Raw genomic sequence first — 60948 nt, forward strand, 5'->3', positions numbered from 1 at the left:
GTGAGAAATTTAATATGTGAACAGCCGAATGGACATGCTTTAAAGGAAGGAAATGCTCAAAGCAGCAATTGGTAAATAAATTAAATAGTCTGCAAATGTAAGAGAATATATTCAATCTATATATAAAACTGGCTGTCTGATGGAACTTCTTCACATGTGACGCGGTTTCGAAAAACTTCCACCCGAAAGCGTGAAAAATTGACGGAAAACGTTTGTAAACAATATATTCTTCTGTTTGCCATCCAGTCAAATAGCTTATGAAGGATCTTTGTGGAAATTCATTTGAGACGTGTTGCACACTTTACGAAAAATGCATCCCGTCGGGCTCAAATGTTGTAGGGATTATGGCTTTAATTTTCATTGGATTCAAATTCTTTGAGTATTTCCCAGAGTTCAAAAACTGTTCTTGCAAATCTTCCTTTTCATGCCATTGACATTAAACGCATCTTTTAAAGTTCAATCAAACTAATTTTAAACGTGATTCAACGATTGCGGCAAGTCCAATCCGCCGAATGTGGCGCAAAGTAGTTCGGCGAATGCGTGGAAATGGAAATGCGTCAAATAAGAGCTTGAGGGTGTGCGTCAAGTGTATTGAACTAATTTAAATTACAATATTTAAATGTAGAGGGGCTTCGAGCCCGGAACTTCGTTCATGTCATGCTTTTCCATGCTATTCAATTAAAATAACTTCATTTGGCAGCACTTAAAATAACTTTCAGGGATCTCTTTGGTTTTTCTCCTCAATTAAAACTAGATTCGTAAGAGTGTTAAATAAATATAATTACAAGAGCGCTGCAAACAAATTGAATTGCTGTGCGCACACGTTTTTTGTGCTCAACCTCAAGTGTCTTGAATATGTTTAATTATTGCCACTGTCGTTTGGCTGGCACTACAGAGTCATCCTTGCTTTAGTTCTGCAAATCTCGGCTAGCACGTAAACGTTGGCGGTTGTGAATGCCAGCTGAAAGCCAAGTTTGAAAAACCTGCCAACCTGCACGGTAATTTTCCACTTTTTTTCCGCTTTTTACACGGGCATTTTGTGTTTTTTGTTTGTTTGTTTTCTTTCTTTTTTTTGCGGCGTCGTAAACGTGACGTGGTGGCAGGTGGCAGGCTGGTAGGAAGGCAGGGGCTGTGGGCGTGGCAATTGGGCTGGCTACTCTACAAATGTTATTTCCATATTAATGACGCACATAGAAATGTTGTTGTGCAAAAGATTGTCACATTTGCGCAGAGGCCACGCCCACTTTAGCCTACCATGCGAAATGATTCTCAGTAAAATTACTGAAAATGATTTCAAATTTCTTGTTAATTCATCAAATTCGCAATTCTGCAAGGTTCAATTAGTTTCAATTGACCTTCAATTTTTAGTATTAGTTTGTTTTTCACGCTTTTCATCGTTGTTTTCCGCGGAATTCAAATGGAAAATGCGTGACGAAAATGTAAAATCTTTCTCATTAATTAGACGAATGGGTAAACAGATACAAATTTAAAAAATATATATATACATATATATATATATATATATATAAATATAATAAATGTCAGCGAAACTTAAATATCCATATCTGTATTAATTAAAAGTTTAACGCGAATTCTGATAAACATTTTTGATATATAAATGGATATTACTTGGTAGAGATTATGCCCTTCAACCATTTCAAATAGCTTTAAGCCGAAGTCGTGTCTTTTTGCAAAGGTTTTTAACAGGCAGTAAGCATATCCAATCCCATATATAATATTTATTCGATATACAGGCAGGACGAAGATCTCGAGAACTACAAAAGCGATAGACCTTAAACTTTCAATTATATATTCTTTAGAATCATAAGCGATCCGAATTTATCAGTTTTGCCTAATATATGCTCCCATTCTCTTAATATCGATGAAAATCGATATTAAGACAGGGCTTTTTAACCATAACTCGATGACTATAAAAGCTATTTACACCAAGCTTGCATAGGTTATCGTATCGTATACGCAAATAAGGAATATGCCACTTTTTTGATAGCGCCCACCGATTTCTCCGAAACAATTATTTTTACGTTTGGTAAGGCCTTGCGCTTTGGTATGTGCACACTTCTACATGCCATTTTTAAGCACTGAAAATCGGACTTTAAGCACCGAAGTTAGTCAAAAGTGCATTTTCCATGAATAGTGCAGCTTTTTCCATTTTTCTCTGTATCTGTCGTACGTGTTTGGCCTTTAAGCTGTTTCAACTTTTACACTAAAAGGTGGAACTAACCAAAGCTTAACTCATGCCTGAGACATGCAATTTTCCTTCCCATTTTTTCCCCCTGTGATTATCCGTAGATAGCAATTATGAATGTTGAAAATTGTATTTCTCATTAAGCCGCAGAGCAAATCCATTTGCAGTAAGTATTTTTTTCACTGCTCTTGTGCAGAGGCCTGGAAAAGCCTGCATAAATTACACGTCCGGACGGTCATCCGTAATAATAATAAAATGCAAAAAATAATAAAAAACACAATCAAATAACTATAACAATAACAACAACATAATTAATTTGGTTCCACGAAAAAAAGCAAAGTTTTTGTTCATGTGAATATATAGATTTAAAATCGCCCACGCAAAATGTTGTCATAAATATCAAGGTTATCCATAAAAATTCAAATAAAACTATCTAAAAAAAAATTGCACACAGTAGAAAATGTAAAGTGAAATGCAAATTGCATTAAACTCTCGCTGCTACAGTTGCTGCAACATTTGCTGCTGCTGCTGCTGCTGCTGATGTAACGGGGGTTTCCGCGTCCGGCGTCGCGAAAAGTTGCAAGCGTGCGACTACGTGAGCCCAAGCCAAGCGCCCAATTCGTTGATGTAAGCGGCAGGGGCTGCCGCTGGGTGTGGGTCTGGTTCTGGTTCTGGGCCTGGGCCTGGGCCTCGGTCTGAGTTTGGGTCTGGGTCTGGGAGATGGCAATGCATATAGCCTTTTGATTTAAGACAATGTTCCTGGGGCATTGTTTGCAATTGTGCTGCGTGCAAAACAGGTGCACGGTCACGTCTAGCGACTCAACTCAGCGACAAAATGGCGCCCGGGCAGAGCACGTGCTCATTTTTCTTCTCAGTGTGGGAAGAAGCAGCTATTTCGCAGCAAAGGGATTCTCTAGAGTATGAAATGCAAATCGAAAAGCAAAACATAAACGTTGCCAGCGAAAATCACATAAATGTCAATTTACCTGATTTACGACATTTACCTCCCAATGAAAAGCCTCTTCACGGTAAAGAGGCCGAGGGGTTCGCGGCGCTTGGCTAGCTATGGTTGGCTAATCAGCATTGATTAGTAGCGGAGATTAGTCAGACCGCATGCAAAACTCATGTGCGCAGAAATTAACATTAATTGGCAAAATGTAGAAATTGGAAGGGTACAAAAAAAAGGGGTGGAAAAACTAGAAAAATTATCGAAATTGCGCATACGACGTGCGTTGCCGGCGACGACATCAATTAGGCAGGCTGCCAGCTTTTAATTAAGTGAGAGCGAGAGAGAGAGAGAGAGAGAGAGAGAGAGAGAGAGAGAGAGAGAGAGCGGAAGGCATGGCCAAGGGCATGTTAATAACCGCAAACTGTCAACACCCTATCCCTAACGCCACGCCTCCCTTGACAACACGCACGCCTCGAAATATGCAACAACTTTCCACTCGCAGAGCAAGGTGAAAGTCGGGATGTGCGAGTGCAAAATGCAAATCGGAGCAAACGGTTTTGGTTTTGGGTTTGGGGGAGAGCTTATCCCCATGGATGGGACTTGAGCTTTTGGCGTAGTAAAATATGACATGAATAATATATGTATTTTTAAGTATGAGACCCTAGATAGTTTAAATTAGTAAAAAGCCAATAATCAGCTTGATGGAATGATTGATTGAAAGATTGATTAGATAACGCTTGGGCACGGAAAGTTTGACAGATAGCTTGATAGTCAGCGAAAGAGATAAGCATATGTGAGTTAAAACCCTACGGATATTACGCATGAGATTAAGGGCAAGCTGATAGAACAGTCGCTAGTGTTAAGCATTTTCCAACACTGAATGCAACACGAAGTCTGACAGTTAACACAATTTTGTCAGCTTAAAATAAGATGTCTGACCTTTGAATTACAGTTATTCATGTGAATAAACAAATGACGGCAATTACCTACGTGATTGAGAGATTTGGTGTTGTGCGCGCATGCGTTTTACAACACTATATACGCAAACGAGTAATTTTTGCATTCTTTTTCTACTTACTACGAGTTGCTTGTGGTATCTCATGAATCTTTTGTAGCCCAACTAATTTGTCTTGGCCACCTAACAAAAACCTTTCACCTCTCAGTAAATTAATTTTGTTATCAATTTCTAGATGGTTAAGGATACGGTAAAAAATGTTATCAGTAATCAGCTTTGTGATTAAACGTATATAAAATCTATTCACAGATACGCTGCTCGCAGTAAAGATCAGCATACCATCCATAAATATGGATATAGCCTGAACAGGAGGCAAATTAGATACCAAGCAATTAATGCTGCTGTCGCTGTCTCTCACAAAATGCGAGAATTTTATGCGCTGTCATGAAGATAAAACCAAAAGCTATTCATCCATAGGCATAATTCATAGAATGCAGTTGGTTGTCATCTTAACGAAGCTTGACGATACTTGACGAAACTTAACAGTGACTGTTGTTGACTCAGCTGATAAGACATTGGATGTAGGTGATGCATCGTTGTTATTGTTATTGCTCCGTTGCTCACCTGTGTCCCAGCTGACGCTTGTGACCGTGATAGTTGCCGTCGGCGACCAGGTGTAGCCCATTGAGCACCGACTGATCTATGTCCGTTTCCCCAATCGTCTGTGTACGTTCGCGTGTTCCGGAATTGCTGTTGTTGTTGTTGCTTTTGGAATGTGGCTGTTGCATTTGTTGCAGTTGTTGCTGTTTAAGCGGCATTTTCTTCAGTTGGCTACTGCTGCAGCTGTTGCTACTGTGTCTGGTTAGCCAAAGGTGCCAAAGAGCAATGCCAGCAAAATTGCGACGACGCGTCGCTGCCGATAACCGACGTGACTTCAGAGCACTCGAAAAGCACAGCTCAGCAAGCCAATTGGCGAGAGCGTGACAGAGAGAGAGAGAACGAGTGAGTGAGAGAGAGAGACGGGTGAAAAGAGAGGGAGAGAGCGTTCGTGCGAAATGTGTAATATGTGGCGCCTTATCAGCTGCTAGTGGAAACGTCACGAAGCTATGCGCAGACAGCGCAGCAGCAGCGGCAACAACAACTGCGTCTGGTTTTGGAATGATCTTGTGAGTGGGCAAAAGTTCTGCTGCCCGCTTTTGTTATTGTTTGGCGTTGCTTTTGACAATTAATGCTTATCAGTATAACACAACATAAGATACACACACGCACACAGAAAGAAAGACACACGAAAAAAATACAAATGTTTAATAAAAATGGGTTTGTTTATACATATATATATATATACATATGTATATATATTTTGTTTGCCTTTTGCTGTGCAGAGTTTATGACGAGAGCAACAATTTCGGTCAACGTTCGAATTTCAACTGACGGCGGCGTCGACGGCGGCGCTCAGCGAATGCAACGTAGTAGAAATGGGAAGGAAGCAGCAGCACAAGCAACAACAACAACAATAACAAAAGCAACACAACTAAACGGCAAATAAGCAAAACTCAGAGAACGAAGGCAGCTGAGCGACGCGCGCATGCTCTCTCTCGCAGCAGCGTCGCTGTCGAAAGCTCTCCGCATTTGCGTGTCAAAGAGTAGGCGCGCGTAGCACAGCTGTGTGCTAGTATTTTCTGCCGTGGTCGTGGCTCTTCTTGCTGTTGTTGTTGTTGTTGTTGTTGCCGTCGTGTATATGAGTCGTTGTTGTTTTAATGCTTTTTTATGCAATAAACACAAAGTTGTTTGGCTTTTATTTTGAATGCCACTCTTCTTGTCAAGAGCATTTTAGCTTTAACATGCCTGACGGTCAGGGTGAAAAGGATTGGCCAAGTTTTAACAAACTGTGACTAAGAAGCATGTACATATAAACATACATATGTATATGCACATATGTGCAAACGTGCATGCCATTATCTTCTCTATACATATATAAAACTGTTTGTCCGGACTGATTGATCAATGCACAGCCGAAACCGTAAGAGCTAGAAAGCTGTAGACGGGGTTTTAGGAAATTTCACCCGCATGTGTGGAAAAAGCGCGAAAAACGGTTGGATGGAACTTTTATGTTTACTATCCGATCATTCCAAACTCACTTTTAAAGATCTTTATTAAATTGTATGCAAGAAGTGTTTCAGATAATCAATTCCGCTTGGTGGAAATGTCGGTCAAAGATTTGATAGGTTGAAGTTCCGCTATTTATGAACATTTCGTAAAACCAAATACGAGTTCATGATCTTTGTTGAAATTAATTTAACACGTATTATTACACAATAATCGCAAAATTCAAAGAGAGTCTAGTTTTAATAAAATATAACCAAATAGAGCCTTCAAAATTCGCTTTGCTTGTGCTCGTTCGTTTTGGCGCTTCTGCTTGCTTTTTATCTTCACGCCATAAAGCGTAGACAAGTACACTCAAAAATAGCTGGGACCTAGGAAAATTTCAAAGTGCTTGTCGGAAGACACATTTGAAAGCAAATGAAAAATTATAAGTACCGCAAACAATAGACAGCACTCACGCACACACAAGCACACACACACACACACACGCACGCACACAAACACGTTAAATCAGCTTGAGCCTGGGTTTTTGTTGTTAGGCGTGTGATTTATGCGTGGGTTTGTGACTCGGCTAAGCGGGCCTGTCTCAGTTCTCTTGTTGAAAAGTGAAACGCGTTTTAAATATATATATATATTCATATATATGTGTGAGTGTGTGTATTTGTAGAGCCAATAAGCTCTATGAATTCGTTTGTTCACAATAACATGCATATGTATGTATACGCATGTATGCATACGCATGCATGTGCTTACATACATAATTAAGTTGGCTTTCGGGCTATGCAAATATAATTTGAATTCTTTGACACCTCTGGCTGACAAATTGGCTTTGATTTTCGATAGTGGGGCCATATAATTTACATTTTATGTAGTCACAGTGCAGACAAAAATTCAGTCTACCATGAATTATCTTTAAAATTCATAAGAATTAATATTTTTTAAATCAAAGCAATTTGATTTGCATTTATATTCGTGTGTATTAGTTGTATTAGTAAAACATGTTTAGCCGTTTTAATTTCCTTGTAATAAGCAATTCTGTAATATACTCTCGCATGCATATTTGAGCAGATGAAATGTTTGTGTTTTAAATATTCGCGTGAACGCAAACATTTTCCACCCACTGTATGCTCAATTATAATAATGATTTGTTGAGTGTGGCTTCTACGTGGATTCATAAATATTTTATTAGATCAGAGGCAGCTTGTCCTTCCCATTAACGGAGATATACAAGTTTGTATCTGTGCCAATCTGTATATCATAATTTAAATAATATACTAATTGGAGGCACGCTTATGACATTTTCTGCCTCTCGATTAGTTTTATTAGCATATTAATAGAATGTAACAAATGTTGACAGCTGGATTCGAATATTATTCCTGAAAGTTGGTTAAAACGATTTCAACGAAATATTTATATTTCTGAAAAATGGTTATAACGATTTCAATAAAATTTTTAATGAATTCTGCGTAACAAATTTTAGTAAAATCTTTCCCAGAAATCTATAATCGCATTGAGGCTGCAAATCGGGCCCAATCGAATATCATTTTCTCATCAATCATGAGCCGAACCAGCAATTGGATTGGAACGAACCCATTCACAGGTTCCCGAACCGAATCGAACGCGGATATATTAACATATATGCATGCATGTATTTAAATATCTGCCTCTGCAAGTATAATTCCACTCAAGTATTACATAGTCGCAGCTATGACTTGCTGTATTCCCTTTAATTTTAGCTATGACAACTTGAATAATGAACGCGACTTAAATTAATCACATTATTCACAATTTGCTCGCATTCTACAATGCAGTACGATTCAGTTCGTGTGTATTTATGTTTGGATGCCATAAGGGAAAGAAGTATACATATACAAAATAATGGAAGAAAGAAAAAAACAGCAATTGATTTGCCCGACTCATTCTCATCCTATCATCTGTTTATTTACTCCCAGTTCAGATGGCTTTTCAATTTTGAAGATTGGGCGATTAAAGAGCTAAGAACAAACAAATATCAGCAGCCACAAGAATTGAAATCGAATTCCATTGAACGAAAACAAAAATAGGCAAACATTGGCACACATCAACTGCCTTCGACCCGAAGACACAACTATCAGATGAGAGTGAGTTATTGAAGGGCGGACAGGGGCCGGGGCCGAGGCCAGGGGTAGAGGTAGGGTAGGGTAGGCTAGGATAGGCTAGGCTAGGGTAGGGCATTCAAACAGACAACAGCCGCGAGCAAAACAGTTTGCTGTGTGTCAATTTCAGCTGCATTAGATGTCAAATTCAACAGACCGCCAAATGCAAAGATCAGACTGCTTTATACACACGTACATATATATGTATACATTACACACAGATATATATATATATGCATATAAGTATGCATATGCACGTATCTGCTGTCTGGCTGTCTAATTGGAAAATGCAGTTGACACTCGCCCAAAGTGCCCACTTAAAAGTTGACGCCTTGAAAACTGGTTAATAATTTGACACCAAAAAGAAACGGTTTGTATATTCACAACGCCGCACTTGCAATGCCCTTTCAAGGATGTGTGATTCATGCTAACAAATATGAATATCCAAACCAGTTTATTTTCAGAAAAGTTTTATGATAGAGTATAACTTGTGACTATATAGCTCATATATATTTGGTATTATTGTTGCATTTGGCTAAGAAACTCTGTTAAACCAAATAAGTAATTCATCAAATAACCCGATAGTTTCTATGACAGCTTAATGATATAGCAATCCGATTCGTTCCAGATTTAATATTAGAACACATTGAAACTAAGTTCCAATAGAAAATCATAAAAATTGTCAGAACCGAGCTTTCCCATCGAAGGCGAAACAGACTCGCCTTAGATTAAGTTATTTTACGTTTAAGTGGGATTAAACATTAATGGGATTGAATATGTGGCTTCTTTTGCAAGAGTATATGGATTTCAAAGTACGTGTTCCAAGTAGTTCTTTCTTACTGTGTTTCTCAGTCCCCTTTTGCTAACTGTCACAAACTAGCCGAGTAAGCCAAGGCGATCGAAGTGAAGTGTATTGAGAAACTACGTGCCCGCTCTTATGTAAATACGCCTCCGACTAGGCCCACTGATGTGCGTTGTTGTTGTTGTTGTAGCCGAGTGTGTTCTACTGCTGTTTGTTGTTAGTCTGTCTGTCCGCTCAGATAAGGCGATAAGGTGGCAGCAGTTTTGCATTCGGCGGCATTGGCCCTGAACAGGTTAAATTCCAGCTATGTGGGCAGCGCGATTAGCGCTCTCCACAAAAGTGAGCAGCACAAGGCACAAAGCTAGTGCTGTGTGATACACTGAGAGAAATCGAGGTAAACGAAAATCTAAGGAATAATTTTTAACATGGTTCTTTGCGATAAATATTTGAACTAATATTGTATAATTTGTAATCTATAATTGCAATATTGCAAGCCTCAGATATTTATCTATCCAACAGTTACATCTATCAAATATGCTTAGATAAATGCAAGGGTTCGAACTGAGTCGCCCTCAAAAGTTGTTTTTTATGAACCAAACTTATTTTTAATTTGAAATGTGTTGATTAATAATTACATAAACCTTGAGAAATATAGAGAGAAAAAGAGAGATAGGCAGAGAGAGAGAGAAAGAGAAAACGAGAAAGATAGAGAAATATATATAGAGAGAAAGAGAGGAAGAGAAAAAAGAGACAGGGAGTGCGAGAGAGAGAGAAAAAGAGAGAGAGAAAAATATATATAGCGAGAAAGAGGGAAAGAGAAAAAAGAGAAAAAGAGTGCGAGAAAGATAGAGAAATAGACCGAGAGAAAGAGAGAGAGAGAGCATCGTCTTCTTAATACATTTTAAATCGAATTAAACACAATTTTAAAGCTGAGCTAAACTAATTAAGATAATATAATAACGATATATATACAGGTAAGCATATACTACGTATCTGATGCATTGGACTCTAGTTAACCTTGACACTTATAGATATCGTAAGCACAGACCCCCAACGACCCAAGCAGAGACTCAGAGACTCAAAGACTCAGTTGTGCGCACATTGAATGACCGCCGACTACAGTCTGACCTATGTCACCTGCTGTGACAGGGTTAAGAAGAAACAACAACAAACAATTACAACAGCAACAACGACAAGTGTCGCTGATGATAAGAGCTTGGGGCTAGTCTTGGCAGCCTAATGAGCAAAGGAGGCGACACTCAATGTCAGCCCCACGTTGAGTTTATTAAGCGTAATCTTTGGATCTCGAGCCCCGGCACGGTACTTATGTGACGTCACATGGTCTCAATACAAGGTAACGCTAGCTGGGGAGCTGTGGGACAGCGAATATTGCCAATGGAATTTGTTGTTGTGGTTGATGGATATATATATATATAAATATATATATAGTTCTTTACTTAAGAACGAAGAACGAAGGCGAAGACACTTCAGCTTGAATTAAAGATACAATGTTGTGAATTAGTAATAAGGGTATGTGAAAAAAAGTTTTAAATCGGCTTTACAAAAAAGAAAGAACAATTTCACCTATAATTCACTCGTGATGGTGGAATATTTTAAAGCATTTCTCTTCCACGAGGCTGTACTTCTTAGGATATTATAAATATTACAGGTATTCGACGTTGTATAATATATGCACCTATGCTAATAGGCCCCCACATTCAATAATGATAGAGCATAAGATATTCGGTGTGTAATTGATGGGTGACTTTTCGACTTACCTGTGAGCCGCATGGCGATAGTATTTTTTGGGTACCGAAAACGGGCCGGGCGTATTGGGCGCTGAGTCGCTCATTTCGCACTGCAAAAGATACAATAAAATGTATGTATGTGGAAAGGGGAGGGCGAAAGTGGATTTATTGCAATGCCACAAGGCTGCACACACACACACACACACACACACACACACACACACACACACACACACACACACACAATACACACACGCATAACATCTTGGGTTAGTTGCATGTGACAAGCGATCGAAAAGGAAGTAGTTGTTAAGGAGAAAACGATGCAGAAAAAGCAATTAAGTGCACAATAGGACATCGGAGCAGGGCAAAACACATGCTCCTGCATGTGTGAGTGTGTTTGAGAGAGTGTGTGACTGTGTGAGTGTGTGCGTGTGTCTGTCTGACTGACACAATTGGTACAGAAAGCTAATGAGCTTTGCTGCAACTGATTGATATGCATATGTCTGCATACCGAGCGTGTCCATGTGTGTACTTGTGTGTACTTGTGTGGGTGTGTGCGTGCTGCGTCACAGTCTCCCGCTCTCGCTCGCGCTCTCTCGCGCCTCTTACTTACTTGATAGGGCATGTCGTAATACTCTCTTGTGAACTGGGCTTGAGCCTGAGCCTCCGCCTGTGCTTGGGCCATGCTGCTGGCAACGGTTGTTTCTTGAGACGACATTGTTGTCATTCTGCTTAAGCTTGTCGCATAGGTGCAGAAGCTTTCAGTATTGTTTCCCCTCCTCGTCTGCCCACTGCTGTTCCGCTTGCTCTGACGTTGATAATTTGAAGCGCTGCGGCTGCTGCTCAGTTGGCGCAGCAGGGCGTCGCAATAACTAATTTTCTCTTTAACTGTTCTTGTGTTTGTTTTGTCTATTTGAGTTGTTGTTGCTGCTGCTGCTGCCGATGCTGTTGTTGTTTTTGTTTTTGTTGTTGCTTTTGTTCCGCCTGCTGCTGCGCTAGTTGTAGTTATTTTTTTGTATGTAGCTGTAGTTGTTTGGATCAACTGCAAATTGCGTAAGGTCTTCAACACTTGCGGCACGTTAACAAAAGCCATGGATCGGCGCAGTTGCAAACAAAACTAACTACAACAATACTATGCCAATGCATGTGTATCCGTGTGCGTGAGCGTGTGTTTGTGCGTGTGCGTGTGCGTGTCTGTGTGAGTGCATCTGTAGTTATGCGAACAATTTAAATTTGTATAAAGCCGCTTACAAAAAAAAAAAAAAAAAAAAAAAATTTAAATTTAACGAAACAAATTTTTGGGAGGCCTTAACACGAAAGTCATTTGGCGGAAATTACATTCCCCAGCAGAAGGTTTCATTGATATTGCATACTTTGTGGCACAGCACAAATGTATGGCAACTGATGACTTTCGACGGCAAAACGAAACATTTTTGCGTTGATAAACAAGAATTGGCCAACTAGATGTCAAAATTGTTGTCAAGACAATACACAAAATACAACAAAACAATAAAATAAGAAGAAAAAAAACTACGAAATTTCAGCTGCGAGTAACGTATTACGGCTGCTCCCAGTTCGATGCAGTTTAATAAACGCACAACGTGTGAATATTTATCTTAATTATACGTGTTAACAGTGCACTCAATTAACGGTAACGATGAACAAAAAAGCCAAAACAAGAGGTAACGAATTAAACAGAAGCCACAACGAAATTACAAGCAAGCGCATTTTACTTGCTCTGCCTAAAACTATGCTGTGCAAATCTGACTGCACTTGTGCGCACTCAATTAACTGTTATACAGATGTGCGCATAATTATTCATGTACGTGCACATATGCGTGGATGCATGTGTGTGCATAGCTGTTATTGCTGCTGCTGCGCTTTTTATTAGTAATAAAGCGGACGACGGACTGATTGCAAAAACAAAACACAACGGTGTATATGATATGAGGAACAGACTAATATATCGATCTATCAATTGTGCGAATGGGGGCCCCAGTAATACATATACATATGCTTAGACGGGGGTCTAAAAATAAGATTCCATAGGCCATGGGCCGCTTGCGTGTGCGGCAACAGCAGCAGCAGCAGCAACAACAACAACAACGACAACAACAACAGCAGCAGCACGGTCAACACATGAGTCATCATTTACAGTTAGCAGTGAATTTTCACACCATTTAATTAGGCAAAACACAATTCGAACAAATAATTGAGCATTTGTTTAACTTGACAGTTTGCACTCTACAAAACTCACACGCTTTATATACACACATACATATATACACATAGACACATGTATTATGTATACCTGTTACAGTTAGTCGTGGTGGTATATTGACTTACAATCGCACACTTAACTGTTTAGTTTTATACTTGAGTTTTTTGGCTTCGCACTTTGCACACGCCTTTCGCTGCACTACTTTAACGCAGGTCACGTTGTTTTAGAAATTGTTCTCAAAACAAGAAAAGTACAACAACTTCAAGATGAGACGAAATGTTCAAGTTGTTTGTGTTAACGCGACGCGACGCGACGCGACGGAACGGAATTGTGAATATGCGAATAGTGGGGACTTTTGTGACGTCTATCGAAAAATTCAATCGACTCTAAATTATCATGCGGTCGCGTCTGTTGCTTATTCGTTTCGCTTATTCTCTAGGCTGGCGCTCTGTTGGGCCTTTTATTATATTTAAGTATTGTTTTTTATCTTTTTTTGTTTAAATGTTGTTTAATTGTTTGTTGCCGCTCGCCGTCCACAATTTTTCCCTCGTTTACATTTTAGATTGCAATTTTGACGTTTGCAGCGCAGGCGCTCTCAGAGCGTAGCCGCAAGCAGAGCGTAAAACAGAAGAAATGAGAGAGAGAGAGAGCAAGAGCGAGAGAGCGCGAATGTGGGAGCGACTGCAATGCCGGCGAAAGCTTTTTTGTTGTTTGTAAACAAATTCAAAGCTTCGATGCGACTTCATTAATGGCAGCTGGCAGCGCTGTCGACGCACACTTCATCACTTTTTGGCGGCATTCATTTGAACTGCATAAGCAGAAGCTTCAATTGGAGTGAGAACCTGATAAACGTGTGGGCGTGCCCAAGCAGGCAGGACAAATTACGGTAAAACACACAATTTTAAAGAATCTTTTCACTTGGCATCTCTTTCCTAATTGAATAACCAGATTCTGCAGCTTTCAGTTTTATCTATTTGTATGCTTAACGCATTTTCTCAACTTTACCAAAAACTATAGATAAAGTTTTTACAGGAGGTAGCTTATTACAGGAGATCTTCTTCTGTTCACAATAACTGAACAACTATATTTTGACAGTTTTGCATAGATACATGCTACACATATGCACGTTTGTATGTAGATGAACCAAATATGGCAGGCAAGTTGCTGATTATCTACTTTTGAAAGTCACTGTCTTCGGCTAACAGTTTGAGAGCCACTATCCATACTATTATTATCATTATTATCATTATTTTGATTATTATTATTAGCATTTTTATTATATTTTGAGTTTTCCATTTCCGATTGAAATCAATTTGTGTTTCAGTCAGTTTGATTGGCTTGCTTATCAAATGGATTGTTGAGTTGTGGCAAGTGCAACGCGTTCAGCGTTTAGCTGTGCAGCTGCCACAGCTACCTACCACGCCCATGCCAGCGCCCACAAGTGGATGCTGTTGGATTTCCGCATGCTTCACGCTGACGATGCACTTCCCTGCACTTGCGGCCACTTCCTTTGGCAGTGCTTGTAAAAGGAGAAAAGGAGACGCCGCCAACGAGTAGCTCCCAATTGGGAGACGCCACCAATTGTGGCATGAAAAAAGAAACACAAACAAGCGCAAGTTTCTCGGCCACTGGCCATTTGGCGGGCATCGCCTTACGCAACGTTTTAGTTTTATCACCTGAACCCGACCCGCTGCCCGCCGGACTCAAATGCTTGGCTGAATGCGTCCGGCTGTCCGGCTGGCGGGTTTTTTCAATAAACTGGCCATAAAAAACGAGTGCAGCTCGCTGCGCTGGCATCGCTGCTGGCGCTGTTTTCGCACTTAACGCTCAGGCGAACGGTAAATAAAGTGAAGTGGCCTGGAAGCGATCCGGCCAACAGGGGCGACCAGGCGAGCTGCCAAAGCAGCAGCGGCAGCGGCAGCCACAACAACGCTTGCAACAACATTAACAATGGCAACCACTGGCTGCCGCTGACCAAACTTGCAACTTGCCACTTGCCACTTGCCACTTGCCACTTGCCACTTGCCACTTGCCCTACTCTTTTGCCAGCGCGTTTGTCAGCTTAGCTAGTGCAACTTTTTGGCTGCCGGCACAGAAATGCGGCCGGCAGCAAGACAACAATTTGATACTCTACATATATAAATACCTTGATAAAAGTACATTTAAAGTTTGTAAAATCATCAAAATATTTTGGCAGCTCCTCAAATAAAACCTCACAGTTCAGCAGACTTTGCCATCGACTCTAGGATTGCCAGGATTGCCTTGTCGCCTATTCGAAGCTTTAACTAGTTGGGAATTGCACACGCCTGAGCTGCGAGCCCGAAACCTCGCTCTTCCACCAAGCAGTGTCTTTTATTAGTTGGCCAGAGTTGCCGCACTGAGCCTGAAGTTTAGGGAGCAAGTCCTCGTGAAGAGTTTTCTTCAATATCAAATGATGAGTCTGTTTTAAGGTGCACGCCCCTTTAAAGCTCTGCTTTCTTTTATACATATTGCAACAAGTGTTTTTTTTTTCTTAAATAATTAAAAGAGTAGTTTATTTTTATGTGCAACTGAGGTAACCCTTGAACTGTTTTTTGTTTTTATTGGGCTGGCAACCCTGATTTGAACCAAAAACATTTTAAATCAATTTCATTTAATTTTTTATTCACAACTATTTTTGTTTAATTAGGAGGGGAAGAGGCCTTTCCCCCTGTTTATAGTCATGTCTATCTCTGGATAGCTGATATTCGGTTAGGGTATTTTCGGATAGGGTATAAGCCACGCACAAAACAGTTGGCCATGTTCATGTGCAGCGACGGTGTTGGCCGCGTCAATTGTTGCCTTTAACCGATGTTGTTGTTGTTGCTGTTGTTGTTATTGTTGTTGTTGTTGTGGCCTCGCGAATTTGGTCAAAACTGTTGCGGGTCGTACCTTAATTGCATTTGGTGTGCCCGTGTCTGGGTTGGGCCTTTTCAAATCATGATAGTTTTTTTTTTGGTTTTGGTTTACTTTAATGAGACGCGTGGACGGCTTTAATGGCGTGCGGACCGCGCTGCGTATGAGTAATTAACGGCGCAATCACAGTTAGCCGGCTTTAGTTGGAACAACAATCACCAGAGACACTTTGGCCGCCCCCCGCTGGGCGCCACAAGCAGATCCGTGGCTGGGGCCAGGCGCAACAGACGCACATTGCATACATATAGACGAGTCGGCGGGTCGGCGGGTCGTCGAGTCGTCGGAGCTGGGTTGGAGGAACGACCCTTGACTGTAGACGGCGACATTGGAGTGTTTAGGCAAACTCATTGAATACATAAGCAGGATATCATTTGCAACGGCTCGTTCATCGTGAGTCGCTGTCGTCGTCGTCGTCGTCGTCGTCGTCGTTTATCCTGCCTCCTGCGGCTTCAGAGTCGCCACAGCGGAAACCCGCAGCGAAATCGATTCATAAATTATGGAACACAGATGATAACCCAACAACCAACCGTTGGCTTCTCTGGCCAGGTGAGCGAAGGCCCCGCTCCGACACTTAAGGTCCAACCATGCTAGCTGCTTGTGTGTATTTGGGCGTATCTTGCTTGAGCTGTGGCTCAACTGGGGCGTGGCTGTTGAATATGCTGGGCCATATTTGCCCAAATATGATGAACTATGCGCCAGAAAACCCCTTGAACTAGGGAAGAGAACAGGCAATAAGCAATTGTAGACCTTTGACCGCGCAAGGCCGGGTAATGCTCGCGTGCATGTTTTAGCCAATCACATAATTAAAGTTCTTATTTTATTATTGAGCCAATCAGTAGTTTGCCAAAAGCCTCATCTTAATCCTTGCCCGTCGCGATAACTTGAAGCTAATCCCAGTCAATTCGGGAATGCGACAACAAGAACAACAAGAACAACAACAACAACTGCAATTGGAGCTGTCTGCGGCTCATCAGGTTCAACTCCGGATTTCCATTCTCATTGCACATTCCGAGCGAATGCGCAAGTTAAGTGCCGCATATTGGGACCACATGCCGCGGGCCTCTCGGCCAACTGCCTTTGGGCCAGCAAAAACTAATAAAGCAACTCAATTAAGCAGCTGCTGCTGACGCCGACCAAATATGTATATGTATTCCCAATCAGAAACGTTTTAAGGGGTTTTTTGCTGCGTATTTTTTCCTTTTTTGTATGGCTGCCCGCGGCTGGGCGGAGCCAGAACCACATGGGTAGTCGAAATTATTGTGGCTATAAATGCAAATATAAATGAAACTAATTTAATTAAAGGCAGCAACAATAACAACAACAACAACTTTTAGAGAATGGCTCGCACAACGGCCAAAGACCGCCTCCTACAGAGCAGACAGCCGCAGAGCCAGATCAGCAATCAGGTTGCCAAAAATCTCTTGCAAATTCACAAGCCAAGTCTTTCCTGGCATGTCAACAGTTGTTTTGAATACTCTTTGATTGCAGTACAATCAAAATGATCGCTAGGCTCTGTAAAATGACTGTAATATCAAGTATGTTAAATTAAATAGCTGTCAAAATCTATTAAAAGTTAAAAGATGTCAACTAGAGCACTGAACGGAGCTTTTACAGAGCCATTTTGACACAGCTGCTGTTACGTAATTTAAGAACATTTGTTTTATTTAAAATTGCAGTGCCAGCATACAATATAACTACAGAATAATACAATTCATTCGCCCTTTAAGTCTTAACAGTCGCTGTTATGTTAATAGAAAACTTCTTGCGAATGTTTTTATATAGCAACTGCTAACAGAGCGCTAACAGAACGTGACTAGTTACAACAGTATTATGTTAAATTTAAAAGATATCTTTAAAAAATATCTCATGATGCTAGCAGAGACGAATAACAGAGCAGCGCGCCTTAGCAGGGCAGCGCCTTAGCAGAGCAGCGCCTTAGCAGAGCAGCGCCTTAGCAGAGCAGCGGTTTAGCAAAGCAGCGGTTTAGCAAAGCAGCGCTTTTGCAGAGCAGTGCGTCCACAGTGCCGATCGTAAACAGAGCAGAGCAAAGTAACAGCTGGTAACATATCAGCTTTTTCCCATTTCATTCTAATTGGACTTCTGCAAAATGAAATATATTTTTAGTGAAATCATTTTTTTTAATAATATTAACACATTTGCAGAAATTTGCATAAAAACTTGCTCCCACCCCAGAAAAGTTTGCTGCTGCCGGTTAACATAATATTTACATCAAAATGAGTAATAATAACATATTTTTCACATAAATTCCTATATTTTATGGCTGCATGGAAAGTGCATGTAACATTCGTTGTGCTGCAAAAAGTTTTGTTTGTAGCTCGCGTCGCACAACGTGGCCCAAGGAGAAGGTAGGCGGGGCGCGCCGCCTGCACAATTATTTATGCCTCGTATGATTTGTCGCCGAATCGTGTCGCATTTTGCATAAGCCGTCAACAGTTGCGCCACAATTTACAATTTGATTGCTCCAAATCTAAAGCTCGGCTCGAGTCTGTGGGCCCGATAAGTGCCCCGATAAGCTCAGACACTTCCCGGGCAACGGGCAGCGGGCAGCGGCTGCGCCTTTGGCCGCGTTGCGTATACGCAGCATTGCCCAAGCCAAGAAAATTGATGAAATTTCCAGCTGCTCGCGACATAAGCCAAACAAAAATTAAAGGCAAAAACTTATAAAATATGTATAAGAAAAAAGAAAAACTCGGGCGCATTTCAAATGCTGCAACTAATTGTTGCATTTATGCGCAATTTTCTGCGTATTTTCTGTTGCCAGCAGCTTTTTTGCCCAAACGTGTTTATCAGCCAGTTCAATTATCAACTTTGCCTAAGCCCCTAACCTGGTTAAGAGCAAGTCGATTTGGGTGAAAAGAAACAGCTTTTTTGTATTTTCTGATTTTTTTTATTATTTTACCTGATCGGATCTCTACTCAGCGCATAAATAAGGGAAGAATGCATAGTTAAAACTATGTAACTTGTATGATATTTACAATGAGGGCTAATTTACAATGAAGGGGGAGGAGATATTTAAATAATGCTCCTTGTAGGTAGGTTGTCGGGGTGTTGCCTTCGGTGGCGCCTCTCTCTCTCTCTCTCTCTCTCTCTCTCTCTCTGATAGGGTCAGCCAGGATCAGGCAGCCAGTCCTTTGTTAGGCGGAGATCGCGTCCAGAAACAGCTTGGCGTGATTCTGCAACAACGGAAGAATCGCTGACTAAATGAGTTTTTCGAGCATCAAGAACTGCAAAACTGAAAAAAACGAATTGTAAACAATTTAGCAGCTATATAATATAGTGTATAAATAGTTCGATTTTGCAGGACTTTGCGTATTGTACCTGTCGGAAGCAGGGCAGCTAATGCCAGCAAAAAAATAGTCGCTGGTTCGGCTTACGATTCGCACCAACTTTCTGCGTTGAGGCTCGGCTTGTGTGCCTTGTTATTTTAAATATTTTCATTCAGAAATTGACCCCTATACAAAAATGTGCGTCTGCCAAATAAGGTTTGAGCCTGCATCTGCCTGAAAAGTTCTTGATTTTGTATTTGAAAATGTTTCGTTTCGGCATTTTCCGGCAAAGAGCTTTGCCTTAAGTTTCGGTTTGCATTTATTGAAGTTGCGAGCTGCATGAATTATTTCAAGCGCCTATTTTAAAACGGGGACAGGGGACAGGAAACGGGGGCTCTGCCGCGAGCTCTTTTAAAAGGCGCACAATGTACGCGAATTGATTGGAAAATGTTCTTACGGGCGATACGGGGATAATTAAAACAGCGATTGTTATTTATGTGGCGCCCACCTCGAAATGGTTTGTCTGCAAATGGCATCAAAAGCTGACAGGCAACAACAAATAATAAAAAACAAGTAAGAGGCTCAAGTCGAGGGCTCCCGACTAGGGGATACCCTGAACCCTCTTCTTCCAACATCAAATGCATATATATATTCTATTTTAGAAGCTATATGTCAAGTTTGGTGACTCTAGCTCTTATTATTTACCAAAATTGCCCAAAAAACATGATATCGATATCAATTTTTATCGATTGCTTAGAAACGGAGTAAGTTATCGATTATCGGCAGCAAAGCGATCTACGCAGGTACTAGGAGGACCTACATCTAAAATTTCAAGTCTCTAGCTCTAATAGGTTCTGAGATCCTTGCGTTCATATTTTGGAACGTCATATCTCCAAGCGAAGTTATGTCGTTTTGGAACGTCATATCTCCGCGCGGAGCTATTACAAGAGAGCTATTACCCAAGAGTTATTACGCGAGAGCTATTACCCGGGGTAGGTTCGAATATCAAAACTTTTTTGAATATATTTTTGAAAATCTCGGGTAAATATAATCTGATTTTAAAATATTATACCTTTTTGAATTCGTACGGATCCCTACTATCATATGGCATTCAAAGAAATTAAAAATTGATGGGTTGGAAAAAGTGGTTGACCAAAAAACGTTTCGTTGTTATAATCAACCTTTTTTGTTGATTTTTTTAGACTATCTCGGCCAAGTAATCCCAGAGTCGAAGCTTTCGCCAACCCATACAAGAGACCTCGCTGAGAGGTGTGTAGTCAGAAGGCTCAAGAAAAGATCCTTTAGAGACCTCCTCCAACCACGACACAGGAGCAGCCCCAGAGCCCACCTACCTACGTGACGATGCAGCCTTACTCAAAGAAGACGGCTTTGACGTTTGCCCACGATAAAGCCTGAGGAGCCAACCAGGATTGGCGAGATACCACCTAAGTTAACGGTTTTGTAATAAAAATGTATGCTATTTTTTTGTTTCAATACAATAAACATATATGGTTAAAAAAAAACAAACTTTTTTGACGATTTTTTTTTTTAACTCTCGGGTAAATATATCCCGTTTTTGAAATGTTATACCTTTTTGAATTCGTACGAATTCCTACTATCGTACGGCATTCAAACAAATTAAAAATTGATGGTTTGAAATGAGTTGTTGACCAAATCTAATAACAAATTAATACACACACAACAAACCGCAACTAAAGTGGGCATTGATGGTAGGTTGAGATACAAAGTGGGCGTGGCTGTCGACCAAAACGCTTGTATCGCAGCTGCGGCAACGACGCGAACAACATCAATTCGACTTCTACAATAAGAGACAAAACAACAAAAACCAACTACGGCATGCCGAAGAGGAGATACCCTTTCTGCTGTGATCAACAGGTTTCAATCGAAGGGTGTCCAGTTGAGCTAATTGAGATCTAATGAAAAGCAAACAGGTAAAATGCTCTAGCTGGGTATGCCCGACTAGGTGATACCCTGCACCAAGCGACAAGCTGCCATTACAAGCCAGCTGCACACTTTCCGCAACAACTGTGCTTCTTCTTTTCCTTTGCCTCTCACTATTTAAGGGGAATGTTAGCTTCGGGGCTTAAAGTCCCATCCTTATGAAATTTTCAGCGCTTGAAAATGGCATTGAAAAACGTGTACATGCCACAACACAAGGCCTGCCTTCAAAAGGTATTTGTTTTTATTTTCATTATTCATCTGTGTTCGCCATACGAGCATACACATAGCCAAGGCAGGGGTTCGAGCCGGGAACTGAACACTTTTTTTAGTCTCGCGCTTCATATATTTCAGTTCAAGGATCGGCAGTCTCTTCTAGCCTTGCAGTCACATTACATGTTTATGAAATCGCAGCTGCCTCTCTTCATGACAAAATCAATATGCCCTACGCAAGTGTATGGCACAAAGTCGCAACACAGACAAAATCTGCGCTCTTGTTGCTGTTGCGAGGTGTGGGCACTTTTGCTTATTGACTCGAAAATGAAGGCTGAATTTTAACGTGCTTGGCTTTGTCTCTATAAGCACTTTATATATATATATATATATATATATATATGTGTGTGTATACATATATATGCACAGTCAATGGTGCGCCCTCGTTAATGGGCCGCAACGGCACACAACGGCATCGCCTTAATTTGTAGCAGTGGACGCATGCCACGCCCGCCAGCAAGAAGTGTCATTCAAACACAAATTCAATTGCTCAATTTGTAATTATGCTGTTGGGCGCCACCTGGCGGTCAAGCGACAAGTTGCGTTCTTGTCAAGTGGAAAATTTTCGAGAGAGAAAAGTTAATGGGAAAAATAAATTGTATAAGATCCTGAATTGGGTAAATTTAAGGTTTCAATATAAGAAAATGTACTTTACAGGGCCTACCGATCCGTATATGGTATAGGTCCTATGATATAGCGCTTATGTTACGATAAAGGTATTTTTTGTTGGAACTTGGGCTTAATTTATGACACCTATTCCCGCAATTAAATATACATTTTACTTAAAGGAATTTAAAGCTTTAATATTCATGCAAAATAACATAACAAAAGTAATGATAAATAGTAATAGTTAATAAAATCAGCTAAAGTAATATTTGAAGAACTAATTAACAAATCATAGTTAAGTTATAAACAAACTAAAAACTCTATATAGAGTTCGTAGGAACCCGAAAACTCTAAGCCTAAACTAAAACTGAACAAATGCGTAGGAAATCTGTTCGATCATTAGACTCGAGTGAAATCCTTGGTCTCGACGGTCGCGTCACAGGACAAATCGGCCACGATGCGACGATATGCAAACTCTGGCACCAGAATGCCGACAATCCTTCTGCTGGGCTCCGTTTTGACGCGCACCATCTGCATCTGTCGTCCGTTCTTCTCGATAATGCTCGCGACACGTTCCCACACGGATATCAGCAGACCCGACAGCACGTGATAGGATCGGACGCGCAGACCCAGACCGCACCGCTTGCCGTAGGAGCACTTGCAGCTCCAGTAAATGTGAGAGCAGATGTGCAGGCACTTGCTGAACTGCATATCCCAGAATGGCTGGGCCGCCTTCGGGGAGGCCTTCACATAGCGACCCAGCAGGGAGCTGAGCGGCTCGGTGCGCACCTGAGCACCTGTATTAGGTCGTATGATCACCAGATTGATTTTGGACGGATCGCTTGGCTCGTCGGTGGACTCCTCATCGGTTTCGATATTCAAGCACAAAATGGCGCAGTTGTTGTTGTTGCGCTTCTGATGCAGTATATAGAAACCCTCATGGGCTTGACGCTGCTTCTTCTTGAATCTAGAGCGACAAATGTACGTGGATTAGTTACAAAAAGATTGATTGATTGATTAATCGATTGATTTACTTACTCCGTCAGAGCCGCATCAAAGGAAAGACCACGCTCCACCTCAACGGTGTGCAGTTCCGTGCTCGCAGTGCCCGTGACATATATGCGCCTAAAGGTGATGAGCTTGGTCACCGTGACAACGGCACCATGCACGTCCAGGTCCGTGATGCCCATGTTTAAGTGACGCGTGCGCTTCACCTGCAGCATCAGGGCGTACATCTTGCTGAGGAAGAACTTGAACAGAGCTGCCTGCACCTCGAGGCGGCAGCCCAGCAATCGATTCAGGAACGTGGGTATGTGATTGCTGCCATTGTTCACGACATAGCTTCTCTGGCCAATGCTGTTGAGGCCCATATGGAGCATGCCAACGCCAGCCAGAGCCTCGGAGCAGTCGAGGCTGAAGTCGCCCTTGTAGAAATCGGGCACGAGTGCTGCTTCCAGCGGCTTCTTGCCCGTAATCTGCTGCAGCACGCTGTCCAGAGCGCTGCTGCCGATGCTGTTGTTGAGGTTGAACAGCGATTGATCCCGACCGAAAGGATCCCCATCCGGTGGATTGCTGTCCATCGCGCCCAAGTTCTTCAGTTCCATGGCCACCATGTTCGCCTGATGCAGCTCCGCGGCCACATCCGAAATGACGATTACGTATTCCGGTTCGTTTATCTGGTTAGTGCGCTTCGTGCATCCGAACTGTTGTATGGCACGCTCAGCGTTCCACGGCAGCTCCAGACTGATGTACACTCGTTGCCTTTGATTGGCCACACTCTGATCGCTATGCAGGGATATGCCAGACGAGGCTGCTTCCGAGATGATGGCCACCTTCTTTCTATCATCCATAAAGGCCTGCCTTTCGGCATAGTTAAGCATATCCATATTTGATTCCGTATCGCCGCGCAGCTCGTACTTGTAGGAGAGATCGCCTGTTTTGATCACCCGACCGCGCCGTTTAGTCAGCTCGGCCACCTCGCTGGGGCCGCCCAGATCCGCAATGATCTTATCCACAGTATTTGGCGGCATTCGACGACTCAGCTGCTGTATCTTTAAGAGAAACTTATCCCGTGCGCTGATGCAGCGCTTCACCTCGCTCTCTGTGATTTGGTCTGCTTGGGGATCGATGCCGTCAAAGCTATACTCGAAGCCCTCTTCTTCCGGCTCCGCTTTCATGTTGTTGCATAAATGCTTCAGGATGCGCTGGTGCATGGTTTTTTCCGCTGAAAGAGATCAAATTTAATAGGTTCAAATAAAACAAAATAAATAAAATTTCACCCACAAGGGCGGAAAATGTGTGGAAAACATTTTTTTTTTCTTTCACCCAACTCTCTCATCTCTTAGATTTGTGATAGAAAAATGTATTTAAGCATTCATTAGAAGCGGCTTCTCTTCATACCCTGAACCCACTGAAAATTGGTAAAAGGGATATAATGTATTCTTGATCAGTATCAATAGCCAAGTCGATATAGCCAAGTCCGTCTGTCTGTCTGTCCGTATGTTTGAACGCAAATATCTCAGAACCTATAAGAGCTAGAGACTTGAAGAGATTTTGAATAAAGGTCCTCCTAGTGCCCGCGCAGTACGAGTTTGTTTCCGATAATCGATAACTTTTCCCGTTTCCAAGTAATCGATCAAACTGGACATGGAAATCCTTTTTGAGCAAATTTCGTAAGTTACACTAGCTCTTGTAACTTACCACCAAACTTTTACATTTAGCTTTTAGAATAGTACATATACATATATGTCAAGTGTGTTTCATTTTATAGCTATCACCAGCTCCCAGCTACTACCTCATAGCTATAAATCAAGTAAGCCAGTTTAAACCATAATTTAAATGCAATTACCTTTTAAGAATATGCAAATATTCTATATCACAATAAGTTCATAATTGGGCGGAAAGTGAATATATACCAGCTAGTTTTGATATTATTTATTTCGTACATCACTTACCCTTCGAGGTTATCGAGCGTCGGGGCTTGTTTTCAGCATCATTGCAATCGTCTTCATCCTCCTCCGAGGAACTGGTTTCAGTATCGTCAGAAGTCGTGCTGGACCAGTCGGCAGTCATGCGTGGACGCTTCGGGCCGCCCGTGGCATTTGTGCGCTTCTCCGGATCAAAGGCGCCGCTCCTCAGCAGCCTTTCGAAGCATTCGACGCTGGGTGCTGGAAAGTATTTTTCAATAAACGATTGTATGATCGCCTTGGCAGTAGACACAAAGCCCGTCAGCTCAGATCGGTCGTATTCCAGATGGTGCAGGGCGCGGCACTCGCTGGTCGACTGCACCCCAATGACCACTGCCCGCTCCCTGAGCCTAGCGTCGTTGGCCATCTTCACCACATGCTTCAGCTTGGCGGCCATACAAAGGTTCTTGAAGTATCGCTGATGCGCGGACCAGAACTGCCGATTGATCCGATCCTGGATACGCGGCTCAATGCGAATGCGCCGAAAGGCCTTGATTAGCTGCTCATTTATCTTGGCCCAAAGCTCCGCTGAATAGTTGTAGAACTTGCGAAACTCTCGCGACAAAGGCACCTGCTCAATGCGATAGTTGACATTATGCAAGCTCAGCTGGCGCGACACATAGATGCCGCGCAGCTTCATGTCAACGGCGACGATCTCCATGGCGCCACTGCCCCGCTTTTCCACGGCATTGACGAACTCAAGGAATTCCGCATATGGGGAGCCCATGCCCCACAGGCCCAGCCGCGTCATGTAGACCATATTGCGCGGCTCGGCGGCGCCCGTGGCCGAGGCATAGACAATCCGTGCCATGGGCAGCAGCTGTTGCAGCTTCAGCACCGAACTGCACATCTTGATGAACCTTTCGGTGTTGCTCAGACTCATCCTATTCGCCTTGTGGCATTCATCCAATATAACAATGCCATTCTTGCCTAGCCACTGAGCTAGCTGGCTCACGTGGGTCTCGTATTTGGCTGTCGAATTTGATGTTTCGCCCGTCAGCTCTGTGTAGGTGGCGCAGATGATGCCCTTCGTAAAGGACTCATTATCCGTCTCATCCGAGACTATCTGGTTGTATTTGAATTTTCCAATGGGCTCTACTTTGATCTGTTCGCTAACGCCAATATAGTTCAGCTCACGCTCCACCTCAAATCGTAGATGCTCCGATACGGATATCCAGAGGGCACGATTGCGTCCCTGCTGAAAGTTCTCATAGATAATGGCCGCCAGGGTGCGTCCTTTGCCCACGCCCGCACCATCGCCCAATAGGAAGCCAGCACGCTGGCCGCTTGGCAGTATCTGCTCATGGGCCTGGCAAGCATAAATCATCGCCTCCAGCTGCAAGTCACTGAGTCGATGGGGATCCCTTGGCTTTTCAGCCAGCGACAGCGCCGGCGTGTATGTCATTTTTGGCAAATCCAATGAGAGTAACGTCGACATTTCGACCACCTCGTCGGGATGCGCCAAGCTGTTGGCCTCGAGCTCATGCAGATTGCTGGGCCAGTATATTTCATAGCTATCTGGCACGCCAATTTCTTCCAAATCCATCTCGTCCTCATCCACTAGATGAGGCTGCATATGTGCCGCTTCGCGGCGTGTCGGCAGCTTCAGGGTTCTGCCATGCAACAGTCCCTTACGCACAATGCGCGCTCTGAAGATAGCATTCATGTCCTTCACCTTGTATGGCTCCCACTCATCTAAAGTTTCCGAGTTTGTGCTCTACGCGGGGTTTATAAAGATTTCTCAATTATTTATCGATTTAATAGTTTATATACTATCGATTCTCTTCTTCGATTAAACATTTAATTAAAAATAGGTAGGAAAAAATATATTAAGATAATTGGGTGGATCTGATCGAGTAAACATCAGATATCTGATAATTCCATTCTTCCACAGCTTTCATTGGGGGCATTCAAAGCCACAGAGTATCTGCTAGTCAAGCATTGTTGACTGCTTTAGTGGATACGCAAACACTTTGACCTGAAACAGCCGCTCACCTTTGACAACTTCCTCCTCTCTGCAGCCAGCTTGGCAAGGTCGTCCTTAAAAACTTGTAGAACTCTGTTTGCTTCCAGGCTTTTGCTCTCCAGCTGTGAGACGATAAAGGAAATAGGAATAGTTTTATGGTGCTGTTATTAGCGCATGCTAGTTCCCTTACCGCAAGCGAGGTCCTCCTCGAAGAAAGTGTCCGAGCTAGACTTCCCTCATTGGCATTACCTAGTCTGGATTCGGCTTCCTTGGAAACCACAATTATCTATTGATTTAGCATTTAAATTTGTAATTCTTTTAATCGAAAGCAACTTAGCCTAGAACTTCTGATTTTGTATATACCTTTTGATTATTTCCATCTTCTTTGGCAGCTTGTACATTTCTGTATGCCTGCATTTTTTTACTCTCAAACTGTTAAATGAATCGAAATTGTTGTATTTTGCGTATTTTGTTATGCACGGGACTTTCTTACCGGTAGTGAAAATCTTCTGGCAGGAACTTTGCTAACTTGATTTGCGCCCTTCACATAGAAACGCCCAGCGGTCGAGACCTCCGAAAGTGATCCGACTTCTTTGGGCTCGACGGGGATCTATTAAAAGAAAAATTATTTTCGACTTTTTTATAAAAGTAGTTTTAAATATGCGAAAGCATCAATTTTAGTCAAAAAAAAAAAAAAAAAATACAGGGCTTAAGAAATATTTTTCGTTGTAAAACAAACGTTTTTATGGCTATTACCTTTTCAGCTAATGGGATAACGTCGTTTTGGTTCTCTTTAGAAAATGCTTGTGGAGGCCTGCTTGCAGCCACTTTTTGCATCTGGTGAATAAACATAAATGGTGGCAATAAATAGAATCCTTACTGTCTTAAAAATCTTTGAAATGCAATTCTACTAACTGGTTTTTCATTCTTTGCCTTGGTAACTGGGTTACGTTCGGTCTTTGGGTTTTGTTTTATTTCTTTCGACTTGATGATGATCTATTTAATTTAAGAATTAAATAATAAGTGATAATACTTTTTTATTATTCAAATCGATTAATTTTTTTACTATACGAGATTAATGAAATAAATAATACCATATAGCTAGGCAAAAGCCCAAGACTTGCGGGAACATTTGCGTAAGCCTGTTCAACATTTCTCTACATACCTTGGGCGATGTTAATTTCATATCTGCGATATCGGGCGTATTAATTTCAAACTGTTCCCTAGCAGCTTCCAGTAGCATTGCTTTCAGTTTCCTCCTCCTCAGGTTGCGCTTTAACTGTTGAATAAACATCAATATTGATATTTTATCTTATCTTAACTTGCTCCTTACCAATCGTAAAGAAATTCTTTTAACTAGATTTCCCTCCTTGTCCTTGATAAGTATCATACGTTCTGACTTTCTTTTTCGTCGTACTTTTGTGGACTTTGTGGGACGAAGTAACAAAATGAAAGAAATGTTAAGGAAAATCCGAACATAGTTTTTATCTTTGATAATAAATAAATTGATGTCTTTCTATCGAATCTCGACTTTCTTACCGCTTGTGAAGATGCTCCTACTGTAGTTTTTTCAGCTGTAATTCCCTTCTTGGCGTTGTTTTCTGGTTTATGACTTTTCATAGATACGATTTCCTTTTTGATTCCTGTCCTAAGTCCAGCCGTTGGCTCTGATCCTATACCTTTATCCCCAACTATGGCCTTTTGAAATGCATTACAAAAGTTAGTTTCTGTTGCTATTGATATGCCGAATATTCTTACCGCTTGCGAATATGCCTCCCCTGGAATTTTCTTAGATGCGATTTCCTTCTTTGCATTCTTTCCTGGCTTATGACTTTTCTTAGGTACGCTTTCAGTTTTGGCATTGATTTCGGGCATAAAGTCAGCCTTTGGCTTTGATCCTATTTCCTTAGGCTCGACTGTAGACTATTGAAACATATTAAAAAAGATATAAAAGCAGATAAGCAAAGGGTTTTTATGCAAATCAATTAGTTTATGTAATCCTTTTCGGAATGCTGAAGATTTAAAACCCTTGTGACTAAATTATAATCCCCTCGCATAAAAAGCAACAATCATATAGCTTACACATGTTTCAAACGTTTACACATTGCTTTTGATTGTATAAAACTTGCCTTTTGGTTTATTGGAACATTTTTTTGGGCGTTGGTTACATTGGATGCAATCTCTTCCTTGGAAATCAATAGACTTTTGTTTGCCTCAGTCACATTGCTCTCAGACTGTTGAATAAGAATAAATATGTTTCTTCTTTAGCTCATTTTTACCGTTAGTGAAGTTGTGGTCGAGGGAACTGGACTAACTGAAGTTGTCTTTTTGGCATGCATCAATGACTGATGCAAATTACATACACTTACGCTTTGCGATATTGAGGATCTGGGCATCATGCTTGCAATCTCTTCCTTAGCAGTTGAAGAGGGTTTGCTAACTGTCACAAAACCTGGGCCTCGCTTTGGTTGAAGATCTTTGATCCCAAGGATGGGCTAATGGAAAATATAAGACTATGATAAAAGCAGATAACTTAATCTAGTTTGTTTTTACCTTTTGCGCAACTGGAAGAATGCGTCTTGGGATTGTGGGCATATCAAATGCATCTTTCTGGGCCACATCTGATTTCGGGTTAGTTTCCATTTTGAACAGACCAGCTGAGGATCGCTTTTGCGCAGCTGCCGTCATTTCAAAAAATCCAATTCCCATATTATTTTCTAGTTTCTTTATAAATGGTATGTTGGGTGGCGCTTCATTTTCCGGATGCTTTTGTTTCGAATTAATTAGTCTACAAACTTAAGCATTTTACTTGAGTCTATACTTACATTTGTCAGGTTCGGAGCGACAAGCTTTGGGGTGCTGGGTATATTGGTTGCAATTTTATGGGTTTCAGTTGGTTTTATATCTGACTCAGATTTTAATTGTGCATCGAGCAACGGTTTCTTGACAATAACCTCTGTTTTCTGTTCTACTTTTGTTGTTTGATCCACATTTTCCTGATTTATTTCCATTCTTTTTGCAAGTGTTTTCAGGTTTTGCACTTGATTTACATTTGCTTGTTGTGCTTCTTTTAGTTCTAACATTTTCCCAATTTCTTCTTTGTCCGCATTGTTACGTTCCTCTTTCGCATTGGATTCCCTCTTCTTCAGCGTAGGAACTTTTAAAGCTTCGGTTTTCTGTGAATTTGGTTTGTGATCCCCAAGTTTTCGAAACGATTCACTATTGTTTATATCCGTTTCCATTTTTCTTACAATCTCTTCCAGATTGGGCACTTTTTGCACCCTTTGTTGTTTTAGTGCCATCTTTTTCTCAGTTCTCCCCTTCTCAGCGTCTTCACTAGCTTCATCAGAGATAAGATTAGTTTGCACGCCTTTCTTCTTAACTTCAGGTACTTTCTCATCGGCGGAAACCTTTTCAGTATTGTTCTCGCTTCTCTGTTCCTTAATACTTTCAATTTGCTTTAGTTTTTTGATTTCCGGTTGCTTAACGAGCGGCTTTTGTTCTTTTTGTTTCTCCTTTGCATCCGATTTTCTTTTCTTTTGTGGTGGGTTTTCCAAAGTTTCTGTTTTTTGAAATTGTGGCTGTTGATCGTCAAGTTTCCTTTTCAATTCCTTATTATCCGGAATCATGTCATCTTTCCGTGCAACTTCGAGATTCACCCCTTTTTGCTGAGTTTCCGTGCTTATCTTCCTAGTTACAGGTTCTTTCTTCGTTGACGAAATATCTTCCGTATTGTTTTCGCATGCTCCTTTCCTATAGTTATCCAAATTATGTTTCTTATGTTCTTTTATATTCAGCTGTTGTTGTTCCTCTTTTCTTAAAGTTTCGCTCTCTTGCAACATTGGTTTCTGATCCCCCAGTTTTATACTTATATCTTCATTTTCCGTATTACTTTCTATTTTCTTGGCAATCGCTTCGAGACTCAAGGCTTGGTTAACATTTGGTTGTTGTGATTGATTTTTCTCTGCTTCGATTTCGTCCGTTTCCGTGGTTTTCTTTTTAGCTGCAGGTGCCTTCTTTTCGCCGGAAACCTTTTCGCTTCCCTCTTCCTTATACTTTGTTTTCTCTTTTTGTTTTTTAATTTTTGGTTGTTTAACAGGCGGCTTTTGTATTTTGTGTTTCTCCGCATCATATTTTATTTTCTTTAGTGGTGGATTTTCCAAAGTTTCCGTTTTCTGCACATTTGGTTTTTGATCATCAAGTTTCCTTTTCAGTTCCCTATTTTCCGGACTCATCTCTTTTTTCCTTTCAATCTCTTCGAGGTTCAACGCATCATTAGCGCTCGGTTGTTGTAGTTGTTTTTGTCCTAGCTCCATCTCAGTTTCTCCTTTCTCCGCGCTTTTATTAGCCTCATCAGGGATATGATTCATGTCCGTGCTTAACTTCTTGATATCGAGTGCTTGCTTTTCGTTGGAAACCTTTTCAGTATTGTTTTCGCGTCTCTCTTCCATTTTATTTTCTAAATTCTTTGTTTTCGATTGTTGTTTTACACTCGGTTGATGTTTCCGTTCCACTTTTGCATCAGGCTTTACTTTCATGTGGGGGGAATACTTTAAGGTATCGGTTGTTTCTAACTTATGTGTATGATCCTTAGGGTTTCTATTCAATTCACTATTTTTTAGATCGATTTCCATATTCCGTACAATTTCATCGAGGTTCGCCTCTATATGCTCTGCGTTTATTCTTGCAAGTTCTTCGAGCTTTGGCGCTTGTTCATAATTCGGTTGTTGTGCTTCTTTTTCTCCCCAGTTCTCAGTTTCTACTTTCTTTGCATTTCTATGTTTAACATCCGACAAAAGTCTAGTTTTTGCACTGATCTTCTCAATTTCCAGGTCCTGCTTGGCAGAGGAAAAATCTTCCGCATTGTTTTCGCATTGGCCTTTCATATATTTTTCCATTTTATTTTTGAGTTGTTGGTGTTTCCGTTCTTCCTTTGCATCAAATTCTTTTTTCTTTTGCGGAGAATCTTTTGAATGTTCGATTTTCTTTAACTTTGCTTTTTGATCCTCAAGTTTTCTACTCAATTCACTGTCTTCCTCATTCATATTCATTTTTCTTACAATCTCTTCGATATCCGGCATATGTTTAGCGCTCGGTCGTAAATTTTTCTCACTTTCTTTTTTCTCCGCTTCAGTTATTTTCCTTTCATCGGAAACCGTTTCAGTATTGTTTTCGCCTTTTTCTTCCATGATATTTCCCATACTCTTATTTGCTTGTTGTTCAACATTTGGGTGTTGTTGTTTCCGTTTCTCCTTGGGATCAGATTCTCTTTTCTTCTGCGGTGTCATTTTAAATGATTCTGTCTTTTGAAACATTGGCTTTTGATCCTTAAGTTTCCGATTCAGATCATTCTTATCCGGAATATTTTGCATTCTCCTAGCAAGTTGATCGAGTTCCGGCGCCTGCCCAATTGGTGGTTGTGTTTGTATTTCATTTGAATCTGTCTCATTAGGACTTTTGTCTGCCTTTTGACTACCTGCCGATATAGGTATCTCGGCTTCGTCTGGCTTTGCTTGGCTTTCAGTTTTTATCCCCGCATCTACAGGCATTATCTCTTTTTTGGACAGCAGCTGCATTTCTTTAGAAATATCTGTTTTCTTTTCAAACCTTTTAGTGATCGGTTGTTGTTTAACACTTGGTTGCTCTTTTTGTTCCTTTGAATCCGATTCTTTTCTGTCGACCTTTCTTGCAGTTGGATAACTCTCAATCGGAGCTTTCACAATTGTGTCTTGCTGCTCAAGTTTCCTTTTTATTTGTCTTTTATTAATTTCCTCCGGTTTTATTGCAGCTGACAGTTTTGCTTTTTTTCGATCCAAGTTATTCTCAGTTGTCCTTTTTGCCGCATTTTGTTTTGCTTCTGTTTCTAATCTTACCTCTGAAAACCTTTCCTCCTCTTTAGCTGGCAGCTGGAGGGTGGAAGCGCTTTTCTCATTATTTTCTTTGTCCAAGTGCATTATGTTTGGGACTTGTTTAACTTTAGTTTGATGAACGTTTTTTTCAGTTTCTCTCTTCTCTACATTTGCAGTTCTTTGTTTTTCTCCCACGGAATCTGGCCTCGGCACCTTTTGCCCACCTAGATTACTTTGCCCTTGCTCAATGGGAATCAACTCTATTCTGTTTTCTACCGGATCGTCATTCTTTCGATTGCTGCCCTGTTTTAGAGTTTGTTTAATTTTTGTATTGGACTTGGATCTTTTAATTCCTGTTTCTAATGACAGAGGTTGGTCATTTACCCGCTTCTTCCCATCAAGTGTTTGGTGATTGCTTTCATTTTCTAGAGGATTAGCACCTGGTTTTAACAAGGTTTGTCGATCAACTGGCTGTTGTGGATTATTAAAAACGTTATATTTATTGATCAGAAACTTTAAATTATCATCATCGATTTCTATCTTTTCCGCTTTCCGCTCGGGTAATTGGAATTCTACTTGTTTTTTCTGGGAATTGAATATTGAATATGCACTTTTATATAATAAAATTCCATTTTTATAAGTTTTATACCCTGAAATATATATTTACCACATGTGAAAGCGCTATATTATTAATATCTGGCATATCATTTTGTTTGGCTCCCAAGAATGTTTGCATTCCTTCATCTTCCTTCGTTGGTTCCTGCATCTGACTTTTGCAAGGAGGTTTCGAGGCTTTTGCATCGACTTGCTGCTGAAAAAGCTGTTGCTCATTGTTTTTACTTGCCAAGGGCTTCACAGTTTTATCGACATGTTGGTATTCTTGGTGTGTTCCTTGTTCTACCTGTAAACCATAATAATAATAATTAAATTATTCCACGTTCGAGCATTGGAATACCCTTACTCCATAATCAAATGGAAAGTTTGGTAAATTTCTCTTGGTCTCATAAGATGTTCGATAGTCTCTTACTTTCTCTTCCTTTCTTGTTACCTGCTGCTTCAGAAGAAGTTGGTGCGCAACCTGGGCTTCAAGATGTTGCTGATCATTGTATTTATGGGCTAGAAACTGCAAGCTTTTGTCATCAGCTTCCAGTTGTTCTATTATCTCCATGAATGGTTCAGGCTTTTCATATTTTCCCTGCAGATATCATAAACATGTAGTTTTATATATCATTCAATACTTTATTCTTACTTTCTGAGCAGCTGGAATTACAGGGTAGTTAGTGTTTGGTAAACTTCTTTGAGCCACGGGTTCATTATTCCTATCATTTTGTTTTGTTAGGGCTTGCCGATCGAATGACACTCGGTGAAGTTTATGTTCATTGTTCTGTTGATTTGCTTTCTGTTGGGTTGGTTTTTTCATGTTTGACTTGATATAAATAATATTTAAAATTATTCGCTTACCGCTTGAGCAGTCGAAATAAGACAACTGTTCAGGTCTGTCGCATTATTCTTGGTCATTTCTGCCGTTTGGTTAGAATTTTCTTCTTTTCTTGACTGCTCCACGTTTTCCTTGTCATTTTTCTTTTCAGAAGCCCGACGATCAGCTGTCTGATTTTGAAGTTTTTGTTCACTATTTTTGCTTGCCAAAGGCTTTAAATAGTTAGCATTGATTCCTTGGCTCTCCGTGTTCCCATAGGATAATTTGCCCCTATCTCCACTTGCCTGTTATTACAAAACATTAAAAAATAAGTTTTATCTAGATATATGTGTGCATAATCTGTGTGTCCTGACTGATTGAATTAGATAGCTGAGTTTTTTTTTACCTTTAGTTACCTTATGTGGTGCAGGTGCACGTTAAGAAAAGAAAAATTCCACCCGCAACCGTGGAAAATTGGTTGAAAATGATTGTAAGAAACTAGTTTTGCTTACCATTCGATCGGATTGAAACTGAGATTCAAAGATTTTTGTACTGATTTAGTTGAGACGTCTTTCAATTTTTTTCTGAAAAACTTCAAACTCATTTTTAAAGATCTATGTACAAAATTTTGGCTTGGTAGTAAAATTAAGAACAAAGCTTAAAGTATCAGAATTTTTCTGTTTTACTTGCGGGAAATGGACGGAAAGCTGATTTCCTAAACTTAAAGGAATAACTTTGCCGGGGAAATAAATAAATGAGTTTTATAAACTTTAATGTACCTCTTTTTTAACTGGAATAACAGCGCTATTAACTTCCGATAAACTTTTCTTAACGTCTTCTTTCTTTGAGTCAAGTTTCTTTATAACAACATTTTGTTTAGTTGAAAGCTGTCGATTCGCCTGCTCCGCAAGATTTTGTTGTTCAATTGTTGTGCTTTGCACAGCTTTTAAATCAAGTGTTTCTTGTAGTTCTGTTTCACGTTGGGTTTGTTCAAATTGCTTTTGTATTACCTGGAATAAAAGATATTCAGCGCGCGTGAGTACAAAAAGGTATTATTTTAGCTTATAAAGCTGGAATAAAATGGCTTTTAGTGCCCGTTATATTTTTCCTGACCTCAGTCGAATTTCCTGACTCAATTCCTGCTCGTTTCCTTATCTTGACATTTTGATTTGCCAAATGTTGTTGATTATCCTCAAGTTCTTTTGGATCAATATTGTTATTTGACAAGCTCTTTAAATTTGTAGTGTTTTTTTTTGTTTTCTCATGACAGGGTTTGATTTGCTCTGGCGATACCTGGAAAACATAATAATAATTGATGTTGTATATAATTAATTAATTCAGTGTTCGAGCTGTCGAATATCCGTACCTCTTGAGCTATTGGAATAGTAGATTTTAGAATTGGGTTGGTTTTCTTGATCGCATGAGACATGTCTTTTTCTTTTCCTTTTGGCTTGGCTTCTTGCTTCTTCTTCACTTCAGCGTCCTTTGCGACGTTAGGTGAGTGCAGCTCCTCACTTTCAATATTACTTTCGTCTATTTTATTTACTATCTGGGTTTTGTTATCTATTGGGGTTACGTTTAGATGTTCCCTAGATATAAGTTTATCATTAGATTTATCTCCTGATGTTTCTTTGGTATTGTCAGCTTTATCTTTTATTTCTTTCGCTTTTTTGCTCAGGGTTTCTTTTGTATTTTGTTTTTCAAGTTCTTTTTTTTTGGTTTTATTTTTAGCTTTTTTCATAGCCTTTTTTGCCTTTTTTGCCAGATCCTTATCTGCATCTTTGTCAATATATTTCTCTCGCTCTTTTGCTTTCTTTTCTTTTTTAGCTTTTTTTTTAAGTTTTTCTTCCTCCGTTTTTTCTTTTTTATGTTTGGCTCTTTTAGCTTTTTTAACCTTTTTTGCTTTTGTATCGTGCTCCTTTTTGGTGGTCAGCGGAGCTTCAATCGCAACCTTCTTATCCAAAGTCTTCTCATTCCCTTTTATTATTGGCATTTGAATTGACTTCGGCTGCTGAGGCTGTGTTTGCTCTATGTTTTTATTATCCATCAATTTCAATTTCTTACTTTCAGTATTGTTTTTTTCACCTTCCTGTGAAGACGATTAAAAGAATATGAATACTTATTGGTTATACAAAACTGTCTTTGATAGACTTATAAATGTATTCCTACCTTTTGATCATCCACTTTTAATTTTCTCTTAAGATCCGATTTAATGGTATCATCTTTTTTGGCTTCAGCGGCTACTGCTTTCCGTTCCATCTTGACAGTTTGTTGCTCATCCTTTTCCATTTGAGATTGCTTGGATTTCTCATTGAAGGATATATCTTTCTGCTCTTCTATTTGTGGATTTATTTCTTGCTGGTTTTTATTATCAACGGATATTAATTTATCATCGATTTCATTCTTCACTGTTTGCTTGCAAGCTGAAATATCTTTTATCTGTTTTTCTAGTAACTTTGGGTAGGTGTCAGACTTTAAAGGTTCAAATAATTGCTTTTGATTTTGTGTATCTGAGATAAAGCCACTTAAAGAATTCGATTTTGTGGTAGTATCTGATGTTGCTTTCCCAATTGCTTTCACATTTGCCGACAAAGACTGATCCTCCTTCTCGGTGTCTGTAATTTCCGACGCTTTTGGTGATTGAAGCTTTTCTACAGGGATATCATCTGAAGATTTCAATTTATTATCTTTTGCTTTCTGCTGCTTAGTTTTCGGCTGACTTCCATTTGCTAACCCTGGTTTCTTTTGCTTTCCCTGTAAAATGCGATATAAAACATTTTTATATATTTCTAAATTGTTTACCTCCTTACCTTTTGAGCATTCAAGTTTGTTCTTTTTTTGTCATTAGTTTTTGAATTTTCTTCCGTTCTGGGAAGTGGTATCTTTTCTGTCCCGTTCATCTTTAAAGGATTTTCATGTTGTTCATTATGGCTTTTCTATGGTATGACAAATATTTTGAGCATTGTATTACATTATGGTGCTACAATTGTGGATCGTATATACCTGTTTAATCGTTGAAATAACATCCGTATCAGTTCCTAATACCGTTGTATTAGACTCATTTGATATTTGCTCTCTTCTTGTATTTGGGATGGCATCTTCAACAGAAGGGGAGGGTAGAGTTGCAGACTGAATAGTTTCTTGCACACCCCTGACGTCTGTGATTATCCTTAAGGCTTCTTTAGCTTCCTGTTGTTGGAGAAGGTTCGTTTTCCAAATTCAATTCAATTCTAGTTAGGTTATTGTTAATTTGTTAGGGGAGTTGGGCTGTAAAAGAAGCTTACCTCTTGAGAGACAACGATAGTATCGGAAATACTTGTTTCTGCCTTTATCGATTTTAAAGCGATATCTTTCGCTTCTGAATCCTTTTTTAAAGACGGACTCTGCATACTTTCGTCTTGCTTGGCCTTGAGGTCTTTGCTAACCATGGCTTCTCGTTTTGAGAGAAGCTTTTTTTTATCTTTAACCTCTTGGGACTCTGGGATAACACTTTTATCAGAGCACGCTTCTGTTTTCTTATCCGAGTTTTCTTTTTCCTGTTCGACTTTACTCCTTTCTCCTGTTACCTTTGACTTTTCATCTGATAAACATCGCTTATCACTTATCTCATTGCTGTTTGTATCCTTTGTAAGACTCGGGCAGGGTGGATTTTCAACGTGCTCCTTTTGGTCTTTTATAACCGATTCTTTATTATTCTGTTGTTGAGAAAATGATTGTTCTTATTATTAGAAGGGCCAGAAGGGCACTCTTACTTGTTTTTTGCTTTTATTTGAAAGGGTTTATTTAATTATTTACCTCTTGAGAGCGTTGCATAACTTTCTTAGACTTATCTGATTTCTCCATTTCCTTTTTCTTTTCCTTCTTATCTTTCTTTTTAGCTTTTTTATTTGCTTTTTTCATAACTCTTTTTTTGTCCTTTTTCTCTTTTTTCATCTCTTTCTTCTTCTCCTTAATCTTTGATAAGCCATCTAGCAAGCCTCCAATGTGACTTGTCTCCTTCTTGTCTGCATCCGTCTTAAGGGTCGGGCAAGGTTTATTTTCATCCTCATGGTCCTGTGTTACCTGCTGTTGAGGAGCTTTATCTTTAACTTTCTCTTCTTTAATTTCAGATGTGTACAATTTTGCAACATGGACTTCGTTTGTTTCATATTGTTTTTTCTGTCATGAGCAAAATTGATAAATTAAATCACAATCAGTGTTTAAATTAATTAATTTGCCGCTCCTTACCTCTTGAGAACTTAGGATAATATCTTTCCCAGAGTTAAGCTCACTTTTTTTTGCCTTTTCAGAGTTTTCATGTTCCTTTATCCCCTCTTTCTTTTCGTCTATCTTTTGTTCTGTTGCATTCAATGTGTCATCTGTTAAACCTTGTTTTACATTTGTCTCTTTATTGCCTGCTTCCTTCTTAATAACCAAGCAAGGCTTACTTTTGCCAACCTGCTCTTCTGTTGCCGCTGATTTCCCTTCCTGTTTTTGGGGAACCTTTTGTTTTTCGTGCTTGTTTTCAGGCTGGTTAAACATTGTAACTTTGACTATGAACTGCTCAGTCGACTTTTTCGAAGACTCGGAACTAAACAGTTTTTTCTGTCATGAAAAATGATTGTGTACAATTAATGATGTTCGGCTACATTTTTAAGCATCCTTACCTCTTGGGTGCTTGGGAAAACCACTTTTTTCGAGCATAGTACAGCTTTGGCTTTATTCGACTCTTCCTTTCCTCTTTTCTCTTCTGGCTCTTCAACTGCCTTTTGTTCCATCATTTTTGTTTTGTCATCGGAAAGAGCAGCTTTGTCGCTCGTTTCTTTCTCGTCTGCATTCTCTTTGAGAGCCAGGTAGGGCATATTTTTGTCAAACTTCGTTGGATCTTCTGCTGCTAATGAATTGTCTTCCTGTTGTCGGGGAACCTTTTGTGTTTTGTCTCTATTTTCGGAATAGTCAAGCATTTTACCCTCGTTCTGCTCAGTTTTTTGTGACGACTCAAAATCACATAGGTTTTTCTGTCGTTAATAATAATGATATATTTAATAGCAATCAATGTTTAGATTTATTTATTTGTGGCACCAATTTCAAGCATCCTTACCTCTTGAGAACTTGGCATAACCACTTTTTCCGAGTTTAGTACAGATCTTTTGCCTTTATTCGACTTTTCTTTTTCTTTTTTCTCTTCGTTCATCTTCGATTTGTGTTCTGATGAAGCTTCTTGGTCGCTTGTATCTTTCTTGTCTGCATCCTTTTTGTCAAGCTCTCTTGGTTCTTCTTTTACTGATGATATGTTTTTGTGCTGTTGAGGAACCATTTGTTTAACACCTTTATTTTCAGAAGACTTTACATTTGTATCATCGATTATCTTCTGGTCAGTTGTCTTCTGTGTCGTATCTGATTCACAAGGTTTTTTCTGTTAATGAATATATTAGGAGATTTTTCTGTGCTTAATTAATAAGACATTTATTATAAAATATGCTTACCTCTATTTTAGAGCCTGCTTCAATTTTCGAAGTCTTATCTGCTGTTTCCTTTTCTTTTTTCTTGTTCTTCTCGTGCTTCTTTTTTTCTTTCTTTTCTTTTTTTTGTCTCTTCTTTTCTTTCTTCCGTTCTTTTTTCTCTTTCTTCATTTCTTTCTTGACTTTTTTCTTCTCCTTAGACTTTGATAAATCTTTATTGTCGCTTGTCTCTTTCTTGTCTTCATCATTTACTTGAGGCGGGCAAGGCTTTGTTTTATCGAGCTCCTCCAAGGATTGTGATAATTTATCTTCCTGTTGCTGAGGAAAGTTTTGTTTTTCATCTTTTTTTTCACAAGCGTTTTCATTTTTACCATCGACTATGTTCTGCACACTTGTCTTTGGTGGTGGATCAGATTCGCAAAGTTTTTTCTGTTATAAACAACGAAGATTTATTAGCTATCAGTGTAAGACGTTGTTGACTTTTGACTTTATTGAAAAAATCCTTACCTCTTCAGAACGTGGAACAATATTTTTTTCAGAATGTTTTAAAGATATTTCACTTTCTTTTTGCACTTTCTTTGCATCAAATGTTTTATTTTCATTCAGCTTTGGCGTAACTTTTTGTTTTTTATCAAGTTTTTCAGGTTCTGCATTTTTACCATCGGCTATGTCTTGCTCAGTTGTCTTTGGTGACGGATCTGATTTAAATTTTATTACCTGTGATGGACAATACCGAATATTTTGTATGAGCATTTTCTCTGAGTGTAGTAAAGAAATCTTGGTGCCTTGCGAAATTTCCCATACTTTTTTCTGCTCTTTGATAACAGCTGCATTCTTTTCAGTAGTCTTTGGCCTAATATGTGATGTAAGTTCGTTGACACTAGGCTCTTTCTTGTCTGAATTCTTTGTAATGGACGGGGAAGGTTTTTGTTCGATCTGCTTGTGAACTTTCGTTGATGATGAATAGGTTTGTTGGGTTTCTTGAGGCTGAAGAACGTTTGATTCTATATCAGGCTTTACGGGTTGTACATTTTTACCATCGACTATGTTCTGTAATGAAAAATATCTGTAATAAACTGTTGTGTCCTGACTGACCGATTGGTAACCAATGCAGAGCTCGAACCGCAGGTGCTAGGAAGCTAACATCTAGACTTCATTTTTTTACGTTTAATTTGAAAGATTCTTACCTCTAGAGATTTGGGGTTAACATCCTTACAATCTTGTACAGACTTCTTGGTATTATTTGAATTCTCCCTTTTCTGTTCAATTGCATCATCTTTCATTTGCTCCGCTGTCTTTGATTTATCATCTGATAAAGGTAGTTTAACACTCATCTTATTTTCGTCTGCATCCTTTTTGAGGGCTGTTATCACTACTTTATTCTCCTGTAATTGAAAGTTTTTGTTGTTCATTATTAGACGGGCTTAACTTTCTATATTCTATGCAGAATAATGTAATTTTCTTTTGCAATTGAAAATTTATTTGTACGTTTATCTTTTTAAGAGATCCTTCTATTTTTTTTTAGATTCTTGTGTGTTCTTGTGTATGTGTGTTTCTGTGTAGGTGTATAGGTAGGTTGTTACGTCAGCTCGCCGCAGCGACAGAGTATTTATAAGTCGGCTTTTTCTCCACTTAATTACCCTCACTTGTTTCTTGCTGCTTTTAGGCCTTATTGTAAAAGAAGCTTACCTCTTGAGAGCTGGGCACAAATTTCATGGGCTTATCTAATTTTTCTTTTTCTTTTTTCTTGTCCTTATCTTTCTTTTTGTCTTTCTTCTTGTCTTTCTTCTTATCTTTCTTCTTTTCTTTATTTTTTGAAACGCCGTCTGATAGTTCGCCTTTGTCGATCGTCTCTTTCTTATCTGCATCCATTTCAGGAGTCGGGCAGGTCTTTATTTCGTCAAGCTGAGTGGGATCTTTGTGTTTCTCATCTTTTTTATTAGAAGGGTTTGAACTATCAACTTTGTTTTGCTCAGTTGTCTTTGGTGACGGATCTGATTTCTGTAAGAGATTACAACGATTAATATAAAAGCTGTCAATATAAACAGTTAATGTTTTTGGCTTCATCTACCTCTTGAGAACCTGGAGCAACACATTTTAGAGAGGGTAGTAAAGATATCTTGGTGTCTTGCTCTTTATATTTTGGTGATTGATCTTCTTGTAGACTGGTAGACTCAGATGTTTTTGGTGGCAGATCTGTTCCACACAACTTTTTCTGTAATTGACAATAATAATTAGCTAGCAGGGCATAAATGGTTATGCCGAATAAGATCCTTACCTCTTCAGAATCTGGAACAATAATATTTTCAGAGTGAAGTAAATTTATGTTGGTCCTTTGCGAAATTTCCCTTTCTTTTTCCTGCTCTTTTGTATCAACAATTTGTGCTTGCATTTCTAATATGTGGACTGCCACACCTCGCTTATCAGCTGGCATTTTATTGCATGCATCCTTCTTGAAGGTCGAATAAGATCTGTTTTCATCTAGTTCCTCCCTGTCTTCGGTTAGCGATGACATATCTTGCTGTAGGTCAGAAATTTTTAGATCGTTATTCCTCGAACGGCTTGACTGTTCATCTTCGGCAATTTTTCGAACAATTGTCTTCTGTAATTCACGTCGTGTTTGATTTAATTGATACTATTCAAAAAATGTTTATAATTATTGATACTAGTCAAGTGTGTTTATATGAACTTTACCTTTTGAGAGCCTGGTATCAAATCTGTTTTAGAGCTTGGTAATATGATCTCTGATTTATCTGAATTTTCCATTGCATTTCTATTTTCTTTTCTTTCAACTTGCTTCATGTCTCTCTTTATTTTTATTTGGTCATCAGATGAACTTTGGTTGAGAGTTGTATCTTTCTTGGCTGCATCCTTTTTAATAGTCGAACTAGGCCTATTTTTGACTAGTTCTTTGGGATCTTTTCTTGCCAGTGACGCATTGTCGTATTGTAGAGGAGGTTTTTGTTTCTCATCTTGGTTTCTGCAAGGCTTTGACTTTCTAAAATCGACTATGTTCTGCTCAGATGTCTTCAGTAGCGGATCTGACTCTAATAGGTTCTTCTGTAATATACAATTAGAAATAATTTATTTTCTTTCATTTTAGTAATTCTCTCGGTCATACTTAAAACAATCTTACCTCTTGAGAGCTTGGAACAAAAATTTGTTGGCTCTTGGTCTTATGCGAAATATCTTTTTCTTTTCTCGCTTCTTTCATATGCTGTGTCACCTTTTCTTTGCTCCTTGGCATATCATTTGTTAAAATCTCTTTACAACTTGGCTCATGTTTGCGAACATCCTTTTTAAAAGACGGGGAGAGCTTATTTTTGCTCAGCTCCTTGGGGACTTTTCTTAACGAAGATTGATGCTCCACTTTTTGTTTCTCATCTTTATTAATAAAAGGGTTTAGATTTCTACCATCGACTATGTTTTGCTCCGCAGGCTTCAGTGATTGATCTGACTCAAATGGCTTTTTCTGTAAGAGACAATAACGATTGTAATTAGGGTAAGCATTTATAAAGTCTTGGTTGTACTAAATAATATCCTTACGTCTTCAAATGCTGAAACAAGCATTTTGTCAGAGTGCAGTAAACTTATGTTGGTTTTTTGCGAAATTTCCCTATCTTTTTCCAGTTTTTTTGTTTCATCGATTTTCTTTTCTTTTGTTTTTAATATGTCGCCTGTTTCTCCCCGCTTATCAGCTGACACTGTCTTGCCTGTGTCCTTCTTGAAGGTCGGGCAAGGCATATTATCATCGATCTTTTCACAGTCTTTGATAAGCGATGATTTATCCGGCCGTAATTGCGGAAGTTTTTGATCGTTACTTCTAGAATGGCTTGACTGTTTTTCATGAGCAGTTTTTCGCACAATTGCCTTCTGAAATTCAGATCGTTCTTTCTGTAATTGATTGCAAACAGAATATATTTTTTTTTTATATTTTTGATAATAGTCGACTAATTTAATTATATATTTTTTTAAGAGCATACCTCTTGAGCGCCAGTTATGATGTTGACAGTCCTTTCAGATTTTTCCCTTTCATTTGTATTATGTTGTCTCGGATCTTCCTTTATTTTGATCTTTAGTTGATCATCTGATGAGCTTCGCTTGAGAGTTTTTTCTTTTTTATCTATATCTATTTTAAAAGTGGGACAAGACCTATTTTTAACTAGAACCTTTGGATCTTTTTTTATCCATGTTTGGTGTTGTTGAGAAGGTATTTGAATGTCATCTGTGTTTTTAAAGGGGTTGAACTTTTGAATCTCGGCCGTATTCTGCTCAAATGTCTTCAGTAACACGTCTGATTTAAATAGCTTTTGCTTTGATAAATAATTATAAAATGATTAACATTAACATTAAATGTTTTTGCACTTAATTTCAAGAGATGCTTACCTCTTGTGAAGCTGGAATAACATCTTTCTGTAGTTGAGGATGTTTGTGTTTCATATATTTAGAATGGCTAAGCTTCGTATCAACGACACTTTTTCGCTGAGTCGTCCTCTGTAGCTCACCCAGTTTTTTCTGCAAATGAACATATTACAAACTGGGATAATCTTTTTATTTTATTTTTTTTTTTTACCTCTTGACCACCATTGATCACATCTACTTCAGAGCCTGGCACTATGTTCATCGGGTGCGTTGGTATTTCCATTTCTCTTTTAATGTTGGTATTCTTGGCGTCGGACTTCTCTTTTATATTTGATTTGTCATTCTTGTTGCTTTCATCTTTTTTGTCTATATCCTTTTTAACAGTCACGCAAGGCCTTTGTTTGCCAAGTTCCTTGGGATCCTTCGATACCGATGCTTTATCTTCCTTTTGCTTAGGCATTTTCTCCTGTCTGTCCTTAGTCTTAAAAGGATTTGAAATTTTACTATCGACCATGCCTTGCTCGGTTGACTTTTGTACCGGATAAGATGCATTTAGTTTTTTCTGTGAGAGACAATTACGACTAGCTTATAAGAGATCGGGGTAAACTTTTATTAATTTGTAAAAAATATGCTTACCACTTCAGACCTAGGAACAATTATTTGTTCAGATTGTAGTGAAGATATGTGGGTCGTATGGGAAATTTCTCTTTCCTGATCTTTTTTATAATTTAGCGTCTTATCTGATAAACATTTATTGTCACTTGATTCCTTTGCATCTGCACCCTTTTTAAAAGTCAGGCAAGGCTCATTTCAATAAGTCCTTGCAGAGTAGATTGTTTAAAATTCTTACCTGTAGTAAGCCTGGAACAATATGTTTTTCAGTGTGTGGTACAATTTTCTTATCAATTGAGGGTTCAGATTCATTGGCTATTTTCTGGACCTTTTTCTTAAATGTCATATTTTTGAGCGTTGTTGATATGGCTTCTGAAAAAAGTCCTTTGTCAATGACTTTTTTGTCTGCGTAGAACGGTGAATGTTTATTTTTATCAAGCTTCATAGGGTCTTCAGCTACAGATGCTTTCCGTTGGTCGAAAGGGGTTTGTTTGACATCACTGTTTTCAAAAGGCTTTAGCTTTGCATCCTCATCGGCCGTGTTTTGTCCAATTGTCTGCTGAAATCGATTGGGTGCTACCTTTTTTCCCTGTTAAAGACCATAACAAGGTATAATTTAAGGTTATTCTTTATGAATTGTTAATAGGAAATAATTAAAATTTAAAATCATGGTAATAACTTTATACATCGCGTATTACCTTATGAGCATCAAAGTTTACTCCGCATTTCGATAAGTCTTTAGCGGCCCTATCCGTTGTGGGGTTTCTTTCTTTGCTTACAGACATTTTCCTAATAGTTGGCCCTTTCTTCTTTGAAACAGTTTTTGGTTGTTGTTGCTGAGATTTCTCGACTACGGATTGTTGTTTATCCAATTGCTTTTCAAGTTCTTTCCGCTCAGCATTCAGCTCTCCATCTTGTCTTTCGTGTAGCTATTGAATATATGTTGACATAATTTATTAATATAAAACAAATATCTTCCGTACGCCGAATATCATAGCTTAAAAATGAGACACCAGTTTGCCTATTATCTTATGCTATACAAGGATATAAGAAAAGGTATGTTTTAAAAGAGTATAAAGTAGTGCATTCACCTTTTGGGCTTTCACGATTCCTTTGGCTTTAAGGCCGACTGTATCGGATGCATCCTGATTGGTCTTTTCCCTTGATGCCTTTTCTATCTTCGTATAAGATTGTGTTTTGGCTATATCGTCTTTCGCATTTAAAGCAAGTTCCTTTTTAAGTTGCTGCTGCTGTATATCAATTGAGTCCTTATTGTCCTTCTTAAAAACGGTCCTTTTTTTTTGGGGCACATTTTTCTGAAGTCCTTCTTCGAGCCTTTTCTTTTCCAAGGACATTAATGTATTGTCGATTTCTTTTTGCATTGTTTTATTTGCAGCTACATTATCATCTTGTCTTTCTTGCAACTTCGGCAGCTCGCCAGATTTTAAGTTGGCAACCGGTTCCTTTTGTTTTTCCTGTGATAAACGATTAAAAATTAAGAGTAAAGTATATCAATATGGCATATAATGGGACATAATTGTATATTTATCTTTACATTTCGAGAATCCACGCTTATTTTGCGAGGCCTATTCGACGACTTCTTAGTAAATACAGACGTATCAATTGCCTCATCGAAGGACTTAAATTTCTTAGCAGTATCAATTTTCTTCTCGGTTTTCTGCCGGTTTGCACCATCCTCCTGTGGTTTTAATTGACATTTGGGCGTTTCATCAGATGTTAAATTGGCATTAAACAGTTCTCTCTTTGCAATTGACTTAGTTTCTTGCTCTTTACTAATATTTGGTAATGCTTTAGCAACTTTTGTATCATCGAACACTTTCTTAACTTCTTTCAATTTTCTTTGATCTTCAAGCTTCTGTTGGGCTTCTAGAATTTGGGTACTTCTTTCTCCGACTCTTACTTTGATGTCCTTTTGTTTCTCTTTCTGTCGGCTCTTAGTTTCCTTTTTAGTTAAGTTGGCTTTTTCTTCCTCCAACAGATCTTCTTTAGAATTTATTGATATCTTTGCTTTAGCTTTAGTAACATCTGATAATGTTTTTTTAGTAGTTGTATCTATAACTTTCCCAGTTTTAGTATTGGACTTCGTTGTTTGTTTATTACTCAATTGTTTTGAAGATGCCAACACTCTGTTCTCCGAGATCTTCTTTACAGGATCTTTGATTGGCGGAGTTTGTTTGGCATTTTGCGGCTGTGGGTTTATTTGTTCCTCGCTTTTATTATCCATTATTGTCAATTTCTTACAATCAGGCTCCTTCAGCTCCGTTGGTTTTTTCTGGGACTAACGAAAAATAATGATTAATATATGTACATACGTTTGGTTAACAGGCAAATATATAAATGAACTAATTCTTACTCTCTGAGCATCCAAGCTTAATTGCCTTTTTATGCCAACTTTTTTTGTATTATCCTTACTGGCCCCGACGGACGTTGCTTTGACTTCCTTCTTAGTAACGGATGCTTTATCCAAAGCTCTTTTCTCGTTAGAAACATTTTGCTCTTGAGACGGCTGACATTCTAGATTGAGCTTATCGTCAGATTCTTTCTGCTCTGTTGTTCCTCCTCGTTGGTTTTCTTGCGATTTTAGTTTTTCCCCAGTTTTTGAATTGGCATCTCGTTTCTTTTATTTTTTGCCGGATAGAGAAGCGCAATTTTATTAGTGAATACATTTTGTTAATATAAAAGCTTGTCATAAAAAAGAAATTAATAAAAAAAGAAGTTAATATTTACCCTCACTTCCAATTTTACATTTCTTTTTGAACCCGAGGCATTGATAAAAGTTTCTTTTGTTGGGTTTCCCTCAATTTTGGTACATTCTTTGCTTTCTATTGCATTTCGTTCTTTTAATGCACTTTCCCACCGGCGCGACTGAGCTTTCGCTTTCTTCCCGGTATCCCCTATTTCAATCGCCTGATGTTGTGGGGTTTCTTTAACGCTTTTCACATCTTTCGGCTTTATTTTGTCGTCGGTATCTTTCTTGTCGGTTTTCTTACGAGTTGCTTTGTCTTCACCTTTTTCTTGCGCATTTGCCTTTTGATTGCCATGTTTTCTTTCATGTTCCTGTGACTGCAAGAAAAAAACTTTTTATTTTTGTTTTTCCCTTTTGGTGGTTCTGTTCCTTAGTTAGTGGACCTTCAAAAGCCACACAGCGTAGTTAATTAATTAATTAATAACAAATTAGAACTTTGGGTTGTACGTTGTTTTAGCTCTGACAGCATTCGAGAAGTCGATCTACGAATGGAACACAAACTTAATTTGCCAAAAACATGGATGCCACTGTGCAGTCTCGTTCCCGTCCAAATTTTAAAAATACCCATGCACAAGACATACCCTGCACTTTTTTGTTCATCAAATCAGCACAAATGCACCAACCTTGATTACCTTATTTTCTGGACAAGTATCCATCTTTTTTTCCGCTGTGCTCGAACCAATGCACGAGGATACCTGACTATCCGGTACTGGACTGTCGGCATTCTCTGCCATTCTTCAATGTATTTAACTCTATACCTTTTGCGCACTTCTTCACATGTTCACTTTACACTTAGTTAGACATTAACTTATAATATACACGGTTGAAAACTTTTATGGCAAAAAAAATAGCGGGCGCTTTAGAATTTAATGACACATTCCAATTCGCATGTGATGCGAGACAAATTGACTGGAAAAGTGTTGGGTAACTCGATGTCACTTGCTTAGAGCTTGCAGTTGCAGCTTGGCATTAAGTGTGGGATAACTCGATAACGATTAATAGGTTATATCGATCAACAGTCACTAAGTGTAGGACAATAACAAAATAATTTGGGCCGTGACCAGCACTCAAAATAATACTTTTTGCCAAAAAAAAACGGACGACAGGATTGAAGAGCGGTGCGATCAGTGTTAAATACGAGCTACATATATAGCTAGCTATACCAGACATATCAGTTGATCATACGTATACGAAGTAATAACATTAAGCGAAATGAAAACAATGCACCGGAATAGCATGGATACATATACATAAAAACATACATGTACATATACATATGTACATATGTATTATAATATGTCGCCACAGGCAAGTACAAATTTGTGTGCATGTGCTTATTTATATATCATATTCAACATCTTTGTGAATGGAGCACTTAATTTAAGCACCCATTCAAACGGAAGCCGAATATAAACAACAATTTGTACACGCAAAGGACTCGTAATGCACATTCTGTTCGATCCATGTGGGGTTCGATGCCAATGTCGGGCCGGGCCGAGAACAAATTGACAAACGCTGGTGATTAATCTTGAACACCGTAGAAATTCCATGCAAAATAGCAAAAAATTTGCGCAATGCTGTCCCACGGTCCTCAGTCCTGCGTCCTGTGTTAATGGCTGATGGGCTGGCTGACATCGGTGGCGTGTATTTAGGGAAATGTGGTGGCAGCCAACAAAAAGAACAACAAACAGCCAGAACAACAGCTAGAACCGAACAATGGGTGGGAATAACAGCAACAACAGCGAACTACAACAACAATGACATCAATAGGCGCAATTGAAACAAGTGTTGTCACGCCGCTAACTGCGACGGCGACGTTGACGTTGACGGCGACTGCGACTGCGACTGCGACGCTGTTGTCCTGGCCTAATGGTTGACAAGCAGCGGTCAGTAAAACCCATTGCTTCGTTTTTATTACCCTTCCCAGCGGAATGGATTATTGAGAATTATTAGAAGGCTTCGATTCATTTCATTTCTGGTAAGATATAATATTTTTAAAAGCATCTCAGATATTTAAGTTATCTTGTATTCATTTTAATTTATGGTATAAAATCAATGCCGAATGTTGTCAAATTTCTATCAACAGTCGTTGCCCAGTCTAAGGAAGGGTATTCACACTTTGCATTCGATTTTGCTTATTATTGTCTGCGCCTTTTTGACCTATATAGACGCGTATAGTTGCGCCTGACTTGGCACAATTGACAGCCGGAGAGGGCGGTTTGGAGGGAGGATGGGGCTCGCTCAGGAGTGAAGGACTATTCACAGGGCCATGCTTGGTTGCGCACTGAACTGCTGTTTGTTGTTATTGTTGTTTGTGTTGCTGTTGTTGTCACTGCAATTATACAAATTAATTTCCAGACAAAAGCGTGCAGATTGTTTTTCGAAGCCCCTTGTTTGGTCGTGGGCGTGGCTGCAATGGAAACCAGTCTGATATATCAGACAGCAAACAGAATGGAAAGACAAAGAGACAACAGGGCAACACTATCGTTCCATGGCCATTGATGGAGGATACCATCTTCTTCTTCTTTAAATAGCCAGCCATTCACAATACAGGCGGATCTGCAACTGAGAAATTGCCATTTGCAATTTACCATTTGTAGCTGCAGCTGCAGCTAATACCGCACCGCAGGCGGTTGCCAAGCCATGGAATGTGGCGTCATCCTAAGCAGGATTTCCCATGGCTAACATCGCTGGCATCCCAAGCACACTTTCTCCCCCATTCGTTTCACTCAGGGCTGCTTGAAATGCTTTTTTTTTTCATTTCTTGTTTTTTATTTTTTTTTCGAATGCAATCATACTGCATTACCCTTCAGCTCGTCATCGTCCACGCAACGCGTTTAAGCTCTGCAATTGCCTTCGGATATGTTTATCTTTTAAAGTAACACTTCCCAACTACTGCTGTACTTTAACAGCTGTCAATTAACAGCACTCGCATTAACATTTTGAATACTGTTAACAAGACTGGACTGGCCGCCGCTGCTGTGAATCGAGTTTTCAGTAATTGTGGAGAATGGAGATTGCCTTAATTAGCTTAGCTTTTGTCAGTTACTTTTAGTTGACAAGAAGTTAATTGAATTTTTAACACACATAAGCAGCTTGATAAAGTTTGGCATGAAGGTCAACGAACAGCAAAGTTTCCTAAGGTTAGCTAAGGCCTTAAGGTTTTATACAAATTCTCATACACCTGTGACATTTTCCTAAAAAATAATTAATTAATAACATTTATTTTATTCAAACTAATTCGATTGAAATGATTATAAATTTTCGTATCGTTCAAATGGCTTATATCAAGAGCTTTATTAATGGGTCCCACTGTTTGGCTCGCAAATTTTGCCAACGGTGCAGTGTTTGGCCTGGTTCGTTTTTCTGTTTTTCGTTGGTTTTTTTTTTTGTTTTTTTTTTCCTTTTTCTTTTGCTGTTCTCACGCAGCAGCCGCCATCAAGGCGCGGAAATTGGGCAGTCAGCCAGGGCCAGCCAACGTATCCATGCGTTGCATCAAGACTCGGGCCTGGCTTTTCGCTTTCAAATGCCTATGCAACAATGGGGCAGGAGTTTGGCGCGTTAGTGAGTGGCAGCGGGGCAGAGGAGGTGCGTTTTTGCAAGTGGTTTGATTTGTGATTTTGGCATTCTTGTGTATGTCGCTAGCTGCTTAAATTTGAGCTGGCTTTCGATTTTGTGGGTCGCACAATTTATGCGCACTTTACGCGTTGCCCAAGTCGTGACTTGGACTCGGAGAGTGGAGCATGGAACATTAGTTCATGCAGCATGAAGTTGAAGTTATGCAACATGCGTGTGTGCGTTTGAACGTGTGTGGGGGCTGCGAAACTGTCAAGTGAGAGTTGCAGCTATTGCACTAGATTCAAGTGGCAGCTGCAACTTGTTCACTGGCTGCGAGGCAGAACAATTAACAACGCCGAACGTTGCCAGTAAATGCATTTTAATAACACTCTATTATATCATTAAATTAAAACAGCATACGCATAATTGTTTGAAAGGTTATTTATAAAGGGGCGAATACCAAGTAACGACTAGCCAGCCAGAATCGAAAAAGTGTGTGTCAAACAATATTCTAACGAGTAACATGAAGGCGATCAACGAGTAAGAAGTAAACCATAGCGAGTAACTAACAACGAATAGGAAATGACAAGTAAAATATGACGAAAAAGGAATGAGAAAATGCGAACGAGTTGGTATTAGCAGCGAGTTGTGAGAATAGCACGGTGAAAACGGCTAAGTCGTTAACAGTAGCGAGTAACTAGTAACGATTAAGGAATCAAACGTGTAATATGACGACCAAGGATTAAGATAATAGGAACGAGTTGATATTAGCATCGAGTTAAGCGACGGCAAGTCACTTGCAAGGAATCAATAGGGCCTAACGAGCAGCAAGTTCGCTATAAAGATAAAGCAGTTAACAGTAGCGAGTAGCGAGTCAAAGAAAGAATAATAAGTAAAAAGGAACGAGTTATGTGAGTAAGAAATATGGATAAACCAACACAGCGTAATGGCTAAGTAGTTGGTTAGTAGTAGTAACGATAAAGGAATCAAAAGTAGAAGACGTCGAAAAATTAATTAGAAAATACGAGCAACTAGTTGGTATTCGTAAGAAACTAAGTATCGACTGTCGGCTAACGCTCAACGAATCATGAGAGTAAGCAATAAAGATAAACTAACACTTGTCGGGCTTTGCTAACTGATCATTTTGTAATGCCATTCCAGATAATAAATTGTTAAAAAAATATGTTTTGATTGCGTCGCATAGCTATGCAGTTCTTGTTGCTTGTGTGTTGACATACATATGTAGTTGACATTGTTAAGTGACTATGAAGCTGGTAGGTTTTTCCTGCTACCGCATGCCGCTTTCCGTTGTTGATTGAATTTCCTTGACCGGATCAACAAATTAGTCAACAACAATTTCCAATTAAATAATGGCTCTGATGTGTATTCGATTAACTTGAATTTACAGCGAATTGAAAGGCAATCAAAAATATGGGCAGAGCAACAGCATTGAGGCGGGTGTTGGCTGCAACTGCAACAGCAACTGCAACTGCGACTGCGACTGCTTCTGCGTCGGCATCTGCGTCTGCGTTGGCATCTGCGTTGCATTGCGTTGGCCGCGCCTGCGCAGTGCGAGCATTCACAATAGCCAGACAGAGGCTGGCCGCTGCGGCTGCCTGCTTTGCCAAAAAGTCGAAGCGCGACGCTCCAAACTTGTTTTCCATGGCTGCCGCTGCCGCCGCCGCTGCTGCTGGACCATATTTTCCCACCGCTTTTTTTTATCATGTGGCTCGTATAAATAGGCCCAAAGAACGCGATACTGAGACAGTTTTCGATTCGAAGCCTAGCAGCCCGGTGCAGTAAATCAGTTTAAAAACTGCAAATTTTTTTTCACGTGAAGCAAACATTTTAAAAAAACCACACCAAAATGGCATTCAAGGTGCGTAAGGACTAAAGTGTCTGCATGTGTTTGTGTGTGTCCCCGTCATACTACCTGGTCAGGATGCACTTCATTGGCCCAGTGTTGTTGCCAGGTTGAAAATTCAGACAGATGCAATTGCAAATATCCTAGCTGAGCAAGCCAAACTTTTGCTTGTTATCCTTGCCACAGTTGATGGCATCGCATTAGTGACCATTGCTACAAAAAAAGCAAAATATCAGAGTTCCTAAGCCTACCCTCTACCCGCTGAACTCCAAAAGCTGTTGTCATCAAGCTACATACATATTGCTAGCAATTCTGCCACGAGAACACACTTCTGTTGAATTGCAAAAAGCAAATATTTGTACTTTTGCAAAAAATTAGCTAGAAAAAACGTGATATTTTGTTATACGATATTGCGCTTTACTTCAGCAGCGCACTGTTAAAGTTTTAATGATTGGCAAATTACGTTTCAATTTTTGATACTGTTGTTAAAGTTCAGTAAAAGGGCATTTATAAATTGTAATCCGAGCGATTTTTAAAAATCAAAGCACATGTAAGCTGTATCTCATTCTAAGCCGTACGTATAATGGCATCTGAGCTTTCGACTATGTATATTCAGTTGCTGAAGCTTTGCAAGCACATTAAAGTTTGTAAAAAAGCTCACCAGACGTAAGGCACCTTAAATGAATAACTTCAACTGTCTCTGTCACTGTCACCTCATCATCGAAATTGGTTACCGCTCGCCAGGCAAGACATGCAAAAGTCTGAAATGGAAAACTTTTGAATTCGCCGAAGCAACTTTCAACTGCAGTTGACCTCTGTTATGTTTTAGCATATTTTGAAAGTTAAAGCATAAGTAAATATGAAGCCAACAGCAAATAGTTGAAGGCAGTCGAGCTGGCAAGCGATATGATGCTAATTAAGTAGTTCAAGACTTGCAATTACCGCGAAATATAATGCAAATAACAAAAAAAAAAAAATCGAAATATGCAAAATTAAATGCAAACAAAATTTCAGTGCAATGCGTGTAGTGCAGCCAATGCGAAGTAGGTCAATCGAATGCCAAGTGACAAAGAAAACAAGCAAGGGTGCTCTGCGGCTACTGTTCGACTTGGGGATACCCTGCAATCAGTGCCAAGCTGCGTCAATAAACATGCTATCTTGTTTCACATTATACAGCCACGGTGATTCCTCTCGCCCAGCCACACACTTTGTATGAGAAAAAGCAAGGGTCTATCTTTTTTTTTTGTTAATTTATCAGGAGCTCCTTCTACACGAGATCTAACATGACAAAATTCTTATCTGGTTTTTAGAATATATCAGAAAATTGCAGTAAGACCGTATTGCACTGGGTTCAGGGTATAAACCTCCTCGAGAAATACCTCCCCCACATGAAATACTTGCGAGGACAGGCAAGTATTTCATGTGTGAAGTTGCGCATCTTTGCAGCCACGACTGCAGCTGTCCAAATGTCCAGTTAAAGGTCGAGTTTTAAGCGAAAGTTCTGGACTTTTCCCTATTTATTTTGAGGGTTGTTTGCATAGCCCCTTCGGTACGGGTCCATTTCTGGCCGGAAGTCAGTTACGCTTAATTAAAATCAGATAAATACCCAAAGACAAATAAAAGCCGCGCCAAGTCAAGTGCAAGGCAGGCACGTCAGGCTGAAAATAAAACAAAACAAAATAAAACACCGTGAAATAAAACAAAACACATAGCGAAAGAGACACGAAAGGAAATTAGATACATTTTAAATTAAAAAAAAAGGCAAGCACAACTCGCTGATGTGCCCCAACCCACAAACTTTTCATTTCTTATAAAATATTTTATTTTGCATTTTTCCGCGTAAATTGAAATTCAATGGAATTCTCACAAAAATGTAAGGTCACAAAAGAAAACAAAAGAAGCAAGACAAATGTAAAACATTAAACAATAAACAGCAAAATTTGACTTGTAATACCCTAGCAAGAGTAGTTTTTAAGATAACTATTACGAGAGGACAACTAAAATTGGTTGAGAAAGAAACAAGGAAATGCAAACAAACAGCGAGTCACTATAAGTTAGTGTTAGGGAACGAGCAGTAGTACGCATAGCCGAGTAGCAAGTAAAGAGTATGAGTCGAACAATAGATAGCGAGATTCAAGCGGCGAGTAAAGAGCTACGAGCTGCAATGAAATGAGGACAAATAAGCCGAAAGCGAGTTGCAAGTAGTACGAAGAAGTAAATTATAACTGAGGAACAGTAGCGAATAGCTGGCGTTAGCTATTAACGAAAAAGAACCCTAAGAGCTGTGTAGAAAAGAGATTGAAATACTTGAAAGCGAGGTTAAATAAGCTTAAAAAGAATCAAATATAACATCTGACGAGTTAGGCTCATTATTTTATGAAATGACGAGTAGATAGTAACGAATAATTGAATAACATCGGACGAACAGAAGCGAATAACTAGGAAAGAGAATAATCCCTTGAAGCAAATTCGAAATAACAAGTTACGTTTTAACAATTATTAATTCACGAAAAGACGAGTAGCCATAAATAATAGAAGCCAAGAAAACCGGACGAGTTGAAGCAAGAAGCTTTCTGCGAGTAGCTAGTAACAAGAATGATTCATACGGGCTATAAAGAAAATAAAATGCAAAATAGGAAAGCAAAAAAAGGAATGAGACCTGACATTTAAACAATAAATTATTCAAATGAACGAGAGCTAGCTTCACTGATAACATTTGGTTACTGCATCAAACGCCGGCAACTTAACGACATATTACAAGAATTATAAGGCTGTTAACATAATTGATATGATAATTGACATGGTAGTGCCATATGCTGAAATAGTTTATCAAGCTGCATGTCAAACACAATGTTGCTATGGCAGCGCTCCAAGCAAATTCTACGTAAATAACACGTATACGCCGCATTGCCCAGACAGTTGAAAGGCTGCCGTGTTGCAGCAAAAAACCATTTGTGTGCGTGTGTGAGATAGCAAAAGGGATACAGAGGGAGAAGGCGCAAGAGTGAGTGGTAGAAAATTTGAATTCCCAACTACTTTGGCAACTTAATTAAAAGTTTATGCGCCTGCAATTTCCTAGGGCGTCGTGTGTTCTCTGTCGATATGCAAACAAAATACAAATGAGTTGTCCTACGGCTGCTGTGTCACTGATTTATGAATGACGGATCTTGTGTCCGGGTTTGTGGGTGTGTGTGCGTGCGTTTCGTGTGTTCATAAGGCTGTATTCTATTGTTCATCTATTGTAGCTCATCTTCTGCCTGGCCGCTATAGCCATTGCCTGTGCCCAGGCCAAGCCCGGCGGTCCCGCTGCCTACTCGATTAGTGCGCCCAGCGTCGACCACGCCTCGGTGGGCAATACACAGGAGCATACGGTGAAGGGACACTACGGCCAATCGTCTCAGTCTGACTATGCCAGTCAGGTGCAGACCGCCCACTCTCAGTCCCATGTGCAGCGCTCCAGCATCAGCAACGATGGCGGCCTGGCGCCCGCCCACTATGCCGGTAAGTCAGCTCCGCATTCACTCTCACAATTCGCGACACATTCGCATTGCACATGCAACAACATTCACTCGGACATTCACAACACGCACAAAGCACTCACTTCACCTCATTCAATATGCACGTAGTTCATATGCTAACATTCAAAAAACAAAAAAACAAAAACAACAAATTCGTATCTAGCCGCGCCACAAGTCGCCAGCTACGCACTTGGACACACCGCGCCTGCCGCCCAAATACAGCTGACCAGCGGGCACGCTGCCTTGGGCCAGGGTCTGGCCTATGGTGGACACTATGCAGCCGCTGCTGCTGCGCCCACGCTCGCCTATGGCGGTCACTACGCCGCTGCCGCTGCCGCCCCAGCTCTGGCGTATGGGGGCCACTATGCAGCCACTGCGCCCGCTCTGCAGCTGTCGGGCGCCTCGCATCTGGGCTATGGCTATGGATATAGTGCTGCCGCACCGGCGCTCTCGCATGGTTATCTGACAGCTGCCGCACCCGCACCCGTTGTGAAATACGCCGCCGCCGCTCCAGCTTATGGTAGGTGCCACATAGTCCAGAGTGGCTGTAGTCCACTTTGCCAAAATCTAATCCCGAGCACCCTTTGCACCTCTCCTTAGCTCTAGTTGTGGTTGTAGTTGTGTAGCTTGTACTAATCTTCTAGCAATATTTTTTCCAGCTCGTGCACTCGTGCGAATATAATATCTAGTTGGGCTGTGATCTGATCCGATCTATGTTGGAGTTGTCTTTGGGTTTTCCTCTTGCTGCAATTTATTGTCCTCTCCTTTATTTCGCTAGCCAAGTGCACTTGGCCAAAACAAACTTTTTACGCTGTTTAAATACAAAGCCCAACTTTTATTTGGGCCATGCTTCGCCACTTTGCTGACAGCTGCAGCTAAATACGATGAGTGGGCGGGTCGGTATGTAGCCAAAGGATGAGGCTGTGTGCTCAGAGCAGCATGAATCGGAGCAAAAGACAAACATTAAGCCTTTGTGCCAGGACTTTGAGGCCAGTGCAAAAGTAAGTTAGGTTCTCAGAATCCAGTCACATTTCTGGCAAAAGCAAACGAGAGATCAGATATATTTTAACCATAATATTGGTCGGAAATAAATGTCCAAAATAATTAACAAGGCAGCAATTTTAATTATTGCGTAACTATCCGTCGTATATGTTGAACCCCATTGTTAGGAACATTTTTTAAAATTTATGTAAACCATCTGGAACCCAGATCTGGCAAACCAGTTTTTCATATCCATGAATTAGGATTAGGATTAGGTTCGATTACGGGTTAAGCGAGTTAAGCTCCGAGTCGAGCCGTTTTTGCTTTTAAAAAATATGATTCAATTCAGTTTTCAGGTCGACTGTTTTATAACTAATTTGCAGCCATCAAAAATTGTATGAAATACTCCAAAGGCCAAGAGTTGTTTAGATTTTAAACCTTTCCAACTCTAGGCAGCTCTGTTAGGTTAACAAATCCTAATTATGCAATCCAATAAGAGTTGCATCTGCTGTGCTCATTAGGAACATGTGTACATATATGTATTTGATAGACATTTCGTTCTATCAAGTATCCAACCCAACGAGCCTCTCGAATATACCCCCAACTGTAGATAAGGTAGTAAACAAAGGCGAGTAACGTTTCCGGGCAGTAAAATCGATAGATACCGGGCTGTAAGCATTATGCAATTATCTCATTAATATGTAAGGGCTGTGCTGAATGGGTCACTTGAAATACTCAATAAGAGAAGGGCAGCGTGCTGCGGGTGCTGCCAGACGTTGGGTATATTCAGGCGTTGCCACTGTTGCTTGCGTTAGCTGCTCAGAGGGACAGAGATAGAGGCAGAGAGAGAGGGAGAGAGAGAGAGAGAGAGTGATAGAGAAGCAGATAGTCGAGAGAGTGTTTCGTTGGGGGCGTTTTGAGCAATGTCGTTCAAAGCATGTCGTATAATCAATCATTCATTTATTGTTGCCAACTACTTTAAACCATTGACACGTGGCCCCGACAACGACAACGACGATGACGATGACGATGACGATGACGATGATGATGATGATGATGAGGTCGTGCCGCTACGCAAGTCCTCAAGTCGAACAGTCAGTTCGTCAGTCATTTGGACAAGTGCTATTTGGCATTGCCAGGCCATGTGCGCCTGCCTCGTACGCCTCTCGACAGCAGTCCGCAGGACAACAGTTCCCGACTATCTGGCCAATCCATGGCGAGCGTAGCGTTGCCGCACTTCACAACGCGTTTCAACTATTGCACAAAGACTCAACAAGTTGAAAAAATAGTTTCAAAACTACTCACACATCTACATATATATATATATATATATATATATATATATACACGGGTTGATAGGCACCCTTTTTTCAATTTGTTCCGTTGTTGTCTAACCTCAGTGAGCTTATTACTTATTACAAGCAGCTTATTTTCGTTTTGTTTTCTGTATTGCAGTAAGAGTTATTAATTTGCAGTAACTTTTTGTTTTACTTCATCCCATGTACAAGTGCTTTCTTGGACTGATAAGATTAACTCTCTGTTGTCACAGCCCCTGGGAGTTTCTCTTTTAATCGTCATTTTATTAAAGTGCAACTCGTTGCTGAATAGTGCACTCTAGTCTCACTACCGCCCTTCGGGCGAAAAAAAAAATGTTAGTGTGGAGTTCTCGGAATGCCGCTATGCTGATGCATTGTATACTTAGCCTTAACCGTTTGCTAAACAACCAGTGTTTTCTTCGAAATTTATGTTGTCCTGTGCGTTGCACGCACTGTTGCCGCATTTCATATGATGACAACCGGCCAGTGTGGTACGATTTTGGTGACCTTCTGTAACACACTGATACTCACGTCCGAGTATCTCATTTCAACTTAGCTTGACAATATAAAATTGCAGACCCTGACGTGCCACTTGATTGATGTCGACTTGTCAGTGTCATGCCATGTGTCCGAGTGTGGGCCAACCTGCTCAGATCCCGGCCTGTAACAATGGCCCAATTTGAGAGAAAGGTGGCAATTTTCATTGTTACTGTTGACAAACAGTGGCCAGGATTATTGATCGCTCTCAGATAAATGTACCCGGAATTAATATTCCTAAGCGTGCCGTTACCTCCACTTCTGTTTGGGTTAACTCTGATTATGCATTTCCATTGCCAGTGGGTTGTTGTTAATGCAATTTGTGTTTTTGGTCCACAGCACCTGGCATCATCGGACATGGCATTGGACTGGCTGCACCGGCCTACGCAGCACCGGCCTATGCCACGCATCTGTCTGCCGGCCCAGTGCTCAAGTAAGTAATGCCGCCGTGCGTTATAAATAGAGATGGATCGGCGAATGCATATTTCATATTTCTAACTCACGCAGGGCTGCCGTTGCCGCACCCGCTCTGGTGCACACATCCGTCTCCGGCCATGGCATTCAGTATGGCTACTAGAGCTTGGGATGACCCACAGTATGCTGCCTAACAACCACAACTCCCGCCACCGTCCACCAAGCCATCCGCCATCAGCCATCAGCCACCCGCAGCCGACAGCCAACATCCCCAACATGGAGTAAGCGGCTAAAAATAATATTCATGTCCAGCTGAATTGTAAATAGTGCGTCCCTTGGCCTTTTAATTGAAACTCGAAATTCAAAATGCACAAAATGGCCGAATTGCAACGTTGCCAATTTTCAGTGCGCCAATATATATATATATATTTGTTTTTCTTTTTAATTTTGTTTTTGGCTTAATTTTGTTGTAATATTATTTTATAAGCCATAGCAAAGCTCCATGTTAAGAACGGAAAGTCTCTATGTTACATGAATATTAGTTGTGTAATTTGCCTCTGTATTTTGTGCGTCTGCCCTCTATTTTTTGTTTTTGTTTTTTTTTTTTTATCGCGGTTGAACTTACTTTTTATTTAAAAGTTACTTTGTACAGAAAATGCATGTGAAATGTTGGAAAAAATAAAAACGTTTAATATATATCGACTTGATAAATTCTCTATGCAGCGTTTCGCTTTATTTGTGTTTTTGTTTTTGTTGTTTTTTAGGTAACACAGCGATAGACTCCCTTCCCAGGGGCCAGCATACTCCCAATACTGCAGTTACAAGATGATATATGAGCTCCGAAAACTATGCTACGATTTATTTTCCACGCTCCAGTTGAGCACTTGCCATACGTACTGCATATTTTATGGCGCAGTGCGTGGAATTTATCATGCTCCCCACATATATATGTATATATATACATATGTATACATACATACATAGCTACTGCATAGTCCAGTCCATGAATAGATCTATGGCTTACTCGCAATGTGCCAAATGCCAAGTGAAAGCCAAGCGAAAGTATTTAAGTTCAAATGACCAAAATCCCTTTTTAGGTCATTTGCGTATCACGCATACGCCGCGTGCGCCGCGCAAAGTTAAATATAGCACATAGAAGCTTATTTTTGGATATGTGTTGAAAAAAGCAAAGAGCAACA

At 39.9% G+C, this 60948-nt stretch overlaps 6 protein-coding genes across 7 annotated transcripts in view; 1 reads left to right on the plus strand and 5 right to left on the minus strand.

The window, feature by feature from the left end:
- LOC115766996 (cytosolic purine 5'-nucleotidase) overlaps positions 1-11834 on the minus strand; it is a 25728-nt gene extending 13894 nt beyond the window's left edge. The window contains exons 1-2 of one of the 2 annotated variants that reach the window (XM_030711116.1): positions 11515-11834; positions 10929-11008 (exon numbers count right to left, since the gene is read on the minus strand). In XM_030711116.1, the coding sequence (XP_030566976.1) occupies positions 10929-11008; positions 11515-11628 (194 nt within the window). In that variant the 5' untranslated portion in view covers positions 11629-11834. Of the gene's footprint in view, positions 1-4734; positions 5398-10928; positions 11009-11514 lie in introns of those variants that run through there. The other variant, XM_030711117.1, reaches the window with a different exon arrangement.
- A 10619-nt stretch (positions 11835-22453) lies between these two features.
- On the minus strand, positions 22454-29027 carry LOC115767100 (protein strawberry notch-like). The gene is made up of 13 exons (XM_030711248.1): positions 28872-29027; positions 28653-28811; positions 28447-28539; positions 28279-28392; positions 28029-28109; positions 27870-27950; positions 27607-27723; positions 27477-27545; positions 27304-27399; positions 27143-27235; positions 25136-26864; positions 23220-24405; positions 22454-23148 (listed from the first exon to the last, which is right to left on the minus strand). The coding sequence occupies exons 1-13, from the start codon at positions 28986-28988 to the stop codon at positions 22581-22583; spliced, it is 4503 nt and encodes a 1500-aa protein (XP_030567108.1). The 5' UTR covers positions 28989-29027; the 3' UTR covers positions 22454-22580.
- Positions 29028-29191: 164 nt separating this feature from the next.
- On the minus strand, positions 29192-36027 carry LOC115767006 (neurofilament heavy polypeptide-like). Its single transcript, XM_030711127.1, has 12 exons — positions 35746-36027; positions 35493-35672; positions 35159-35389; positions 34424-34684; positions 34212-34361; positions 33924-34157; positions 33630-33863; positions 33239-33433; positions 29939-31663; positions 29667-29879; positions 29483-29608; positions 29192-29347 (listed from the first exon to the last, which is right to left on the minus strand). Exons 1-12 carry the CDS (start codon positions 35806-35808, stop codon positions 29192-29194), a joined length of 3768 nt encoding a protein of 1255 aa, XP_030566987.1. The 5' UTR covers positions 35809-36027.
- Positions 36028-38989: 2962 nt separating this feature from the next.
- LOC115767007 (glutamic acid-rich protein-like) lies at positions 38990-39919 on the minus strand. Its single transcript, XM_030711128.1, has 3 exons — positions 39845-39919; positions 39460-39774; positions 38990-39376 (listed from the first exon to the last, which is right to left on the minus strand). Exons 2-3 carry the CDS (start codon positions 39673-39675, stop codon positions 38990-38992), a joined length of 603 nt encoding a protein of 200 aa, XP_030566988.1. The 5' UTR covers positions 39676-39774; positions 39845-39919.
- A 446-nt stretch (positions 39920-40365) lies between these two features.
- On the minus strand, positions 40366-48295 carry LOC115767008 (myb-like protein X). Its single transcript, XM_030711129.1, has 10 exons — positions 48185-48295; positions 45886-46269; positions 44394-44744; positions 44207-44335; positions 42099-42341; positions 41892-42035; positions 41510-41821; positions 41008-41205; positions 40439-40870; positions 40366-40383 (listed from the first exon to the last, which is right to left on the minus strand). The coding sequence occupies exons 1-10, from the start codon at positions 48293-48295 to the stop codon at positions 40366-40368; spliced, it is 2322 nt and encodes a 773-aa protein (XP_030566989.1).
- Positions 48296-56144: 7849 nt separating this feature from the next.
- Positions 56145-60142, plus strand: LOC115767067 (cuticle protein 16.5; the record flags this gene model as incomplete). Its single annotated transcript, XM_030711207.1, has 5 exons — positions 56145-56174; positions 56229-56484; positions 56665-57021; positions 59675-59768; positions 59843-60142. Coding segments are annotated over 5 exons (807 nt in total), but the record flags the coding sequence as incomplete, so codon positions are not given.
- Between the last annotated feature and the right edge of the window lie 806 nt (positions 60143-60948).

The sequence above is a fragment of the Drosophila novamexicana genome, unplaced genomic scaffold (genome assembly GCF_003285875.2).
Source record: "Drosophila novamexicana strain 15010-1031.04,08,12 unplaced genomic scaffold, DnovRS2.1 tig00001302-arrow-arrow-pilon, whole genome shotgun sequence".
NCBI lineage: Eukaryota > Metazoa > Arthropoda > Insecta > Diptera > Drosophilidae > Drosophila > Drosophila novamexicana.

Coding starts and splice junctions, on each gene's coding strand:
- LOC115767100 (XM_030711248.1), bottom strand. CDS start 28,988: ATGCCCGAAATCAATGCCAAAACTGAAAGCGTACCTAAGAAAAGTCAT. Junction 28,540..28,652: donor TAGGAGCATCTTCACAAGCG/GTAAGAAAGTCG, acceptor CGTCCCACAAAG/TCCACAAAAGTACGACGAAA. Junction 24,406..25,135: donor ACGCTCGATAACCTCGAAGG/GTAAGTGATGTA, acceptor GATCTCTTTCAG/CGGAAAAAACCATGCACCAG.
- LOC115767006 (XM_030711127.1), bottom strand. CDS start 35,808: ATGTCTCATGCGATCAAGAAAACCAACCCAATTCTAAAATCTACTATT. Junction 35,673..35,745: donor CTATTCCAATAGCTCAAGAG/GTACGGATATTC, acceptor TATGTTTTCCAG/GTATCGCCAGAGCAAATCAA. Junction 31,664..33,238: donor ATCGAAAGAATGACGATCCG/GTAGAAAACAGA, acceptor GATACCTTAAAG/TATTCCCCCCACATGAAAGT.
- LOC115767008 (XM_030711129.1), bottom strand. CDS start 48,295: ATGGCAGAGAATGCCGACAGTCCAGTACCGGATAGTCAGGTATCCTCG. Junction 46,270..48,184: donor CAGAAAATAAGGTAATCAAG/GTTGGTGCATTT, acceptor CGTTTATCACAG/GAAAAACAAAAGGAACCGGT. Junction 40,871..41,007: donor TTAACCCCAAATCTCTAGAG/GTAAGAATCTTT, acceptor TTTTCATTACAG/AACATAGTCGATGGTAAAAA.
- LOC115767007 (XM_030711128.1), bottom strand. CDS start 39,675: ATGGTTCCTCAACAGCACAAAAACATATCATCAGTAAAAGAAGAACCA. Junction 39,377..39,459: donor TTATGCCAAGTTCTCAAGAG/GTAAGGATGCTT, acceptor TATTAACGACAG/AAAAACCTATGTGATTTTGA.